At 43.9% G+C, this 72,089-nt stretch overlaps 1 protein-coding gene across 2 annotated transcripts; it reads right to left on the bottom strand.

Moving 5' to 3' along the window:
* Nucleotides 1-20,669: 20,669 nt before the first annotated feature.
* flrt2 (fibronectin leucine rich transmembrane protein 2) lies at nt 20,670-62,208 on the bottom strand. Of its 2 annotated transcripts, none has more exons than XM_084377996.1 (2): nt 62,132-62,208; nt 20,670-23,553 (listed from the first exon to the last, which is right to left on the bottom strand). In XM_084377996.1, exon 2 carries the CDS (start codon nt 23,115-23,117, stop codon nt 21,138-21,140), a length of 1,980 nt encoding a protein of 659 aa, XP_084234122.1. In that variant the 5' UTR covers nt 23,118-23,553; nt 62,132-62,208; the 3' UTR covers nt 20,670-21,137. The 2 variants fall into 2 exon arrangements, with proteins under 2 accessions (XP_084234122.1, XP_084234121.1); XM_084377995.1 differs by lacking the exon at nt 62,132-62,208 and adding an exon at nt 25,949-26,512.
* Nucleotides 62,209-72,089: the final 9,881 nt, after the last annotated feature.

Here is a 72,089-nt window from a genome sequence, read left to right as displayed (position 1 = left end):
ATATGAGGTCCTGGTCCTGTGCCTTGTACGACAAAGATCCCAGGCAGCCTGAGAGAAAGGGATCGCTGCCTGCTTGTCCCCCTCACTGAGATTCACTGTATTTTTCTCAGATGAGCAGGAAGTCTTTTGAATACAATCTCAGCCGTATGAGATGTACGTCACATCATTGACTATGTTTAATGAATGCAGATGCTTCCACACAGGGGCACGACGGGTCACTGAGTGGTTTAATGAGAATAAAATGATGAGAGTCACATGCTGTGGTCATTACAGTCGCCAGAGCTCGGCCCAATTAAACACCTTTGCGAGAGCGACGTGCCTGACAGCGCTCTCCGACACCGTCATCCGAAGACAGCAAATGAGGGAGTTCCCGAGTCATCTGGACGCACGTAGGAGTATTGTATTGTATTTATTTTAATGGCTGTTAAATGTCTTAGCAAAAACAAACCCTCAGATTGTTATAAATTAAAGTTTTTATTCGGGTTTAGAGAGGACTTGACTGAAACAAGTAAAAATAATACGATACGAGCATCATCTGAGTAAAATGTGAAGATATCTGTACGCATGATGAAGGAAAGTCCTCATTGAGTAGCTGACTGATGTTTATTCAGTCAAGTTTCTGAGAAAAACTTGATCAGAAGCTGTTAACGAATACATTTTAAATATAGTAACTTCTGATCAACCCACTTCCAGGTCAAGCCCAGCCCATTTGGAGTATGCATAATAATAATAGATAATGATTTTGTTGGAAGAACAGACAGATAATGTGTGCTCACTCACCCCTCAGTTTTAATCCTTACAATTTAAAAGTAAAATCAAACTGTGCTCTTGGGCACAGATTATCTGGTAATGTGAGGGGTTTACAGATCCAGCCTTAAGCCTCCTGGACTGCTCAGACTCGTCAGGGCCGCCCCGATAACATCAGACATGTTGAGAGAGAGGCAGCTGATGGTGCTGCCAAGCAACGGCAAACTATGATGTTAGCCAGCATACTACAGATAATTAACATGTCACCTCCAGGAGAAAAAATCTCATCCAGGCTCGTTAACTTTCGGCTTTTGTTTTATTTCCTCTCACTTCAATGCGTCGTTGTTGCACCACGCTAACCTCCATTTTGTTTACATCTGCTTCCCCATGACATCATGTGAGAGGAGTCACGTTTGAGCCCAGCTTCAGTCTGCAGAGCCGTGAAACCAGAGCGCTGGAGCCACTCCCCCTGCCGCTGGACAGAGCCGTGTCTGCTTTTTATTCAAACTGTAAAAATATTACGAAAATAAGACACTGCACTTCCTTTTGTCCACCGCAACAAGCCTGCCAAGTGTGAAGTAGATCGGATGAACTGTTTCAGGGATATGTGAATAACAGACAGACAGACACTCTTTTCTTCACAGTTAGATACATATTAAGTGGTTACTTCTCTTTATAGTAGTTTTCATTGTTTATGGCAGGTCGTTCCAACGCTGGATTCAAATTACCTACCTGCATGCATATACTCCATCTTCTGAGTGAAACTACTTGAGTCCTTCTTTTCTTTTCCTTTTCAGACTCTACAAAGCTCCTCCCAGAGCCACAGAGGACATTAACTGACCTGCATGTGTTAAATTGTTGGAGTGGCCCTTTAAGGATTATAACTTTTAAGTGCCAATATGAAATTCAAAGTAATGGGTTGCATAAGTATTTTGCAATATCATTTTTTATGGTTAAATACACAATACTATCTAGAAGGTCCAATAAGTGGACAGTGAGTTTTACTGGCAGAACTTTCTTCATTAAAAAAAACCACATCACAATGACGGGAAGTTTTCCAGATGAATCCACAACGAGGTTACCAAAAATGTGCAAGTTAAAAAATCCCGAGACAGTGATGAGGACAGAAAGGTCAGTCAGAAAAAGGATAATAATAGAGTACAGCTGTAAATCTACCTGGAGGTGGCAGTCCTCGCAAATGATGTGTCTGTTTGAGAAGGGCATCGGTGAGGGAGACCAGCAGAAGGTCTGCGGCGTCTTTAACAGAGCTTCATGGTGAAGTGGGAGAGCATGTGACAACAGTTGCAGGCAAAGAGACGAGACAAGCTGAATAAAACTTGCATGACTATTTTATGGACCGCAGAGACATCTGATATGAGCGTACTGGGGTCAGATTTATTGAAGCTTTCGAGCCTGTTTTTCAGACACACGATGCGTTCTGCCCCCAGAACACGTAAAGTATTTATCAAGCCGGCTGGAGTCGCACTCTGTGAGAGTGTCTGCAGGATGCACCTCTGCCCTTATTGCAGATATTCATTTAAGGGAGCAAAAATAATGAGAGGACAACGGAGGTTAATTATGCATGCTGCTGGATTTACTGAGGTCACGCCTCTGGCAGCGGTCAGTTTTGCGGCGAGAATACTCTGCCTTTTTAAAAGGAGGCGTGAACGCAGCACAGATGGGATTTACAGGAGCCACGAGGACGATTGTAGTGGCGGAAATGCTAAATGAACTGCATTTATACAGACTGCTCAAAGCACTTTACAACTCAAGTCACACATTCACACACACACACACACACTTATACACTGTTGGCATGCAGACTGCAGGGGCCGGAGATCGGATCACGACCTTCAGATTTCTAGTTGACCGCTTGACCGCCTGAGCCGCAGTCGCCCACATGCAACAAATAACAATCTCATAACCGAGTTAAACTGTTGATAACACACGGAAAACAGGCAATTATGTGTTTATTAATGAGTAGTATGTGATTGCTGTAACACAAATGAATCGTGGGCGGATGTTTTGGTTTGTTCATAAAACACTGATTTGAAGATGACCAGCTGTGAACTCTGAAATCAATACAGGCTGCAACTAAACATGTCTTTGTTTTGGGAAGATATTCAATAAATTATTTTGCTTAACATCCATATCAACACCACCTCCACCTTCATCTCCACCTCCACCTCCACGGGCTGCTCACGCTGCTGTGCTTTCTGTGTCCTGTGTTCTCTTATGCATCTTTTATTTGTCATATCACTTCCTCCATTGCACCTTTAATTTGATTAAAAAAAACAACAACATAATTTAAATTAACAGTTGCAGTTTATCTGAAGTTCGAGGCCAAAGACAATATTTTGGTACCAGGATAACTGCATTACAATCTATTTACTGAACTTACTGATCTCGTAGAAATCCGACCTCTGCACTGTGCCCGCGAGCTCTTCTTCACCATTATCTTCGGAAATCCGGCCAGCAAAAGCACCGTCTCCACCACAAAGTAAAAGTGGCAGCATCATGCTGTGGGGAAACATCTCAGCAGGAGGCTACAGACAACTTTTGTAAGAAAAGATCAGTTGACTGGAACGAAATTCAGAGAAATCATAGCTGCAAGTGTTCAAAAGAACTTCTGAGAAGAAGGAAAAACAAAAAAAAGCCAAATCCACACAGTAACAGTCTCAAAACAACTAAGTAATTGTCCTGAAGTAGCCAAAGTCAGACCTCAATCAGATCCAGAATCTGTGGCTGGATATCAGACACGCTGTTTCGTGCAAGATGACGCAGTTTGGCAGAAAGCGCTGCAGCGTCCAGACATGTAAACTGAGACGGACCCGTCCACACAGAACCAAGTCTGCAGCTGCTGCCAAAAGGTGCCTTGAATAAATATTGACCAGAAGTGGATGAATAATGCAATCAATCGTTTTGTGTTTTATCCTTGGTCTTAGATTTATTCTCACACTCAAAAAAAAGGTTATAACATTCACTGCCAGTCAAAACTGGATACAGAAGCAGGGCGAGAGGGGTCGGCCCGGGTGGCATCAGCCTCCCCCTGGAAGCTGATTTGGACCCCTGGAGCCGAGCTTGGTAGTTGTTAATTAGTACCGTGGATGGATTACTGAACAGACCAACCAGTTAAAAAGGCCAAGGGCCACTGGACCAGAGCTACTGTGTGAAGTGACTCTTAACATTTCTGCTTTGAAAGTCAAACAACCGCACAGAGACACACAACGACTCTTCACCCGCTCCGATGTAGGAGACGGGAGGCCTCATCAATCTGTGTCCAAGAGCCCGGACACGTCTCATCACCTGTCCAACACTGCACAAACTAAAACTGTTCACACGTTAGCAACAAGGCTATTGCTACGTAGCAGCCTGGCTACAGTCCAAAGCAGAATACAACTCCACAAATCCCAGTTTGACCTAAAATCCCTGAGTTCAGTGCTCCGAGTACACCAGACCTATTTTGCTTCCTCACATTTGCATGTATCATGTCAGAGGCTAGTTCGGTATGTAAGAATTATAAGTTGTTGTTTGCATAATGTGTCTTCTTTAATAAGTCGGCAGGTTTTGTTACTTACTGATCCAGTATAAAGAACGCTGGTTTTGAACTGTGTCAAGTCCAAGTAGTGAGGGGGAAACATATCAGCGGGGGAACAGACTTTGACACAACACCAAGCCCCCAGGAAGAGCGCCGGGCTTTGAAGCCTACTTTCATAGCCTACTTCCAAAAAAGACTTTTTCCCGTAAGCTTACATTGTGACAGACACGGCTGTAAAACGGTGGATACATTCATTTGAGCATCACAACCCTGCAAAATAACTTGTTTTCACTCCAATAAAATTAAGAAAGTCTAGAAAAGATGCATTCATGTTAGTCAGGCGCTAAAACACAAGTTAGCCTCCTCAGCTCTATGAGCCCACAACACGGAAGATCTGCGTTATTTTATAGTTTATAAGTTAAGCTCTTCTGGCTTCATGCACCACTGAGCAGCTTTCGCAGGAAGGAACGGGGCTCCGCCTCCGACGCTGTGTCCAGGCTGTAATGTAACGTCCTCGGACAACACTGCAGCGCTCTCCATTGAGTGAATGCCTGTCCTCCTCCTTCGCCTCCGCCATCAGCGGGTTTGTTTTCCCACAGTTATTCCAGTTGTTTCACCGTGATGCGCGCCCTTCGTTCCAGCCCAGTGGCAGACTGAACAGCACAGTGGAAGAAAGGCTTATAGAGAGCCAGTTTATATGTGAATCATTTTTTAAAAAGCCATCACGAGGTGCAATCAGTGTTTACTTAAGAACGATAAGTTAAAGCAGAAAGTTGTCTTTCGCCAGTTTACAAAGAGAAGCTATTTATTAGATTATTTAAAGTTGTTTTATTGACACTCATCTGTTACACTGGATAAACAGTGTAAATCTTAATGTACAGTTTATTATTGCCAAGAACCAGCCAACATTTCTACTCATTATACAAATGTGCCCCCCCCGCCCCCGCTGTAAAACAATAAAACATGAAAGACTCCGAGGCGCTGTATAAACATTACAGTAAAAAACTATGGCATTTCAATAACTATAGAATTCCTTCCACTTCAGTAATAACACTTTACCAACTAAATGTCACTTTAATAACAGGCCATTCCTCAGCCGCTCGGCACTTTAACAGAATGATTGAGGCGCTAAATCGCTGGAGTACACAGTCTGTTTACTTGTTTGCAGGCAAACATCATCACCGAGCGTCACACTGAACAGATGAGTGAGGGAGAGACAGTGGTGAGCCCCGGCACGAGAATAAAGCGTTGACCGAGGACGGAGCTGAATGAGTGATAACCAATCAGCAGCTGCTTATGTTCCTCTGTGGTTTTTCAGGGATGGCTGTGGCTAAATGAGTCACCATTGGAGAGCCTCCACGTCCCATGGAGAGATTCAGATCTGCAGGCCAAGCTTGAGCGCTATCAGATGGTTGTGTCTGAACACCAGTGGCGTCTGCAGCATATGCTTAATTGGCAGTTTGAGCCTCTGCTCTGCTGTCTGTGTTCCAAGTCATTAACATGTAATGTGCACTCCGGACCCGGGGCTCATAAGAACCATTCCTAGCCACCATAACATTTAAACAGCTCTGGGCCACACTTTCCCCAGCTGTGAGACAAAAAAGGGCTTCTGCTTTTTGTCTCGGGGCGGACTCCTCTCCGGTCCGGCTGTGTGAACTGTCACCACCTCTCCACGACGGCCCTTTTTTTTTTCCTCGCCGATGTTCTCGTGGGATCTCGCTCCCGTTCGGGCGGCGGCTGGTCTTCATCTCTTCTATTCACAGCAGAAAGGGATGGAAAAAACGAGAGCGAGCGGGACAGGGGGAGTTGTTAACAGCTTGTTAAACATGTCTGTTTAATTCAACACCACTCTTACCCCCTCTGCTGATTTTCAAATGCGACGTTCATCTTCTCTAATGCTAATGCACTCGGCTTTTATGGTCCAGATATGGAGAAATCAATTCATAATCTCTCACTTTTTCCATGCTCTCAGTGGATGTGTGAGACTCTAACGAGCTCCAAATTTAGACCGAATGTTTGTTTGGGACCGCAAGAATTTTCTGAAGAGGAAGTAGAGCAGGTTCAGCGGGGAAGACATGAAACTGGAAACGGGGAGTTCAAGAAAATGAGACAAGCACTTGAATTTTCAATGAGTCAAAAAATAGTGGGGAGTTTTATGTTGTTAATAGGCAGTTGGGGAGTACAGCAGCGCATTTCCTGCTCATGTCTCGCAGACACGGACAGAAAACTAAAGGAATCAAATCATCTGTGATAAAAAAAAAACACTTATTGCAGCTACCACACACACACACACACACACACACACACACACACACACACACACACACACACACTTATATGTCTGCTTGCACGGATTTCTATTAAAATCATGTACAGAGTTTGGGGCTCATTAGAAAACTAGTGCAAACTCCATGAGCAAGAAAACAAGTACATGACTGTGAATGAACAAAGCTAATTTTTAATTACCATACAGGAATTACACTCCTTCTGCAGCGCAATTAGTGAAGCCTATAGGAGAAAATAATGGGCCACATATAGCAGGATTTACCAACATGAGAGTAAATGAGGGAATTGGGCTTAAAACGAGGAAAATGCATCATCTCAGACAGTTTCCAACCTTTTTTTAAAAATATATTTAACATTTAAAGGTGCATCATTTTATTTTAAGCGACTACTAGAACAGGTTTACATGCTCTAATGCTCAAAAAACACATCAGTTTGTGGCTGGGGAGTTTTTAATTGGTCATGAAACATTTGAATTGAACTTTAAATTGTCTGTTTCTGTTTATTATTTTTAACACTGGGTCAAATTGTGAAATCATTACTCAGGATTGTTGAAAGCATTAGCTATCTCCATAAAATTACATTTCCCGAGCCATGTGAATCTGTTAGCTGTAGGCTACGTGCAGATCAGGTCCATGTAAACACTAAAACAAAGTTTGCTTTGTGTCGCCCTCGTCATATTACAGCCGTTACATTTACATAGCCATGAATAGATACATACCTTAGCAGTATACAGAGAAAGAGAGATAGAAAAATAGTATTAAAAATAGCCTACGTTGAAAACAAATGCACGCAGCGGCCAGATCAAGATGTTTATAACACGAGGTGGTTCTGGTCATGCAGCTTTTGTCCACAGGGGCCGCCAGAACCAAACACAAAAAATAAAAGTTCCTTGTAGCTGCTTTGAATTTAAGGCTTTTCTTCTGGTACAGTTGGGAACAAATAACAACCTAAGTCAAACCAGTCAAGAATGAACTGTATATTCTTATTTCTCTGCAAAAAAAAAAGAATTTTAATTGCAGTCTGACTTGAAATGAACGCACATCAAAAGACATTTCCAGAGTTACATCAGATGCAGATGTGTGCGAGGCAACAAACAGACACTTAGAAAAGTCTTTTCATCATAAATGAGAGAATATGTTTTGCTCATGAAAGCCTTGTTCTGAAGCCGGCAGTACCACAGACTTTACTTTCGCTAACGAGGGTCTTTTTATGACTTCGGTGCAAAGAATGCGGCTCATGACTCGAGGAGACTTTGTGACTCGGGACCGTCCACGCTCTGGTCTCATATTACAATTGCAGGATTTCCTATTCAACACAGGACAGAAGAGAAATGCCGAAACAATGGAAGAATGTTGAAACTTGAGCCAACAGCATACCTAAACTTTAACTTCCGACATCACCTGAATGTACTGGAAAAGCTGAGAAAACTCAACATTGTATCCTTGTATAGAGTCTGAGCGCTGCTTTACTGCGTTGCTATCAGACGCATTTAAATAAAAATCAAAGCGCATTGATGTGTCGGAGAAAAATGAGTTCCCGCCGAGGAAAATTTACGTTGTGGGTGGTACTGGCAGTAAAATGCTTACAGGCCAGCCCAACCTACATACAGATATACACAGAAAACATGTACATCTAGAGGGGATGCCCAAATGTGCTCCTACAAGCCCCAGTGAAGTAACATGTCAAACTGAAGGTGTATAGGGGCTTGGGGTTTCAAGAATAAACACAGTTTCCTCACTAGAATGACGTGGAGCAGCCGAGAAGACACAACAAGGCCTGAACAGACCAGAGTTTCTGGCTGACAATCTAATGGGACGAGGTTCAGAGTGAGGGTGAGATCCACCTGGGTGCCGTCCACACCTCTTTTAAGCCTTCACAAAGAGGGCAGCGTCACACCCTGATTGGCCGAGAGGGGAACGAGCTGCTTCCACTCCTCAGTCAGGAGTCAGTCTCCTCACCTGCACACAGGTGATCTGAATCTCCTGCGATTAGTCCAGAGGGATTCTGAAAATCAGCCCAAAACAAAAGGAAGCTAGCAAGTCTCAAACAACGTGACTGCTGCAACGTGAGGACTCTCTCAACATGAACAGCTCTGACAGACTGCGAAACTGACCTACATTAGACAGGAAAGTTATTTAACAGCATTAACAAGTGGTAACTAGTCAGGTAAAGCGCTATTATAGTGGCTTGAGGGAACGTACTGCTGCTGCAGCGAGTTTGGGACAAAATCCACATTATGTTTTTGTTTTGTTTCCACATGATGACTTAAAGCTCGTGAACACACGGATGTCGGAAAAAATGACTTTCCAACTCTGTGAACGGACCATCTGAGCTAACAGATACGACTCGTATGGCTTAAATGAATTACACAGAAGGAGAACGGGGGTTGATGTCATGACATCGGGTCGCAGCATTTGAACTGAGAACGGTAAATCGACACAGACGCACAATTACATGTACATTTTCCATCTAATTCTATTATAAGTTCAGTGGAAAGGGTCATATTTAATGCAACGTCTGTCAAGAGTCAGTTTGAATAAGTTCAATAACTTGGCTTAATGCAGACTTATATATAAACCTCAGGTATATTTATTCAGTCAGTACATATAACTCTTACATAAAGGGTTATGTAGGGTTATTGTGTGTATTCTGCTCATTTTCAGGTTCATAATTTTATTTTGTGGTGCTACTAGAATAGGTGTATTTGCTTTAGTGCTAGCACTGTGACCCTGTAACTGTTTGAGATGCTGTTTGAGCTCCTGTATCTTTAAAGCCCCTCCCCCCTCGACTCCCCAGTCTGCTCTGATTGGTCAACTCACTGCTGACCCAGCAAGGCTAACAACAGTAGAGCAGCTGTGCTAGATTAATTCTTACGAGCCAAAATAGCAGCTTGGCATAAATTATGCAAATGTGTGACAAGGTGACATAGAGTGATGTCACAAAGTCACGGAATTAAAGGCGGGACTACTGACGAGGCGTTTCAGGAGCAGTGTTTTCTGTGGGAGAGACGAGCTCCTGCTGGACTCGGACCTTTTTCTTACATGTGCAAGAACATTTATAAAACACTGAAGAGGAGGAAAGAAACGAAAAAGCATAATGGGTCTGCTTTAATTCGAATGACTGAAAAAAAAATGCATTAAATGTGAACTTACTTACCTCTTTACACTGAGTGAATGAAGGGCATAATTAACACAGTTTATAGGGTCGAGTCGTCTGATAGAAAGTAAAGATAACGTCAACACGAGCTGGTTTTTCCTGCACTCCACGGCGATAAAGCACCTGGTCCGTGGGTCGGTCCCACCTGTGGTACTTTATATATGCCAAAGAATTTAAGGTGGCGTTTTTACAGCGTGCAGACTTCATTGTCTATCATCAAGGTTCCTCATAACTCATGTTTGTAATACTTGACCCTCGATGAGGAAGTCATTGTCGGTGTCATAAATACATCCGCAGAGGCCTTGTCACGGGATGAATTCATTTCTAGTGACGTCCCAAATGGTTCATGTCTTCATCGTGACATGACGGGCCAGAGATTTGCTCTCAAATGCAGAATTATTCTCCTGTCTTTTTTTTTCTAAGTGAGTCGTTTGTTGCCATCTTGTATTCATCCTCTTATCTATCCAACATTTTAACATCCTCATTAGAAAACAAAAGCACTAAAACAAGCTCATTATTTAACTTTTAGCCTGGAAATGCTTCTTCTAAAAACAGGAGCATGAACATGATTAGCCTCTATAATCCACCTTTCTACATTTTAAATCTCAAAGCTTTAGCAATGTCAATAAATCGCCCCGGGCCAAGGCCTTTCACAGTCTGAGCTTGTATCTAACATGGAAATAAAAGAAAAAGGGCGACCGTTTTCTGAGTTTCCTCCTGGTCACCTCCAGAAAGCCTTGAGCCTTTTGCCTTCGCTATTCATCACCGTCTTCATTCATTACGGGCCTCACCAGACGGCGAGTCTCGCTCTAGGTCACAGCTGCTCTGCTCCACCTGGAATAGTGACTCCTCTGACCTACTGGCCCGACATATGGAGGCGCTGCCTTGCTCCATGTGGTCCAGGGGAGAAAGTTAAACTTTAATCTGGCCAGCTACTGGGGAATTTGCTCGAAGTTTCCCCGACAGGTGGTGTTTTTAATTATTGAAATTGCTCGGTTCATATGTAGTTTAGCCACGAATAACTTTCTCATCAAGAAGAACAACTTGCAGCCAGAAACACGTATTTAGTGTAAATGTAAAGCATTGGTAAGCGTTCTCCCCAGTGTGCTGCTATGTGCTGTGCATACATCAACATCTTTTCAATGAAAAATCTCATCCAGCTTTTTACAACATTAATATTGTATGTTTTTGAAAATGCAAGTAGCTACAAGTAGCAAGTGCTTTCAATCATGGAAACCAGACGGTGAGGAAGTGTTGTTTAGATCCGTACCAATTATTGCTAACGGTCTCTCTAAAGCAGCTAACACCGCAATATATGCTGCACGGAGAAATCACCAATTAGCATACAAATACGCACAAGTTTCGCTCTGTGGCTTCGTGCAGAAAGAACAAAAGATGGTTTTATAGCAGAGAAAAGATGTGTCATAGACAGTGAAGACAGGGTATACATTGTTAGCTTGAAAACAAATGAAAGTGCAACGACGACTTGATTTTCATGCGACTAATGAACTGAGTCTGCTCAGCCACAGTGCCACTCAGTCATGGACGCGGTAATTAAGACCTTTTTAGGCCACTTTTTAAAAAAGGATGAGGGAAATTGTGCGATATCATCTGGAAAATAAAAAATATTGCATTATATAACAGTTTTTTCTCACTACATATCTCTAACACAAAGCAGATCATGCAGCAGATTGGACAAAGGAATCCAAAAGTGCAGATTTAAAGCCAGACATGTGGAGACATTTGGAGAAGAAGCTGTAAGGAAACTGCTGTTTTTATTGTAGACCAGATTGTTTGTTTAGTATGTTTAAACTAACAATAATATATGACAAATAATTATTAAATTATACATACAGTAACAGATTTACCTAACCAGGTAGCTTTGGAGCCTAAACCTAACCAGGAAGCATTATATGTTATAATATTTGAAATATTTGTCAGTAAGCTTAACGTTGAAAGTCTAACTGGACGTTGCAAATAATTCCAAGCTGCTTTGTTTGACGTGTTGGCAGTGAGGACACGTTGGGATAAAACACAGGGGCCATTTTTCTGCACAACCAGTACTTTTACTTGATTTTTTGTGAAGACATTTAATTGACAACACTTGTGTCATTTTTTCTCAGGAAAATATTTTGAATGCTCAACTTGAGTGTTTTTATATTGTGCTATCGCTGCTTTTACTCGCTACTATCTCACCTCCTCACAGTCTGTTTCTCAGCCTGTCGTACGCTGCAGGGAGTGGAGTGTGATGGTAACACAAAGTCTGCAGCTTCGTTCACAAGTTCAGTTTCTTAAAAACACAAATACTGAGCATATGTTGGCAGAAAAAGCTTCACGTATGAAACTCCACAGCCTCCTTAAAACCCTCACACAATGTAGCCTGTAATTTAAGCTAAAGGATGAGAGGAAACGGAAATACAGGGAGTGGACAGGATAGAAAAAAGTACAATCCAAGATGAGCTATGTGAGGAATATTACCTTTGTGAAGCAAGCAGTGTTGATTCAATCGTACGGCCACGGCTGTTATTGACTTTTATTGTTATTAAAAGCTGCACACCCGCCTTAAATGTTCACTTAGGGATATAATGGAATTCACAAACTACAGCCTCTAAATGACCAAATAGTTGAATCAATGCCCTCAGGACACAGTGCCAACACAAAACTGACAACTGCAAGCTTCACAACGGCGGTATCTGTTGCAGGACTGTGTTAGTGGGTTGCATCATGCTGCATACAGCGGGGGCTGCTTTATTGTGTCGACACCTGTAAATGCCTCACAGGCCTGAGAGGATTCAGGCAGTCAGACGGCAGTTTTCAGTGTAAAAATCATTTTGTCACCAATTAGGCCTCCGTGCAGCTGGTGAGTCGCTTTTCATAAGTTTTAAAAGAGAAGAAAACTGTGTATATTGTGTAAATTTTTTGGGAGAAAGCGCTGTGGCTTATGGTTTTTGAAAGCACAGTCTCCTTGCAGACACTGAAGCCTTGTCAGGCAGAATTCACAGTATTCATTTCAGTGCAGAAAGCACATTTCTTATTTCAGTGGCACAAAGCACATTTTCTCCACTGCTGCGACAGAACAGAGTTGCGTGTGTTGCCCCTCAGACGGTAATCTTCAGCTCAGTAGTCTAAAATTGGGAGGACAAATTGAATTTGCATCTCACAAACGGTCCCCTGATTGATGATTGCTTAAAATACCCTGTGTGTTCGATGTTTAAATGCTGTCAGAGGAATTCTTAGAGAGCCTGTGCTGTTTTTTTGATCTCTCTCTGCTCACAACATCAAATTTTAATGACTGGCATCAAATAGAGTAAGCACCTTCAGGAAACAGCAGAGCTCAAAGAAAGAGAAAAAGGGAACGGGCAAGGCTATTTTCTTTTTTACCACGGGAATAAATTCAAACCTGTTCAAGCCTGTTTTGACCAATCTTCCATTAAAAAAAAAAAATAAAAAATGTCATGTCATTTCGAAGACCAGCAAAGGTGATCCTAAATTGATTCAGTGTGCTTTTTACTTAATGTTCGTGGCATTCACTGTTGGCAGCAAATGGGCAGAAATCCAGCGACCCATCCTGGCACACATTAACCTGAAGTACTGCGAAAGGCAAAGGCCTCACCTGCATTCAAGCTTTAATTAAAGGCCACCGAGGGCAGCTGGAAATAGGAATAACAACAGAGCGCAGCCTCAAATCACCCTCGTCAATGTTAAGTCTGCTCGACATCGATGTTTGTTATACCTGGAATTAGATTGCTTTAAATTGCATCCTTTTAATGACTTTTCCTGCATATCAAGGCTGATAAGAAAATGCTTAAATGAGGATCACAAAGTGAAGCTGTTAGAGAGTTTGTGCTGAGCAGAAAATTAAATGTTTTTTTAGGAAGGAAAGATTAAAAAAGCGGCTACTTAGAGCTAACACCTGTTCAGCGAACAACTCCCGCCAGATGGGAAACGACGAACACGACCACTTTATGTTTAAATGAATCACAACATTCACAAATGTTAGGATACGGATTGTGTTCGGAAAAACGCTCAATATGTTACGACAATTAATGCAGCCTCGCTATAACACAAGTGTTAATTTAGTGCAGATTAACAAATCACTAAATTAAAAACTTCCTTACGTAGAGATATGTTTTATATCCAAGTAACAGTCCTTAACTGGAGCTTAACTAGCTGTACTTAAAGAATCAGACATAAACGATCTCATACAGGCAGTAAAATGGCCCATGTGAGTGTTTTATATCATATTACTGAATTAATAATACAGCTGCATTAATCTGTAACAAGCATTTTACTGGAGTTGGTTGAGCTAAAGCTAGTTTGGGTATTTTAATCTATTCCGATGAATTATATTTTATTAATTCATCCTAAAATTTGTTTGTCGAAATTCATTTTGTGAAGTCCTCCAGTGGATTGTGTGGAGCAAAGTCGCATAAAAAGAAAATAATCAAGTTATGCAGCCTGTAAGCAGCTCAGATTTGTACTTGAGTATAATAAAATTTGTTGTTACAGAATAATTTCACCTCTGCAAGTGGAACTTCTCTTTACTTTAACTGAATTAACGGGCGAGAGTAATGTTAGCTTGGTAATATGACACGTTAAAAGAAAGTCACCACCTGGATTTCACTAAGCAAGAAGGTAAAAGCTTCCACTGGATGATTACTGCAGTGATTAATATGTTTCAGCTTGAAACTAGTTATTTAACTGATGCAGTGAGGAGCTTCTCATTTCTGTAACAACCATGTCTGAAGACATCCTGCGGTCGTGGAAAAGATGTTTCAGAAGGGTCAAATAGAGGAAATGTGGTCGGAAACATTTTTTGCATGATCGTGATCGTGATCACTGAAACGTCAAATCGTAAAACACCAACAGTAAATCTCACGGTTGTGTTTAATAGTGAAAGTAGGAGCATTTCCACAGGCACAATGTGAAGAGAACGCAAGGGATTGGGACTAAACAGCTGTGTAGCCTTAAGAAAACCACTTGTCAGTGAAGATAATCTGAAACAAAGGCTTCAATCTGCTCAGGAGCATAAAGATCGGACTCTGGAGCGATGGAAGAAGGTCATGTGGTCTGAAGAGTCCAGGTTTACCCTGCACCAGAGTGATGGGTGCATCAGGGTAAGAGGAGAGGTGGATGAAGTGATTTTTAAATAAAATGCAAGTCATACCTCCATTTTAAGGACCGGCAACACTGACAGACCATTTGCCATTTTTGGGTGATGCCACAGTCTGTTCCTGTTTACAAAGTTAGATTGCCTTTAATGGATAGTGTTGCAGATGTTTTCCAGCACCTGAATTTCACATTCATAAAGTCTGTAGTAGATAAGACATTTTTTAAAGGGTAAGTTCACCCGAAAAAAAAGAAAATTCAGTCATCATGCATTCACCCTCGTGTTGATGGGAAGTTGGGGGAGGTTTCTTAATCAACAAAAAAATCCAGGAGCCTCACAGCAAAACAGTGTCACAGCATCCTCCTGAACAGCTGAAGGAGATGGGGACTATGGAAAAAAGAATAAAACAAAATGGCTTCATTCAGCTCCTCCAGCATGATCCAAGCCTCAGGAAGCCCCGAGATCCAGTATTGATTTGAAAAGACAATATTTACCTCCTCAGCACCTGGCCGAGCTCGAGCACCCACTTCAGACCATGTGACTGCTAACGCTTTTAGCTTAGCGGCTAAAGTGAACACTTCAGCTGTAAATAACAGGTCACAGGGCGTTCGGAGACTTTGATTACACAGGACGAGCTGTCTGGAGAACATCTGATGTTTTCTGCAGATGTGTAGGAGAATGCAGCAGCGTTGTTTTGCTGTGAAGCTCCAGAAATGTTTTGCCGGCTGTGAAACTTCACCCGACTTTCCATCAACATGGGGGAGTGAGTCGATAATGACTGCGTTTTCATTTTTGGGTGCACTTATCCTTTAAGTTGTTTACTTGTGCAACCAGATTTGATTGATCCCTCGTTTGAAACTAGGTAGCAGTTACTAAAAACTCAGGAAGAACTTCCTGATGGGCTTCCAACTGAATCCTGATGAATGCAGAGGGGGCTCTGAATATTTTATGGCACTCATTATACAACACACAAGAAGAAGAAGAAGAAGAAGGGGGGAGAGAAAAAGCAAAGTAGATGATTTTAGTGCCAAAGCCTCAGTTCTCCTCATCCCCTAAAAAAGCCCATGATTCTACAATAACAAATCACATTTTGACATTTGGGGATTTTGAGAAAAATACCACTTTACCGCCTCAAAATACCAGAGTGGCACACCCTCTTGTGTTTCAGCTGAATTCATGTGGTTAATTGTCACAGTGAATTAAGATTGGGCTAATGTGGGTTTTCTGGAGGTTACAAAGGCGACACTGGGATGTGGTCATGGGGAGGGAAAAAAAAAAAGTTGGACTTTGGTGGAAGACAGGGATTTGGAAAAAAAAAAAGAGCCCATTCTGGGATTTAGTTGTGCCATACAAGTAGAATGAGAGAGTATCCTGGATTTTCCCCAGCTGAACGCTAAGCTGCGGTGGTTACGCTAAGATGTCTCAAGCTTCCCGTATAGAAATAAGAGGATAACTTGGCACGGTGTGTACGGCACAAATCTTTGACCCAGAATTACTAGTGTCTGACCCAAAATAGATTCAGCCAAGGCCCGTGTTTCTGTACAAACTCTCCCCACAGATCGCTTATGCCAGCACACAAAAACTAAAACGTGTAGGAGACAAAGAATGTAGCTTACTGAAGCACAGCAGAACATGAACTTTTCCATTTCTCTAAAATAAAAAAGGGAGTGATCGCTCAAATCCAATGGCTCTTTTATTTTCAAAAAGCTTCACTGAAGTATTTACAGTTTGTGCAAAAACATTTAAAGGTTTCAAGGACTTTACATTGTAAGTTCAACCTCAAGGCACATACATGGAACAACATCAATATTTCATCATGAGAACAGAAATTTTAACTTTGGTTCCTAAGAAAAAACTCGGTGTGGGTGGCTGACGGAGCACAGCAGTGTCTCGATGAGAAGCCAGGATGGCGAAGTATTCCAACATAGCCGTTTTACATGCACTGTGAATTTTCCAGCCTTCTCGCTCTCTTAACAACCGTGTGAGAACCTTTTCTGTGCGGTTGCTCAAGCTGTACCTCAACCACCGCTGGGTGATTGCTTGAAAAAATACTTGAAAACCCGGCATGACAAAAAAAAAAATGATGGGGCTATGAAGCTAAATACAGTTCATGCAAAAACCCTTGAATGAATGTTTACTGGCTAATAGATATTTGCAGTGAAGGTTTTGCCTACAGGAAGAAAAAGATGACTCCTAACATACCACTCCTGTTTAGTCTGAACTGACCTCTCAGTGATTCAATTAGATTTAAGGGGAAATTACTTCTCTGCACCCTGAAACAGTAATAATCCAACGCTCGGAGTCTGTCATACGTCTTTTTGTAACTCCGCTGGTCGCAGCCGCGGTCTTTTACCAAGCACATAGGAAATTAAGAGTAATGCACGCTGCAAAACAACCACTAAAGCACCTTCCTCGCCTGCTTGGATCATTAACCATGCACCTCTTTAGGTCTGGCACTACGGATGAACAGTCTCTCGTTAGCTACTGTGCGCCACGGCTAAGTGTTGTCCTTCCTGTTAATACTGTTATTGTTGCCGCCGCGGCTGCAATCCGTCTGGAGAAAAATGTGCTTTCTGTTCAGCTTTCTCGTCGCCGTCTTTTTTATATCTCTTCCTCTCCTTCCCTTCCTCCCACTTAACTCCCTCTCTCCAGCTAATCATTCAGTCCTGCATAAAAGGTAAGGCAAATATCTGTCTCCGTTACACATTCACAGACGGGAGATACTATATGTTGCAATAGTCTGACCTCCCCCCTTTTGTTTGATCAGCACATGACTTAAAATAGGGCTTTTCCTCTATAACAAACAATAGTCTAGACAATATCAGATGTAAATGTTCAAGTGTCTTATGGTCCGCTGTGGATATTAGTAGAAAAAGGTTAAAATAAAAAGTGGAGATGCTTTGATAACCACAGAAGATCTTTATATTCATCAGCCTCAACGTGAAAAAAATATCCATCTTGTCAAGTCATATATCAGAGTACTGAGTCCTAAAATCTTATTTTGCTTAGATAAATATATTTATCATTGATTCTGTTGCAACGTAAAACTTATTTTACATAATCTTCCACGTAAAAGGTGCAATATGTGAGAGTTTTGGTTTCAAGAAATTCAAAAATGAACTAAAACCATCAACAGAATGTGAAGTAACAGTTCTGACATTTAGCCAAAGACGTCTATGTGTGGTGAGCATGTATATGATAACAAACAACGCCAACACTCCTCCTTGTGCGGCTAACATGACTGCTAGCTACACAGTTAACTGAACCTACGAGCTAACGGCGGCTACAGTTAGCAGCAGTTAGCGATTACACTGGTGCTGTGTTGCCCTGTATTTGTTGGAGTATGAATTTGACAGGTGGCCAATTCCAAACATATTGCATCTTTAAAGGAATAGTCAAATACGCTTATTCACACTTTGCCAAGAGTTAGCTGAGAAGATTGAAGATTGATCCGCCTCTGAAATGTGTGTGTGGAAGATATTAAGCTACAGGCAGCGGCCACTTAGCTTTGCTTAGCATGAAGAAAAGGAAGCAGAATGAAAATAAATCGCCAGGCTCGCTCCAAAAGTAACGTCTACACCGTGTAAGTGACACGTTGTGGTTTAACAGTTTCTCATTTACCTTAAAGGGGCTCGTGATGTGAAAAATTAGACCTACCCGAGCCTGTGGACAATTTATTTAAGTTGTTTAATTTCTGCGTCAGTCCTAACGATGTGACTTTATGCAAGTGCCGTCTCAGCGCCTCTCTCCACACCGCTAACAGAGAGCAAGAGTAGCTAACGTGAGTTTAGAAATGGAGTCCGCTAGCATTAACTAACTTCCAAAGAGCCCCTTTTTAAAGACACAGCTGTGCAACCGAACTTCTCATCTATCCTCTCAGCAAGAAAGCAAATGAGCGTATCTCCCCAAAAAGTTCAAACATTTCTTTAAATGTTTTCTAGATAAGAGATGTTGTCTTTACTAAACTAATGTTCAATGAAACTCCAACAAAGAGGCCCATGTGATTGTGATCTGAGCTATTGCAGGAATTTCAGTTAAGTGCAGCTACTTGGAGGTGAATCCTAACAGAGATAATCTCGACCCTCTGGAACATCTCGAGTACAAGGCCTTAAAATCGTTTGACTTTAAACGTTCGGCCTGGATTGTGTCGATTCCTCTTTTTCCCGTGTGTGTTCGAGCAGCAGCGTCTGAGCGCCTCACAAAGAGTTAACACACTCTCTCTCCCTCCCAGCGTGAGCTCCATGCAGCCAAGTGAAAATAAAGTCTACATATTTTTCTCCCTTTTTTGGTCGAGGATTATGAGGAGAGGAGGGGGAGGGAGGTGAAGGGGGTGGCAGGGGTCGGCGGTGGGAATTCTCTAAGCTTGGCCCCTCCAAATAAAATCTTGTCAAATCAAATAAAGTCTTCTTAAGAAGTGCATAATGAAGACCTCTCACTGGCACCACACATGCAAAGAGCTGCCACCACAGCCCCGGAGCTGAAGGGCAGGAAAAACTGCTTTAATTGAGCCCATGCAGGGATCTGAGGTGCAGACGCACAGACGGGGGAGACGGTGAGACAGAAAATGGGCGAGCAGATAGGGCGACGACCGCCAATCGCAGGGGCCGATGTTATGAGGCGAGCAGGTGCATTGTCCAGGTGAATGGAGCCATAAATGAAGTAGACAGTCTCGTAAACGTACACAAAGGGATGAGTGATGAGACGTTAGACGAGCTGCTCGGTCACAACCGCGCATTGTGAGGACCGCGGGGCGACGAGTGCGATCTCATTGTCGTAATTTCCTAATTTATCAAAAAGCCTAATGAACGCTGGGACGAGGGTTGAAACAAGTGGGTGTATAATTAGCGTTATGTGTGTGTTGCTTTGTCAAAACTCATCACACACTCTAAACACACACACACACACACACACACACACACACACACAGGGCCGAAGAAGAGCCCCCACCCCAACCCCCATCATGATAGACCACAGTGGTGAAAATCCATATCATTTAACCGCCAAACACAGAAAACACTGTTAGTTTTAAATGATTCCACATCATTAAGTAGCTCGATGAGCAATAATACTCTAAACAACGCTGTTTGAGCATGAGTAATGTCGTCTGGGTAATGGACTCTAGGGGGAACGGTGAAGGTAAAGTGATCTTTGCAGCTTTTTTTCTCCTTTCTTTCTTTCTTTCTTTCACTCTGTCTGTCTCGCCCTCTGTTCCTCTGTCCCACACACGACGCTGAGGGAAACTGCCCCCTTGTGGCCTCACTTGCCAAAACAGGGGGGAAAAAAAGAAGCAGAACAAACGAAGGGGATTTTTTTTTTCCTTTTCCAAAAGGATCTGCAAGTCTCAGCACATCCACGCACCTCATTAGAGACAATAATCCTTTGTTGCTTTTTAAACTGTTAATAATTGAACGAAAAAATACAAATGTGCTGCAAATGCCACATCCTTTTCTTTCAGAGTTCCCCCAAAAAAGTGTCTCTCGACTAAAGCCCACCTTTGTTCCACCACCGATAGAACAAAGATGCTTTTAGCGTTAAAGCACTTTTGGGAAATCTCAGTCCGGGCTTCTTTACCCGCAGCATTGATGACATTCCCCTGCACGACCATTCGCAATCCCTTACATGTGATCACCACCTCCTGCTCATTTCCTGCCTCGTTTCCATTAACAAGAAAGTGCACTTCAATTCCTTTTTACAACATGCCACCGGTGAACCAGCGCTATATTTCCACAGCGATCTAATCAGCAGTGTTTGGATTTCCCCTGTGCTGTGTTGTCTTTACTACTGTTCTGTTGTACCGGGGAGGGTTTGCAGTGTATCAAAGCGCAAAAAAAAAGAAAAAAAAAAAAAGGCCATATTTTTTGCTTCTGTGGTTAGCAAAGGACCCCAGCCCTCTTAAGCGCCCTTACATTTCCAAGGCTGACAGCGTTCGTCAGAAGCTACACCCAGGGTGCCGTGATTGTACAAATCCATGTTCATGTACAGTACTGACCATTTAAAACAACTTTCAAAACCCTGCTGGTTATAAAAAAAGAAACACTTGTATCTCTTTTCTAAGAATAAAAAAGATAGCAGAGAATCCCACATTATTATCCACAGTATAAATTACATCGTAGACAGAACTTGGAAATATATATAGTACAGTTATATTTGACTAGAATTTTTATGTTTTTTGTCGTCTACACAAATGGTGTACATGTGTGTGTATTTACGCATGTATTGTTAAGTGTTTCTGGTGTGTGTGTGCGTGTGTGTGTGTGTGTGTATATGCGTGTGAATGCCTCTGTACTATTTGCCGCTGCATCACGTGTGGCAGAACTCTGTACTGGGCACGTTGCTGCTCTTGCAGTAGGCTATGCTGTTGTTACTGAGGTGACAGTCTCTAAATCCAATGCCCCCGTTGGGCGTGTAGATGGGCTGAATGCGGAAATCTCCCTTGAGCAGCTGCTCATTGTTCAGCGCCACTATCTGGAAACTGGTCTCAGTCATCTCCAGAATGGAGTTATCCTTCTTGGTTCCAGCCTCGCAGTAGTCGTCTTTTCTCCTGCCCCGGTTGTATTTCCACTTGGTCGAAGATGACCGGCTCTTCCTGTGCATGTGCCAGCAGAACAGGCTGAGCAGCAGTACCAGGATGATAAGCACCGCCCCGCCAATGATCCCAGCCATTAGCAGCGTGGAGTTCATGCTCTCCTGAGGAGCTTGCTCTCTACCAGGAGGCTTGGTAGACGCAGGCTTGGTCCTGGCCTCAGAGCATATAGTATCCTCTCCGGGCCTGTAGGAGTTAAGGGTGTCCAGCACATGCACGCAGATCCGATACACAGACCGGGGCTCCAGGTTGGTGAGGCTTATTTGCCGCCGGTCCCCGCTCACCGTCCTCTCCCGCATTCCTTCGTTTATTTGGCTTTGGCCCCTTTTGACCCAAGTGACCTTGTAGGCTGTGACGGTGAAATAGGAAGCCCAGCTCACCTCGATGTTCGTGGAGTTGACCACGTGGAAGGAGATCTGAAGGGGGTCCTCATAAGGAGGGAGAGGACCGGGAGGGTTGTTATGGATCGGAGGTAAGGGAGGGGAGGGTGAGTCAAAGTAGTACGGTATGGATGTGGTGATGAGGGTGGAGATCATGGTGGTGATAGGCATGGTTGTGGGAGGGGGAGGTGGTGTGGAGCGGAGAGTGGGCCAGGGCGGCAGGTCAGCATCAACCGGGCACTCTATAATATCCAGCGTGAGCTCTCTGATTGCCATGCCACGCACCTTGTCTGGACTCAGGCACACAAAGCCTCGGGCATTGATAGCGGAAGGCAAAGATTTGAGCCACACCACCACCCACTTCACAGCACAGTCACAACGCCAAGGGTTATTTCGCACCATGAGATGCCTTAGGCTTGACAGGCCATCGAACACACCCTGTGTGAGGCTCTGTAGCTGGTTGCTGGAGATATCCAGTTTTTCCAGCCTATTTAGTGCAGCGAAGGCTGCCACAGGGATGTTGTCGATCTGGTTCTCCTGCAGGCTGAGTTTGACCAGTGACTGGCTGGGCAGGAGGGGAGGGGGGAAGGTGAGTGAGTTGCGGGCCAGGGCCAGCTCACGGAGGGTACCCAGGTCCTGGAAGGTCCCTGGTGCAATGCCCTCATCTGTGAGCAGGTTCCCGTCCAACAAGAGGCGCTGCAGGCGTGTCACATTCTGGAAGGCCTCCTCTGCAATGATGGCAATGCGATTCTCATCCAACCGCAGCTCTTTTAAGTCCTCGGGAAGGCCAATGGGAACGCTGCTTAAGTGGTTCTTGGTAAGGAAGAGGAGTTTAAGGCTCACTGCCTCCCTAAAGGCCCCTTCCTCCACCCCCACTGTGGAGATGGAGTTATCATCAAGGTGCAGCTCCTCTAGCCGAGTCAGCTGGGCCAGAGCTGCCTTGGAGATCGTTTGGATATTGTTCTCCTGGAGATGCAGGACCCTGGTGTTTTTGGGCAGATTGATGGGGAACTCATCCAGCTGATTGCCGTAAAGATACACAGTCTCGACGGAAGCCAGATTGTGAAGTTCCAGCGGAAAGCCAGCATTATTTATCTGGTTGTTATGTAGGAAGAGGACCTTGAAGCCCTCCTGTATCCCCAGAGGCACTGATGTCAGGCTGCGTTCATTGCAGTACACAAACTGGATGTCACATCTACACTCCACCGGGCAAGAGGCACCCGGGCTGAATTGCATTTGGAGGCTTAGGATGACAGTCAACCAAAATTGCAAGAAAGAAGCCCAATCTTTATTCCAGGGTCCGGCAAGAAACTCCATAGTGGAAAAACAAAACAGGAAAACGGGAGCCAATAATAGAAAAAAAAAATAAAACAAATACGAAATTCAGAAAGGCAATGATGTATAAATCCACCAAAAAAACAGACCCACGAAAGGTCCACCTAGGAGAGTTTGGTAATGATGCAGTTAGCTGCAAACGAGCAGGAAACCGTGGGAGTAATCCTGTAAATGCTAGTCCTCAGCTGAAGAGCGATGGCCTCATTAGTGGTGGCCGGTCCTCTGACTGACTCCATCCATGCTGAGACATCAGACCATAGCAGGACTCTTCACTCGTTGCTCCATGCAGAGCTCAGCCAGGGCCAATTTGAAGACACGCAGTAGAGAGCCACCACAGGCTCCACTTGCCTGTCCGTCACACACTGCTGGTCCCCGGCTGGGGCAGAGTCCAAGGGGGGTGACATTTGGATCCAGAGACCTGTGGGAAAACAAAGAAATGCAGGATTAGTATATTTAGGGGTGGCCTGTTCTCGGGGAAAAAAAAGAGGCCTCTCTTTTCCCTCTCTTCCTCCGTCGCTTTATTTGACATACAAACACACACACACACACACACACACCAACTGTCGTTCCTTCTCTCGAACAGAGAGACATTGTCACAAAACATATCGCTCACTGCTCATGTCAAATTATACGCTGGCTTTTACAAAAAAAAGGGTCAAACCATCTGATAAATATTCAGAACAGCCCTGCACATCCGGTTTCACAGACATAAAGAAGGCTTTTATCCCTATCCGCTCTATCAAAGGAGGGAATGGAGCACTGCAAGGACACACACTCATGGATTCACAGAGGTTTCTGAGCAAAACATCAATTCTGCTTAATGGAAAACAGGCTGAAAAGAGATAAGGCTAATAAAGACATCACCTCTTTGGGCGGCTACACGAGAGCAGAAAATATTTCCTGGGGGGGAAAAAAAAAAGAAAAAAAAGAAAACGGCACAGAAAATAAGTTACAACCGTCTTTCTGTCTGCTCGAGCAGACGCTGTGGTCGGAGGTGCACGGGTAAACACACGAGTGCTTACTGTAAACAGAGGCAATTGTTTTGCCGGTGGCCTGAGGAGGTGCTCGTTATTAGGTGCAGGCCTGAGCACACCACCGCCACCATGCCGAGATTTAAGGGCCGTGAAGAGTGGAATTAGAAAACAAAAGGAGAGGCAGTCGAGGAATAAAAACCCTGCATATCAGCTCCTCCTCTCACCGGAGTGACATACACGAGCTGTCAAACGAAATGGGATTGGAAAATAATTTAGTCCCTCCACCTGCGATAAATGATCGATACAGGCTATTTTTCAACATGCAGAGCCTTGTAGTAAAGCACAAGGCCATTGGATTACAGTAGGACCCCCACATCCATTATTCTAAGTTTTATGAGCCATCAAACATCCCCCCCCTCCCTCACATGATTGAAAGATACGTGTTGTCATCGGTAGCTCTCATCTTAACTGAAGCTTCACACTGAGTCGGTGCTGGATGACACACAATACCGGGAATGACGGGTTGAATGTTAAACACAGGGAACGGCCATGAGCGTCGGATTAAAGGTGTCCTGCAGGGACGGGGAGCAGCCACGGAAAATAATCAGAATTCCTGCTGGATTTTCACTAAATTCCTGATTTTCTTTCATGTCTGGCAGCCGTGACATCAAATTAAACAGTAAAATAAAAAACACAGCAATCAAAATAATCCCTGTATTTGCCTTCCTGCCCCTGCTGCCTTCAACTCCCCCTGTGCTGTGCTGTGCTGTGCTGTTTGTTGACTCCATGGGGCTCTTTGTGGCTCCAGAGATGGAGACACAATCCTCTGACACACATCTGTGATCTACTTCTCTAAATTGAAAGAGCTAAATTTAATCAAATAAGCTTCAGGGGGGAGTATGAGCAACCACATGAGGCGATAAAATGTTGCTGCCACAGCAGCAGAGTCAACAGCAGAAGGCAGCAGCATCAAGATTATTATAGCTGCATAAATAAAATGTCACCAAGAAAAAGCCCCAAATGATAACCTTAGAATAAAAGAAGACGGATGACGTCAAGTTGACTTAACAACACGGAGCTGGTGATAAATGGTGTCCGTGGGCAGATGAAGGAGGCAAAGTGAGAGACAGACTTTTCTTTCCTCTCTTTTTTCTTTTTTCTCGCTCTTTTTTATTTAATTTCCAGTCGACGGAGCTCGAGATGAACGCTGCGTGATATGTGTCCAGGACCAAATCCGATTAGAAACTGGGATTTAGCGACAGACAAAAAAAAAAAAACGCAATTAAAAAGTTTAAAATGGATAGGGGGGTATTTAAGAGGCGATAAGAGGCGGATCAGGTAAGACTTCAAACACTGCTGCCCAGTGAGCGCTGTTCATCTGAATGGATTATATCAAAGGGGGGGGGGGGGGGGGGGGGTGAAGAGCGTGCAGTGCATCGAGAGTGAAGCAGCCCCCCCACCCCAAATAATAAGGAGGAGAAAAGTCTGGATCTCTCCGGGGTGAGGAATGTGGAGCTGTGCGCGCTGCGCTGCAGTGATCTCCAACATCTAATTAACCTACAGATAAATTGGACAACGTTTATTTTAATTAATCTTTAAAAAGTCACGAGGAATCTGCGAATTAACGCCAGTTTGTGACTACACGTCGGCTCGCAGGATGCTCGGGGCTGCGACTTAGAGGTGAACACGGTGTTTGTGGATCTGTTCGGAGGAGATCGCTTCATAAATAATTTGGAAAAGTAGCCGATTGATATTCAGCTCAGGCCTGTGATTTCCCCGCTTCTCTCTACATTTCTCTCCAACTCCGTCCTGCGTTATTGTAGAAACAAGCCACTGTACCTTCAGCGAGCCTTTCTCCATTACAAACCCGCGACCGCGTTCAACTTTTCCCCCTTTTTTTCTCCCAAGCCTCCGTCCTTCATGCGGTCCTGCTGTAAGCCCGTGCGTAAAGGTCCGTTCGGCAAAGGAGCTGGTGCGAGTCGGTTCCGAACAGCAGCGTGAACCCGGTGAGTCTACGGAACAGCATATTTCCCTGCATGGGTCCCCTTCCTCTGGTTGTGGCTGCGCGTCCGTCCGCACCGCTGTCCACCACTTTTCTTTTTTCCTTTTCTTTTTTTTTTTTTTTCTTGTTTCCAGCTCCCGGAGCTCCTCCGCTTTAACTCAACACCGTCTGCGGCGCATGAGGACCGAAGAAACCGGCGGCAGGGTGAGAGCAGAGCCCGCTTCCTCTTCCACACTCTGGCCGAACCGTGAGGACGCACTCGCCGAAGTGTCCGCCGCCTGATCCGCCACGGGCCATGACGGCCAGCTGCGTCCGTCCGGTGCGCTCTTTATTTTACTGTAGGAGCTCAAAACTTGCCTTCAGTGTGTGAACGCAGCTCGGAGCCGGACTCCCTGCGAGTTGTTTTCTTAGATGGATTCAGTTGATAGTGCGACGTGTGTGCTCTGCTCACCTCTCTCCCTCTCTCTCTCTCTCTCTCTCTCCCTCTCTCTCCCTCTCTCTCTCTCTCTCTCTCTCCCTCTCTCTCCCTCTGTCCCTCCTCCCCTCCTCAGAATAAAGAATGCATCTCCTCCAGCAGCTCCGTGATGGCTTTAAGCCACAGATCCTCCCCGCTGCCCGCACACTGCAGAAAATACTTTGTCTGTCTTGCACACTTCATTCCTACATGCTATGTGCGGCCCGGCCTGCCTGTGTGCCATGTCCGAGCTCTCATTTGCATTTTAATCACACAAAAAAAAAAAAAAATCCATGAATCGGCCGTGAAGTCACACAGTCACACACCTTTAATGCTCCTACTGTTCCTGCCTGTGTGACTGTGTCCCCGGGGCCACTCAGGGTCCCTGAAGGGCCTCATTAGCTCCCAGTTTTGTTGGAATATTTGCAGGCCCGTGTTGAGATTCTTTAAGGACCGCTCGCCCCACTTATTTTCGGAATGGTGTTTTTTTTTAATTACAGCTGGATAATTAGCCCCGAGTGGAAAAGCACAGTCTCGTCTTTGCTTCCCCTCGTCCACTTCTTCCAGTGATTTGAAGCATTTAGACGCAGCCAAAGTAATTTCATCCGACTACATTGCTCGGTTCGTGCTAATACTGATTCAGCAGCACTGCTCTGCCCACACTCCTCCTCAAGTAGACACATCTGACTGCAAGTTTCCCGGTCTGATCTCGGTTCACCGTGCTCCTTCTTTTTTTTACACAATACTCACATAATGCTAATAGAGGTTTTAGCCTTAACCTGGGGATGTTTAAACACAAGCACTCTCTAGATTAAAAAGGGGCGCGAGGTAACAAAAATGAGACCTTCTCGTCCCTCTCGGCTGTGGACGATTTGTTTAAGTTGTCTAAAGCTGCTGGACTGTGGATTTCTTTGTGAAGGACTCAGGTTCGGTATGAAGGACGCGGTCTCGAGTGCCTCGTCTCAGTGTCTCTAGCATATCTCCGCTAACAGATAGTTTATTACTTAGCTACTGTTGCTAACAACAGGCTTCCAACACAGAAGCTCCACTGTCCTTTAAGCTTTAAAGTTAAAGTGACATAAAAAAATAAGACTGTAAAGTTTGAAGGACACAACAACCATCTTCATGAAATGTGAACTAGTAGTTTTGCTGTTACAGAGTCAACTGGCCACTAGGACCACTAGCATAGGGTGGCTAATGTTAGCACATTTAAGACAGGCCTAGATATCGCTGTATTTATTGCTGACTTTATGACTCTTCTTTAATTTTTGCTGCAAGTTTTTGTATCTACGTTATCTTGTGGTTGTCATTTGTGGCCACAGTTGCTGTTCATTGAACGCCGGCCTGTCACTTTTTTCAATTATTAATTTTCTTATCTAGCAATTCCTTCTTTAGTCTTCTCCGAGGACGTACGTTTGCGGCACCATCTGCCGATGTCTTGTGGCTAACGTTAGCTCACAATACAGACTGACTAAGTCTGCTGGTTTCCACTTTCTGAGTGAAATAGATGCACCCAAAATGTTGGGTGCATGTTGAAAAAGTGGGACAAACCAACTTATTATATCAGCGTTCCAAGGTGCAAGTCAATAGTGCACCATGGGAGTTGACAGAGCGTGGAGATGATGGCCATCATGTGCTGGCTGTCATCCCTCCCGTGGGAAATCCCTTCCCAGAGGCTCCAAGCTGCAATATTCCTTCCACAAATATGTCCCAAACTTTTATCCTCTTATAATATTTACAATACCCACAGCATTATTTGACTATTTGCATGGCCTACTTTCCTGCACCGGAGAAGAAAATATGAATTACTGCCCAAAAAACGAGGAGGATTCAAATTTCAGTTTTGACTGAACGATGCTAAAACTGTCATGTTTCCTGCGTTTTCCACGTTGGTTTATAGCCACAGTCGAGGTCAGAGAGGCACACGGGAGGCACGAGATCCCTCACAGGTCAGCAGGTGCACGTTTGCCTTTCATCTCCGCCTTCGCTTGCCAAACACTATTAATGTTGGCCTTTCGTTGACCCACTTCTGCGCATAAGTCGTGAAAATTTCCCCCAAACAAATTATGCGACCGCCGCTCGAATCACCGGTCCGGTGCGTGCCGCCATTGAAGTCCTCTCGCACGTGGACTCTCCGCCGAGATGATTCGGTTGTTCTCACTGTTTGCCTTTCATGTTTAATTTGGGCTGCCACGTCGCCAAGATGGACGGCTGTTGCTAGGCCCAGTCCACAACATTTAATTCCTTCATAAATCAAGCTTCTGTGCGCGGCATGAATTATTGATTGAGTGAATTTAGAAGGGAAACAGCCTATTTTTATTTCCTCCTCCTTGATGGACATGTTTTTGCAGTAGCGCGCTCTGTTCCCGCTCGCTGCAGCATTATGGGAATGTCTCTTATTCAGGCAGGATAAAATGACAAGACACTTAAATGGGCGAGAGGACGGTTATGTAGCTGCTCGAGCCATTATTCAGTGTGTTAATTTGATATTGTTCAGTGTTGTCAAGCAAAATAACCGAGCGAGATGTAAAATTGCAGAATGACTTTAAAAAGGGGCGCTGTGTAGTTCTGGGGAAGACAAGAGAGAGATGTTCACTGACTGAAGCGGGAAAGGTGGCAGGGTCCGCCACATATAAACAAAGTAAAGCAGTATGAAACTGTGACTGAGAAATCAAACAGTGTTCACAGGACCTTATTTTCCTCTGAGAACAGCTTTTTTATTCAGTTATGGAATAAAATAATTAGTTTTCATTATGTAAAGTGGAACATCTATCCGTCTGTTGCTGAGGGTTACCTTTATTCATCATCCATATGGCACAAACGCAGCAAAATATTTCAGTCCACGCCCGCTCTTGAATCTCGGAGAGGAAATTCCCCTTCCCTCGCCTTACCCAGAGACCTTCCCAGAGGTTTTGGGCGTGGCGTATTTACTCTGCACGATTGTGTACCTTGATAAAAACTGCAGATACGCTCGACCCCAGAGCACATCAAAGGCCCCCGCTCGGGCCCCCGAACGACGTTAACGGCGGTGGCAGCGGGGAGGGAAAACAGTCCACTCAGATATGTAGATATGTTTATCCCTTGGTTGTATTCACTCTAGTCCTCGGAGACATCATTAGCTGATCACATTTCTCCCTCTGCACAAATTTACATCTGGACACTGAAAGGCACTTCAAAAGGTGCCAACAACATCAGTGTTTAAAAATCCTCCCCACAAGTATTGGCAGGATCTTTGAGCGAACCGAACTGCGGGAAGCCACAGTAATACTGCAAAAAAAAAAAAAATGGCTGATATAATCAGGCCCTTCCCTCGTGATTTCAGTGGCTTAAAGAGAAATATGCTGATAATGTTTAGAGTGGGCGATCAATGCGTTCATTAATTTCTGAGGCGATGTAATTATGTTTACCCCCGTCGATTATCAATCTACATGCGTCTAATGTCGCAGCGGGGATCTCAGAAGAGAGCGGAGCGTTTTCACAGCTCAGCCAACAACAAACTGTATATTTTACTCATGGAGCTGAGAGGAGACGAGGGAGGCAGAGGATTGCAGCAACTCCGGGGGCCCCCGCAGACCAAAAAATTCATTTCTTCTTTCCTCTTTTAGATTTTTTTTTTTTTTTATTGCTTTGTCTCTATGTAAACATATCATGATTGACAGACGCAGCACATACAGCTGAGACACAACAAAAATGAAATAAAACACTCGTGAGAGTTATAGAGTTAGATTAAACATTTTTCCTGCCCATCTTCCCTCCTTGTTAAAGTCGAACAAATCGAGCCCACACTGTCGTATAAGAAAACTCAACACGGCCCTGCAGCGTCTCAGGGTTCCTAACGTCACATAGGGGTGTTATACGTGGCATTTAAAATGTATAAAAGATTTATTTGTAGGCTCCGAGTTGCTTTTATAAGAAGATTAAAATGGTCCGCCGGGCTGTCAGAAGGCCGGCGATGCTCAATCAGGGTCATTTCACGAGTCGTAGCTGTGGCAGCGCGTTCTCACGTGAGCATGTGAATTATAGGGGAGGCAAAGTGAATGCAGTGTCCTGCCTGAATGCTGCCCTGTGCTAATGCCAGGCTGTAAAAACACTGACTTGACAACAAGCAAGCCCCTGTAGTTCTGCTGAGGGAGGGATGGGGGAGAGCGAGGCAGAGTGAGAGGGGGGAGAGGGGAACGTAGAGGGGAGGAAAGAGGAGAAGAAGAGGTTTAATATCACTCAGAAGAGGACAGGACGAGGGGATTGTGGATTACTGTTGTGTCTGACATGTGTCGGCCGTGTCATCCTCGTCCTCTTAAGATTTAATGCCTCAGACAACTGCTTAGCGATGTATAATTGTTTAGATAAGTGGAGGCCATTTTGTGCTGACGTGCCGCCCTCTGCTACGAAACATAAAGTAGCTCCAAGGAGAGATCCTCCCTCTGAAGGTCTTACTTTAATATAAACATCTCCGGGGCGTCGATATACATGTTCTAGTCTCACAGCTGAGGATCTGATGCTAAAATATCTCTGATGAGGAAATATTCTCTGTTCTCTAAAATATTCATCGGCATGAGATACTGGACTCGACCACCAGCATCTCAGGCTAAAACAATGCCACACCGTTCACCCGGTAAAGGTGGAAAATAAAAATGGAGACAGCGTCTTTGTTTTTCCACGAGGGTCCAAGGACGGAGGGTGTCGTTCACTGTACAGAGTGTAAAGTCCAACGAGCGATGTGATTGTGATTTTGGGCTGTATAAATAAAATCAATTTGATTTGAAGTATGAAGCAAGATTCTGGTACTTTAAAGCCTATTTCTTGTTAAAAATGCATTAAGAAACCTTTAAGAAACAATCCCTGTCCTCCACAATGTCCCTAAAACACTGACTGTATGTATTTCAGTAACATAAATTATATATTCAATTAGTTAAGTGGTACGTAAAGAATCATTTAATGCACGTTGAGTTGATGTAAATAATTGATTTAATGATATTTTTCAAGCGCTTTACATAAAAGTAATCCATATGTAATCCATTACTTTTCAGTATAATGCTTACATGGAAATCCTAAATGTAATTGAGATACATGAAGTCAATGTTTGAGTTAATTTTGTATATAGCAAAGTAGCTAGCTGCTGTATTAATGTTTAAAATCTCATATTAACCCTTTAAGTTGTGCCTCTTTAGCTGCAGCTAAACTGAGATGAAACTTTGTACATTCGTCGTCCCCAGAGGATCGACCCGACTGACTCTGGCAACCATTTGACTCTTCCAGGAGCGCCACAATGAGGCTGATGTTAAAGTGAACATGTCCTGATACCTGTTGGATGGATTAGTGTTACATTTGGTTCAGATTCATGGTGTCCAGAGGATGAACCCTTGCAACATGTTAGGTGATTTCCTGACTTTTAGAGTTTAAGTTTGCACATTCAGTGAAATATCTCAGGATCTTTACCTGATGGACGACCATTAACTTTAACACAGACGTCCATCTTTCCCCTTTTTGATTTGCGATGACCTGACTTTGCCTCGAGCAACACGATCGGGTAAAAAAACCAAACTTTTTTACTAAATACCTGCAATACTGAACCGGGGCTTTGTTCATTGCTCATTCAAAAGTGAAACAATGACTATGATCAACATTAAAGCACTGCTATGCGACACTTACAAATAATGGTGAGTCATGAGAGGCACAAACTGGGGCGAGGGCAACGCCTGTACAGTCATATCCTGTTTTCCGGGGTGTCCTTAGTCAGTTTCTTGGGAATAGATCTTTGTGCTGTTTATGAGGAAATGAAGTCGAAAAAAATAAAAAAAGCACGAGTGGCGTAAGAACAATCCCCAGGCGTTATCTGTTGTAACCTGTTGTTTTAATTAGCGCTGATGTTTTACAGCTAAGCATTTTTCTGCCTAATCCTCACTGAAGCTTTTCCTCGAAAAAGTGCCGTGTCATCGTGTTGTCTTCATTTGGTTAATGTATTTATCAGAGAAAGATACGACACGGCGCTGAGAGATGTGAAGCACCTCACGGTTGTTTTTACTATTCAAAGGCTTTAGTGTGTTTCGTCCTGAGAGCTTTATAAATCCCACAATTTCACCTTATTTGGTGAAACGCAGGATTTCCTTATCGTTTTATACGTCGGGTAACTACACGGCTGAAGTACCAACGACAGAGCGCCGACTTTGCTGAAAGCAGCTGTGCCGTTAAAGAGTAAAAAAGTGAAAAGGACCCGTGAGACGGCAACTTACAAGAGATCATCAGAGAGAAGAAGAGAAGAGAAAAAATAGACAGATGCCAGGAAGGAGCAGGTCTCGGGGTCACGCGAAAGATGGGCCTGATCCCACCTCCAATCCCTGCAGCTTTTCTCCTGTTTGAAGTCACATCTGGGCTAAATTTCCCCTTCTGAGTTGAGCAAAAAGGAAGTCTTCTGGGTGGGTGGACGGGGGCTCTGGGCCGCTCCTGCCTCGCAGGCTAAACAGTACAAATACTGTAGATCCGTGAGTCAGTAAACCCAAGGAGTGAACAAACATATAGCCGGGCCCTGAGTCACTGCTCATCACGGGGGATCTGTGCTGACTGCTGCAGTGACACCGTTGTCTTATCACCATCAGTCAGTCAGACACAACATGTGAACAAGCAGATAAGTTTCATCCTGTCCGACCAGCTGCAAACGCAGGTGGCGTGACGGGTCGGCCACGAAAACACAAAACGCGTCCAAATAAACCCGTTCTCACCTCAGCTCAGACGCGCCGCTCATCATCCTGCTGACCGGGAAACAATGTTTACATTTACTGCTGAATTAGCTCCAGTCAGCCGGCCGACAGCTGATTAAAGGAAATAAGAAAGAAAATCTCATTTTGCCGCGAAAAAATTACGTTTATTTTTCATTTAGGGTTTTGCTCTAATCTCTAATCTTTTTTTGAGTTAATTATTAAGTAGTTGCACCGACTCAGGCCTGAAAATTGTTCCAATGAAACATCGCGTTTCATTAAAAAAAAAAAATAAAATAAAGGTGCAGACCCACTGCTCTGGGGTATTTTGTTAAAACCCATAAATTCTCATTAGCATTGCCAAAACACAGTCATAAACATGTTTTACAACAAAGATACAACATATTTAAAGTATTTTATATAATGTTAGACTGCATATCCTGTAAAATGGTTGTTTTTGCCGATTGACAACACGTTACGAAACATCCTGTTCAGCTTATGGAAACAGGACAACAGGACAAAGTCCTCCAGCTCTTCAGTGTTGTAGAAAACGACCCTGATGATGTCATCAGTCATTGACCCGAGCTGGAGACTAAAAGTCAGGACACCTCGGCCTCTGCTGCTTCGATCTCGAGTGTTACTTTCTGTTCCCTTTCGAAGTGAAGTACTAGAAAATTGAGCTTTAATCATCAAATGACAGGTTCAGAGCAGGTTTTGAGTCGTTCGTTCAGCTGTTGCAGAATCACAGACAGAAGATAACCCTGATGATATCATCGGTTGTCTCTGTACGAGTAGGATCCATTGACCCACCCTCAGGACTGAAAGTCAGGATATCTCTGCCTCCGCTGCCTCCAGTTTGACCTTTAGTTCCTCTCAGGAGTCCCTAAACTTCATGGAAGAGCACAACTAGTTCAACCAAAACACGTCAGTGCTGCTGCTGCTGAAGGCTGTTCTGCTAAAACTATCATTACAACTGCCAGAACACAGTTCATGTTTCACAAGTCAAGAATAACTGTTTTTAATACGAAATGTTTATTAAGATAATGAGTGTTGTGGTAATTTGTGCTCCATTTAATGTGTAAAATGTTTAAACTGCCACATGCTGCAGGATTTAGAGAATAACCAGCTTTCCTTATTTCTTTAATTTGTCTGTTTGCGTTGGAAGAATATTCAACATGAATTAAAGTTTCAGACGTGGCTCTGAGGCATTCATTCATTTGTTATAGAGTCGTTCATACGAGTCAGCGCTTCACTGCTTTATTGTTTATAAAAAGAAGCAGGTGGAAGCAAAATCTGAGAGAAAACGATGACTCATCATCACCCTGATGATGTCATCAGAGTGGATCCATTGACCCACGACCCTCAGATTTTTGTCCATTATTCTCCCCCCAACTTTGTGGAAATGGAAACACCACCTCCGTCCTCTGCATGTGCACGGAGCAGGTGGTCGCTGAGGAGCTTTAGCACCGTGGTGGGCCAGAGTTTGGACCCGGTACAGTTCATCTACAAGGCGAAATGGGAAGCTGAGGACGCCGGCCTAACCCACCAGACTCATATCAACCACCGCCTGTCCTTCACACGACATGCAGACGGCAGACAGGACATTTTAACAACAGCATACTGGTCACTCACTGAACCGGTCCTCGTATTTAACATTGCATCCTGGTGCAACTGTCTCACTGGAGAAACTCACCAGAATCATCAAACACGCAGCTAAGATCACCGGCACCGCTCAGATCCAAACTTTCAGAACCTTTACAGCGGTGCAGTTTGCATCACATCCCCTTCAGCACCGACTTCAGCTGCTCCCTTCAGGCAGACGCTTCAGAGTAACGATCCAAAAGCAGAACTCACAAGAACTCTTTCGTTCCTCTGTTAACGCAGCTTTGCACGCGTGCTTTTAACCGTCGTGTGATTTTTTATGAGAGTCTCATGGGTGTGAATGTTTTATCTCGTGTTGTTCGAGCACTAACCAAAGGTAGTTACTGTCACTGTGTGATAGACAATAAAGTTTCTTGGATCTTGAATCCAGCCCAACCAAAAAAAAACTTTGGAAACCAGTGCTCCAGGCTGTTTTGTTCAAACTATCATAAAAAAACCCCAACAAAGCTCGATTCATGTTTTAGAGGAAAGACAGAAATAGTTCTCATACGTTCACGTGTTTAACATGAAATGTTTATTCAGCAGCACGATGGGTATTGTGATCATGTTGGCTAAAAAGCGATGACGCTGTGAAATGTCGCCACATGCGATCATTTCCCTCTGTGTTTGTTTGCTTTTTGAAGAATATTTCTACTTTCATTAAATTAAAGTTTCAGAGTAGGTTTGGAGCCGTTCATTCATCTGCTGCAGTCCTTTCATACAAGTCAGTGCTTTATAGTTGAAAAAGAAACAGATGAAGACCAGAAACAGATGTCTTGAAATGCAGATAAAAGACATTCAGAGAGTAATTAGATGGTAAACAGAAGTAGAAAAAAAAAAAATCTATTATTTCATTTTGAAAGAAATAAAGAAAACACAGTTATTAAACACATACACGCTGCAGTGAGTGTCCCGACCAGCGCCGCCTTGATGTGATCAGGGCCGGACAGCTGTTGAAAGCCTCGGCCTCGGCGCCTGAACGACAATCTGTGTTTATCTTCCCCCCCCCACCTCCGACTAATTAACTAAGCCCTGAAACACCAGAACACCACGGTCCCCTGAACCTTTTCTCTCTGACAGCTTCTCCCTGCAGCTGATTTATTATTGCATGATTTCAAATTAGGGCTGAGTGGAGAACGTCTCACAACAATTTACACTCACATGACCTGAGACACTTATTAATTATTAGATTTTAATTAGAGACCATTACATTGTGGTGCATTTTAATAAACCATCATATAGAGGGATATAATTTGAAACCCCTGCTTGTTTATTTAACCCTGAATCGAAGTAAAGAGGAGATCATTATTGTTATCTTTATTAACGCTTTTTCTTTTTTAATTTAAGGAGTTGCTCAAAACAGACAGACACACTCTGGGGAGGAAGATGGAGGCTGTTCATTTTCGCTTTTACTTCTATACTCCCGTGTCTTCCGCTTTCAGATTAAACGCCGTGCCAATCTTTATTCCTCGCGGAAAGTTTTAATTGCCTGGGAAGCAAAGAGACATTTTTTGGTTTTGCAGCGTGGCAGACAGCAGACAGCAGACAGCGTAATGGATGTTTGAAAGGCGTGCATTATCTACCTTAGCCCTCCCCCCTCTTGTCTTTTTCAGTGTGCAAAAACCCCCCCTCCGGTGCATGAGGCAGGAATTTTGGATAAATCCAGATTACATCAGAAGCCAGGTGAAACAGCTCACAAAACAGACAAGCTAAAAATATAATTATAGCGTCAGACGCCGCTAAGCTAGTGTTTGATCCTGTGCCATACCGATGCCATTCCTTGTCTCTTTCCTATCAAGTGTCGTTATTTAATATTCTTATCCGGCGCCTTCATATACGTTTCTTTCCTCTGGTTAATTCATCATCATCAGCTTTTTTTTTCCAGGTGATTCCTTCTAGTAACAATCACAGTATTAGCCTTGGCGAGCTCTGCTGTAACTTAATGCCTGACGGTATTCAAGCCTGGCAAGTGTTCATCTGCTCTTATTTTGGAATATTGCTCACGAGTCGAAATAAAACTCCTCGCCGCCACATGCCCCGCGGACACACAGATGCAGAAGAAGCTGCTGGATTTTTATTATTGTTATTATTTTTATTATTATTATTATTTCCATCAGGTGTCCACAGCGGTGGCACTTTATCTTTTGTTTACAGGATCCTCCAGAGCTGCTCACCATGTCGTGAAAAACAGAAATTAGATTTTTGCTAAATAGCATTTTTGCCCCATATGGTTCTGCTGAGGCAGTAGCCCCTTTAAACAATCTGCGGCTCCATCTGGTCACTGTGGTTTTTGCCCCTTGCCAGTTTGTCCCCCCCCCCCCCCATTTGCTTTCACTTACTGCCGCAGCTTGCCGCCCCAGTTACAGAGGGTAGTCTAACAATACATCCTGAGGGCGTCTCTAGGTGGGACGCCTACACGAGAATCGCTGCTCCTCTCTCCTTGTTCAGCATTTAAGTCCCACGAAGGAAAAAGAGGCCTCGTAGGAAGGAGAGTCAGCGAGAGGGGAGGGAAAGTGGCGGGGATGAGTTTGGTGTGAGCAATAATGTAAGGGCGTATCGATTCGGAGGGATCTGCTTTCATTGCTCATCCCTCACCGAGCAGCAGATCACTCTTCCTCTCTCTCGCTCAGGTGGCGAGGGCCCAACCCTGGCGCCTGCCACCCTGCCCAGATTAATTGAAGCATGCTGTTGTAAATGAATCACATATGGCTAATATCTCCCCCGACTTCCCCCCTCTCTCTCCGGCGCACGCGAGCATCACCTATCCTCGCTCGAGCTCTATTTTCAGGACCAGACCACCTCGCTCACGTCTCTTTCCCCCCCCTGATTTTTAAAGGAAGTACAGCTCAACACAAAAGAGAGAGAAGAAAGTGTGAACGTAGCCAAGGTCAGGTGCTCATCGGTTTGAGTTCACTGTAAAATTCATGACTTTCCCCTTTTGGTTTTTTCATTTGTCTCCTTCCACAGTCCACCCCTTCTGCTCTTAACTTGGCACAAAGCAGATTAATTGCGGTGTCGTACAAAAGGTAAGGGGAAAAAAAGCCGGCGCACCTGTCCCCGATGCCACCGAGCATTAAGATGAATGCGTCATAGCTTTGGTCTTTATTAGTTATTTATAAGACCCACTGCCCAGAATAACAGCACTAAAACAAAGGGGACAGAGTGGAACAGTCACCGCTGGTGTTTTTTTGGCAGGGAAGTAAAATGAAAGAGTGATAAATGTTGAGCGAAGTGACATCGACAACAATGTCCTGCTCTCCCCGGCAGCTCGGTGTCAACACAGCGTGGTTGCCATGTAAACAACATGCACAGCCGAGGCAGCGCGAGCGACGCTCAGGAGGAAGGCGTGTTCGTCTTCATACATCTTGGCATATGTTGTTGTAACCCCGTAACGGTTTAATGGTTTTTGCATGTAGTTCCCCTTGTTCTTTTTATGGACAAGATATATGTGTAAAGCAATAAAACCTTTTACATAAAACATAAGATTTTTTATATTGAATTAATAAATACAAAAACAAAGAGTCATAAAATGTTTGTAGACCGTCCCTCGTTATGAGAACGAGGCGGTCGGTGTCCACAACTGTTCTTATTTTGCTTTGTTGAATCAGTTTTTGGTAACAACATGCAGATTATTCTCCATATTTTTATTGAAAACATCTGAAAATCATGCCGATACAATAATTGGATTCATGACAATATTCAGTTTCAAAGAATTAGCCCGCAATTTTAATCATTATGTAAGATCTTGGAAATGGAAATAAGTCAAACAAGACTAAGAGGCTGCAGTCACGCTCGCAGCTCCGTGAGGCTGTGCTCACACATGCTAAATGCTAACAACTGACAATACCAATGTACTAATATCATGTTTAACCATGTTCAGTTTAGTGTGTCAGCATGCTGATATCTGCTACAGTCACCAGTGTTCATTCATCCTGAGGGAAACATGAATGTGTGCAACTCATCCAACAGTTGTTCAGATATTTTGGTCCGGACCAGAGCGGTGGACCAAAAACAACAGGCCGACACTGCCACCAATGTTTGTATGAGCAGTAAAAATAGGATTATCTATAAAAAACTCCCCCATAAATTGGTACGAGCTAACTTCCTGGATCTAACCCACCTGACAAGTTAAAGTTATCAGAATTCAAAGAGCGTCTTAAGCTGTCGGAGCAGCTCGGAGAGCAAAACCAGACTCTAAATTCCACTACTAGTTCAACTAGATGACTCATATCATATCGACTGATGTCATAAATGTGCGTTTGGGCGTTGTTGACCTTCCAGCGGAAAGTAGTCAGCCGGACATCTTGTAGACACATCATGGCTGTCCAAGAGTAAAGAGAGCTCACCTCAACAGTTGAGAAGACCATTAAAGTAAGAGCTGAGCTGACTTTGTAGCACTCGAGGAATTATTTTCTTATTTTTTTTGGCTGTACAACACAGGAGGCTCACTGTACATCTGAAGCGACTCAGGATGTCTGATAGCTAACAAAGCCACGGTGCCCCGTTGGTCCCGTCTTATCATCGCATTGATCGGGGGTGTATTCACTCACTTGGCAGAGCCCCTGATTGCATGGTTAGAAAATCCAAGTGGTTGATGTATCGGGTTTGATATGAATATAATGCGGTTTGCCCATGGGGACAATTCCATTTGTAAGACCGACCCCCTTTTTCTTGTCCGAACCCCTTTGGATTGTCACTTTGCATTTACTTTACGAGGTAAAGCTTTTAAACAATCGTCATAATGGAAAGCATGCTCTGGTGGTGACACCGCAATGATCTATATCAAAGCCATCTGGAGTATAAAAGGTCCCCCGCTCGTCTTTAAACAGCGTGTTCGGGCTCTTTAAAACCCGTTTCTTGAATTTCCACATTACATCCTGTGTTGAGGGGGCAAGTCAGTGAATCAGCTCATGCAAATGTTCTATGCGATTGCACTTCAAACGGCTTCGGGGATGATGACTTTAAATTTAGATGCAGTAAACTAAACCCTTGTCTATCATTGTGGTTGTGTTCATCCCCAAACGCCCTCACATTTCCTGATCTATCTACAAAAACAGATGTTAACAACACCGCGGCGTGCGCGTGCCTTACTTTCGAATGCAGCGACCTGTTTTTTATTAAATGCAATCTTGATGTATGTAATTCTCACGCTAAATGCAGTGTTTTCGAGGCTCCCAGCGTGCACTGCCCACACGCATTTGTCACGCCGAGCCACTCGCTCGATCCGCTGTTGTGATTAATTGTGCGGTTCTGCACAGATTTACTACGATAGGCCCCGCTGTCAAAGAAGGAGTGTGCGGCCTGGCTCCACAACATCCACCGTGCTGTGTGCAGCGCTTAAACAAACAGACGGGAGGCAGGAGCGTGCACGCGCTGGAAACGGTGAGGGTTTTTGTAGGTGTTCATTCCACACACACACTGAACCTCTTTGTTCTCCCACCGACCTTCATCCAGACACTTTTATTTGACAACGAGGTGTGCCCCGCAACAGCCGATTGGAGCTGATGTCCCTATGCAGCAGCCAGGGGTGGTGATTATGACTGTCATAAAACAGCCTTGGCTCCATCTCCTTGGTGTATAAGAGGGGGAAAACAATAGCTGGCACATGTGCTGAAAAAAAAAAAAAAAAGAAGACCATGGGGATGGCAGAAATTCCCCCTCCTGTTATTTAAAACTGCTAAGAGCTAGCAGGTATTTCTCATGACTATCTGCTTTCCCCTGGGTGTCGGGTATCTTCGGGGAGAGTCTCGAAATGCCTCAGAAAGGTAGTCGGAATGCAGAGACTGCACATGGAAGCATTTTAGACGACTGCAGAGCAGGCGGCCGCGGGAGAGATGTAAGACGAAACATTGCTCAACGTCCTCTTCAATGTATCTCTTGGAAAAGAGAGTGTTAACACATGTTCAGTTCCCTGGCTATCTAACCCGGTGTGTGTGTGTGTGTGTGTGTGTGTGTGTGTGTGTGTGTGTGTGAATGTGTGTGTGTGTGTGTGTGTGTGTGTGTGTGTGGGGTTGCAGAATAGTAACTGCCATGTCATAGCGGGGGTTGTGTAGGAATACGCCCCTGGGACTTCAGCGCTGGCTTCGGTCCAGCTCGACTGATACGTTAACAAGAAGAACTTGTTCTTATCAATGGGGCGCTTTATTCCTGCTGTACACACACACACACACACACACACACACACACACGCACACACACACACCGAAACATCAACAGACACACAGACGACAGACAGACACAGGAATGAAAACATCAAATATCCCAATAAACTCACACACACACACACACACACACACACACACACACAATTGACTTGCAGGCAAACACACACACACAAATGCAAATACGAACACACACGGCGACCAATAAGCCCACAGTCAAACAGACAAACACATGAGCCAGAGAGCAACAAACACACACGCACGCACACACACACGCACGCACACACACACACACACACACACACACACACACACAGATGGACAGAGGACACACAAACACACACAGCCCACGAGGTACAAAAGCAGTGCTGACATCAGGAATGCTCCTTCCAGATTCTCATCGCAGCACCTCACACACTCCCACACAGACACACACACACACACACACACACACACACACACAGCCCGCTTGTTATTATTTCTAGTAAGAGGAAACTGACTCTTTCAACCAGGAGGAAATTATGCACAGAAATACAGGACAGCAGAGAGAGAGAGAGAGAGAGATGTGGGGGAGATTTGTGTGTGTTTGTTTAAGTATAGGAGCGTCCCCGGTGGGTGGGCACACGGACCCCCGCCACCCAAAACCTCCAGGACTTACAGGATGACTTGTCAAACATCGGGCAGTTCTGTTATTTCACTGTGTTTTATGCCTCCACTTCCTCACGTACAGACGGTTCTGACGGGAAAAGACAAATGTGATATTTTCTGTGACGTAACGAGGCGATGGCTGCCGACGTGCACACGGCGCAGAAGAATCTGTTTTCTTTTTTCTTCTTGCCGCTGATCCCAGAGCTCTTATTGATACTAAAGCAAGACTATCGATCCGTCCGCCCCCCTAGATTTCACACACTAAATCACAGAGAATGGGCCGTCTTGCTTGTTAGCGCAGCTCTAATCCCAGCACCTGTTGAGATGACAGCAGCTTGAGTGGCATTGATCGACAACACTTGTGAACCCCCGTCCACCATCAGGACCACTAATGGTCTCCCCCTGGAGATCCTTGTGTCATAAAGTGCTTTGGTTTGTGTGTGTGCACTGTTAGCTCGCTACTGTTTTAGCTATAGCCAGTCATTTAGCCTTAAAGGTGCAATATGGAAGAAACAGCCACCTGTTGAATTCATAGTCCGAACAAATATGGGGCAGCATATCACCGGAAGAAGGAAAAGAAGAAGGAGGAAAAGAAGAAGAAGAAAAAGAAGAAGAAGAAAAAGAAGAAGAAGAAGAAGAATTCCTGCATTCCCAGTTTCATTCCCACGATGGCCAAGGCAAGGTTTCTTCTTTCTTCTGTTTTATTGGTGTTTGGCAAACAAGTGGTTTTGTGTTTCGGTTCATGACCTCTGTTTCTTCTGCTCTGTTTATTAAAGTCCTGCGTAACGTTGCCTCTTCTATGATCTTCTATCAGAACTATGCTTTGTGTCGACTAGTTTATTTACTTCACTATGGAAATGCATCTCGTTTCGATTTTTCTTCTTTTTTTGCAACATTTCAAAAGTCTGTTTGAAATTTGCTCGACTATCAGATGGAGTCACAAGCTCAGACGCACATATCTGAGTATTCGTAGGTCGTCATGAGGTGGATGAGGGGAGCAGGTGAAAGGAAAAGAGGACGGAGTCTGAGATCACGGATCCTGATTGTTGATGGGAGTAATAGCGGTAAAAGCAGGAGGAGATGAGAGCGCTGTCACCTCCTTGGCTGCTGCTCTTTGCTGACTCTGTGGTGAAGCCGAGTGAACAAAGTGCAGCGCCCGGCCCTTCCCCTGCTAATCTCTCAACATGGCCTACATAAATGAAAAGGCTTTTTGACAGAATTTAATTACAAACAGCATTAGGTACTTGTCTCTCCCTCTTCTATGTCTTGTCTTTCTCCACTGCAGACCTCTCACACTTCATCCTGCAGGGCAATGAACAGCCTTCCACTCGTGCAAACAAAGAGCTGTCTTTTTCTTTTTTTTCTTCTTTCTATCTTGGACTGCTGCGCACATATTATACATCAACACATATCCAGTATGTGTAAAAAATACAGCTCCCAAGGACAAGTGGTGCGTTACTCACACTCTGCACATGGCTAAACAAAAGAGTACAGGTCTGTGTGGAGGCACAGTGTTAAACCAGCCCTCCCCCCACACCACCAACAACAACATGACATTATTGCCGGAGAGATCTAAAAAAGCTCAGCGGTGTGTTTGTTTGCCGCCGTCAGAAGCTTTAGCTGCTCATGAAGTCACAAGATGCTGTTGTCTTCAGGAGTCTATTAAAAGCAGCACGCAGGACATTAAAACATAACTGCTCCTACTGACACACTCCATCATGTTCAAACAACACATGTACTGTATCTTTCCCCCTCGTGTGATCACGCTATCGTGTTCAACGAGGACCACTTTCACTTCTGCCGGTGCTGAGCACTTTTTACGATGCACAGTTTCAGTAACGCTGGCGATCACACGCCGTTTCTGCATATTCCACTTCCAGTTCTATTGTTGCAACATGGATGTGGGTTTTGATATTATTGTAAGTGCAGTTATTGTGGTCACGTGTGGACGTGTTACTGTAAATGATGTATGAAAGCAGACATTCCTCGCTGCAATAACAGCTTCGGAGAGCGAGCCGTGTTTCTGGGATTTAAGAACCGACTTCAGAGTTTTTCTTACTGTAGGAAATACAGCGGTGTGCTCGTCTGCTCCACACTGCCGACAAAAGATTGTGTCAACGTCTGGCCCTCGGAGGCAGCGAAGCAGAGAAACTAAAAGAGGACTGATCACAGAAGTGAACTCTCTCTCTCCTGTCAAGGCTGCTGTTTTCCATTCACGTTAGAGCTACAATAAGTAGAAGTGTTTGGTTCTGTGTCCGTGAGGAAACATCATTCAGGTGACGATGACACCTTCTTCACCAGCTCTGTTGAAGTTCACTGGTGATATTGTCATGGCGACAAACTATTGACATATTAATAACTCACATTATTATGTGTTCAAATGTCCCACGTAACACATTTATATGTCACACTCAGTGTATAGCATAACTCAGATTAAGGTACAGATCTAAGACCATAGTTGGTATTATTACACACCTGGGTATTGTTAATTATTAGCATTATCAGTTCCAGTAATCTCATTACTTTTCAGAGTAATGGTTTTTGTGTATGAACCATTCAGGGTTCAGCTTCTCGTCCAGCTCACAGGGAGTAAGCAGGGACTGAAGCTGGGGAAGTCAGCTAGCATCAGCCAGCAAACAAAGAAAAAAGGAGTAACTCTTGATATGAGAGAAGAGTTTCCAAAGATTTTATTTTTTTGTTGTTGCATAATTTGAGGAATAAGCTGGGTTTGTTTTGAGTCGGCTGGTGTGTGAGGTAATGACTCCTGGCTATGCTAACGTTAGCTGCCTACAGTCACCAGACTTCTTGTTAAAATGTCATATTACATTAATGTCAACTAATCTGCTGATTAATTAGTAAAGTAATGTAGTTCGGCTGCTTTTTTAAATAAATAATGTGTAATTGCGGTGAAAGAAATGATTTTCAGGTATCTTCCCTCAGATCTGTCAAACCTGTAATTCATTTCAGACAACTGTAAATACTTCTTTTGCAGAGGTACAGGACATTATCAGTCCTCACAAACATATTAGATGTAATTTATTAGGTTTTGTGTATTGTAATGAGGGGTTTCCTGTTTCAGTCAGCTTCCTCTCGGGTAATGCAGAATCGTCTTGAGGAATATAAATTATATAGAAGAAATGCTTAAAGACTGAAGAGACTTATTCAAGGAAGCAAAGCGGTGCACGTCGATCGTGGTTTAATATCTGTGAGAACATCTGCAGATGTTGCCGATGGTTATTATTCTGGGTCATGTTTCTTTTTAAAAATAAGCTTAAGACATTATTCCAACAGCATGAATAGTTTGCAATTACAGTTGTGTTCAGGGACCTGTAGTCCTGGGACTGACTGAGGCTGCGTGAGGCAAAAAAAAAAAACACAAAAAAAAACAAACAAGAAAAATCTAATTTGTTGACCTGATGTGGGTTTAATCACGCTTTCAATCCAACTTCTCCGCTCCGTCGTTATTTAAGGCTCCTCTGAAGGCGACTTGTCTCTCCCCCCTAATGTCTGCAGCGCTTATGGGAAAAACTCCCCAAACTTTATTCTCCCTTGAAACAGTTTAGTGATCTCTGCGGCAGAGTCAATAAATAGGACCACATAACATTTTTTTCCCCGGCGCTCCCTCGCTCGCTCGCTCGCTTCGGCTCCCCTCTTCCGTGCACGATCCAATTTCAGCCAGACGGAGGTGATCCTTCCTCGGGGCTCGTTTCAGCTGGAGGCCGCCGGGCCGTTTTAACACGGCGGAGTGAGAGTGAGGGATTTCTAATGACTCTGCACTCTGATAGTCTTCCAGTGGTGCCCAAGGCCTCTCGCCAAGGACCTTCCAACTCGACACAACTACTCATCAAGCAGTCACATAATTCTGGGAGTTTAGGCAGAGAGGGTTGGAGGGCGGGGGGGCCTCTGAGTCCAGGAAGCCCGGCCGTGACGAGTGTTAGCAGATGCTGATTTGTTGCTTCTTTTCACGGAGACAATTTGAGTGAAAAAGGAGAAAAGTCTCACTCGACTTCCGCCGAAAACTGCGACGTTAAGACGAGTATATATTTATCTTTACAGGAACATATTTAACAAAACCTCCGGACGTCCTGAGGGAGAGATTTGAAGGAAAAATACCTCTAAGAAGTTTTACCTTGTTAATGCAAATGTATCCCATGTATAATGAGCGCCTTGTCAGAAATATTAATGGTCCCCTATAGGTGAGTAATTAGTGGCGGAGCTGTCCTCAGGTATTCAGTAACCTGAAAGCTTTTCTGATTCAGTGGAATAAAGCGAGGCGGATGTGTTGAGTCAGGAACCGTCTCACACTTTTTTATGAATCATCAGCATTTATAATAATCCTGTAACAGAACAGAGACATTTACTGCGATTTAAAACCTTTTTCTGTGTATAAATCCAATAATCTTCCTCGTTACAGAAAGTTTTTCTGTTCATCTTTTTCTTCATTGTCTTCAGTTTTCTTCTAGTCTTCATTTTGCCAGCGAGGTTAACACAGCAGAAGTTTTCACCGATCAATATTATTTCCTTCTGCTTTGGTTTCAGTCTGGTCCGGTCTCAGCTGTCACATTCATGTTGGACTGCGGTTTGGCAGCGACGACGCCGCCTGTCAGGACATCGACTGTCTGAAGGGTTTGATTGAATTTTAAAAATAATAATCCTTATTTTTGTTGTTGTAGTTTTATTTTAGTAATGTCTTTGAAGACACGCCGCCTGTTTTCCCTCCAATACCTCAGAGATCACCTGTCAATCAATCAGATATGTTGGGTCTTTGTTCCTGTTTCTGGCTTCACAAGGTTTTTTTCTACCAGTTTCTTCTGATCGTGACAAACGCGCTGCTGCAAACTTAGTTACTGTATTTACTACATCTGGTTTAACTTGAATTTCTTACGTTTATCTTTCCCTTCACATTGTGTAACTGAACACTACAGTACTTTGTGGTAAAGTGTTATTTTGGAGCAGAACTGCTTCAAGAAATTCTCCGTTCAGTGTCAATAACCTTCACCAGTCGAAAGACAATTATTAAGAGCAGTTGAAGCTGTGATAATCTTTATTAGTGAAACTGCAGGTGTTATTTTTTCATTATCTTTACATGGCATCTGCTCGTATCGCTCACGTTTTAAACTCTTCAAACTCTTTCAGGCTCAGGAGAGTCTTCCTCAGCCTTTCCCCGACTCGCACGACCTTCACTGTTTATACACAACACAGTCGCTTCAGCTTCTCTTTCTTTTACATTTCACCTGACACCGTTCAGTTTATATACACTTGAACTGACGTGAATTTCTTCCAGGCCTCTCACTTCAACCGCTGCCTCCAGCCCGATCTATCACTTACCCCTGTTTTAAACCCTTTCCAGTGCTTGAATGTTTAAATCCTTTCAGCTCTTTTACCTGATCTGACTTCAGCTTTACTCACGGCTCATCATTTAAAATCACTTCAGCCTTATTCAGTGCTACACTTCAGCTGCAGCTTCAGCCTCTCTCGTCCATTTACATTTCTACAGCTGTGAGTAAAAGCATTGCAACTTTTTTAGTTTTTTAGTGATTTAAAACATTTTAACTGCAGAGAGACACACGTACATTTTTTCTATTTTTTTACTTCAGCAGTTACATACTTCACAGATTATTTTCTTGATTAATCAATTTGTCTTTTTGTCAATAAAACATCAGCAAAAAAGCAACAAAATGCCCGTCGCAGTTCTCCGAGCCAAATGTGTATCGACCAAAAAAATCAACTTCACCAAAAAAAAAATCTACTTTATATATAACTATTATTACTGTTTGTTTGACCGCGCAGCTTTAATTTCTACTAGCACTGAGCAACGGTCCTCAAATAACACACGATTATATCTCGATATTTTAAAATGTCCTCAAAATCTCTTCATCAACACGAGGACTGGGCGACAAAAAAAAAATATAAAAAAACATATTTCCCAGCCAATTACATCTGTGAATGCTGCAAAATTAACAGCAAATGTCACAGATTCTTACTTTAACATTAATGAAACACTGCGAGCCTCAGAGGTCACGGCGATGCCACTTCGGGCCACATGTCTGAGGGCGACTGCCGACCTGAAGCAGCAGAACAATGAGAGAGATTAACACAAAGGTCAGTCGCACCATCTCTCCTTTAACCTGCATCAATTCTGAAACTGGTTACACTTGCAGGACTATTACTGTCGCCGCAGGAGAATTGGGTTGCAAAGTGGCGATGCAAGGCCACGAACCTCATCCACGTGTCCCTGAGTGAGCCTCAGGTATTAGGATGCAGCGGGTGGAGGGGGGGAAGGAGAGCACTTAACCTCTATTGTCTCTGCGTTTGGTCATATTTCCCTGTCGCGGTCATGTGCCCGGGCTGATCTCCACTTCCTTCAGCAAATCAGTGTGTGTCAAAGACAAAACATAACACCGCGGGCACGCAGACACACACACACACACACACACACACACACTCAGACATGTCATTGCAGCGTGGGTTCATCACCTCCATCAAGAATGCTGCAGCTCATCCCTCCAGGAAGGGGAGTGAAGACACACACTCCCACACAGCTACAGTTTCTTACTTCTCAACATGTGCATGTCTTAGCAGCGCTCTTCCCTCGACAGTCGCCTCCTTTGACATTTAACCAAAGCAAAACAAATTCCACTCATGAGTGCATTACAATAGACAAGAATAAATGTGTAAGACTACACCCGGAGTAATCAGAGTGTAAAAAGCCCCCCTGGTAATAAGAAAAGGAGGACGGGAGGCAGCAGAACGACGCTCGCTCGCTGACTGACTGACTGGTGATATTTGTGCCTGTAAATGAGGCCGTTTTGTTTCGAATAATGATGCGGCTTCACCCAGTTTACTGGCTAATTTAAAAAAAAGGGGGGACCATTCCCAAGTATGACCCAGTGCAAATTGAGTGGTTTTATTCCTCGTCTGAGCTTTTGGTTTTTAAAGAAACGGCCTCGCTAAACCGCTGTTGCTTTTACACGTCTGGGTCCATTTATGTGAGCGGTCCCTGTTGTATCATTTCTCCCCTGTGTTAGCCGACAGTGCAGCTCCCTGTTCACCCTCCTCCTCCTCCTCCTCTTTGTCCCTCTTCTCCCTCTTTCCCCCCAGACACCATATGGGAGACAGAGACGCAGCATGTTTCCGAATGGAAAATTGATTATAAATAGACGATGTGAGGGATGCACGGTAATGATGGCGGAGAGTGCTCCGTCCCTGCAGCACAATGTCACCACAAGCTATCATCTGCCCCGACGCTGCGCTTTGATGCAGCCTGCTGCATACTCTTACGCTTTGACACCGGTAAGTCTATATGCCTCCAGAGAGCTCGCCTAGGGGGTCAACTAATGGGACCACTGCCATCCCTGCTTTTTGCTTTGGAAAAAAAAAAAAAGCAGCAATTTCTTTTTTTTTTTTCTCCTTCCTGAAGACTTGGTTACAATAACTACAGCTCTCACAAACCCAGATGGGGGACGAGCCGGAGCTCCGGCCACGTAAAGAGACGGAGAGAAGGAGTGTAAGTAAGTAAGTACCGGGCCTGAGCATTCACGGCCAACACAAACTGACTCACACCTTGGAATCTCTCAATTCGCCTGTAATAAATTGCAGTAGGAAGCAATTGCGTCGCTGATGTGCTGAGGGTGTTGAAATTGAAAACCCATGCGGGGACGGTGGCATGCTCTCAAACAGAACAGCGCCACATAGTTTACCATATTAGTAGCTGGAGGATGGAAAACAACATATGAAGCCTCCCAGTGAGCACAAACTGGGAGTTCAACGTTGACACCCGGCTGATTCCCGTCTGAACGTCTCAGGCCTGTTTTTTTTGTTTTCCTCCGTCTAAAAAGCAGCGACATCAACGCGACGTGATTAATGTGAAGGTATTTCTCAAAAGTCATTCTGCACCTGCAACGCTTCCAGGAGGTAATGGGAGCAATTTTGTACATTAATGTAAAATAAGACGATGTGCTTACTTGCCATGAATGCAAAAGTTCTCAGAGCGTTACAGCTTCGACTTCTCCAGACCGCAACTTGTGGGGCAGACAAAATAAATCCAAGGTTTTAACCAGAACAATCGCAGCGTTTGCGGTGGCTTGATAGGATAAGTGGTTGTCTGTTGTGCTCCACACATGCCAGGATTTTTTATTTTATGCTTTAGAAACAACTTTTATCTTCTATAATGTGCAGATAAGAGCATATCGGCATCTTAGAGGCCGACTAAAAGAAACCACATTCAGATTTCTCAGTTCAAAGGCAGGACAGCGAATCCCAGTGAAATACCAGTCGAATGTCTTTTCAAGGTAAAAATGCTCACTGGGCTGAATCTCTCTCTCTCACAGAAAATGTTTGTCAAACCTTCTTGTTAAGTTGTCACCACCTCAGCTCGCATATTTCCTCACAATAAAACACAGAAATACAATTGACAGCAGCAGCAGCCGCAATTATGAAGGCAACAAAAGAGCTTTCACAGAGAGATATGGAGCTGCAGCACAAAGCACCCGCAGGAAGTCCTTAGAGTGGTTTGAAACACAGAGGTGTCTCCTTCAGCCGTGCGCCCTGGCTGGTTAGTCGGCGTGGTAACACAGCCCTAATGCTCTGGCCTCCGATCTTCTCCTGCTGCATTAGTGCCCAGCTGAGTGGCGGTCAGCTCTGTTTGCTCAAACTGCAGGTGGCGTCGGTGACATGCATTAGTCCCCCTCCCGCCCCCGTGACGCAGGGAGCAAATGGCGAGCTCCCCCGGACCGCCGGAAGGGCCAGACGTAACTGGATAAAGGCGGTCGGAGGGCCTCGTCTGAGCCGCAAGTGGAAAACGCAGGCTGGATCTAATAGGAGTCCGACCCGCAGCCTGTAGACTGTATCAACACACTCCTCTTTGCAGGTAATTTGGCCTCAGCTGGGCCCGGACCCGTGTTATTCTGTTACATTCCCTCACGCTGCCTGTTCTGCGCTCTGTTCTTGCTCTCTGGTTCGCCGCTTTTTACAAGAGAGAAAACAGACATTCACTGACCTTAGAAACCACATTCTCTCACAGTGATGTACAGTCTGCACACACAGCTGATTTGAAATTAAAAAATATAGCCGGTTACGTCTTGTTTTTCCCTCTCGCATGATAAAAAACATCTTGTGTGTAGAGCCCACGATAAGCGCGGCAGGGGGATGAGATTGGACGAACCTTGTTTGCTCGGGCGAGCGTGAGGGTATCAGATAACGCCGTGCGTGTTTTATTGGGTGACGGACAAATAAAGAATAGCAGAACAACGTGTGGGAAGACAGACACCAGTCTAAAAGCCTCCATTCATCCCTGAGTCATGTTTCACGGGGCTGCAGTGTCAGGTTGGACCCTAATCTCCTCCAGATGCCCTCGCGGGAAAACAACATCCCCGCCTGCAATCGCCCCGGAACCAGAACACAGCGGCAAAACCTTGATAACGTAATTGATTTGCGAGTTTTCCGCCGTAGATGTTTTGACTCCGTATCTTTTCTGTTTACTCGTGTATCCTGTCTGTTCGGTTTCCTCTCCCCTTACTTTCTAGTCTTGATCAAAAGTGCATCTCCTTCCACTCATCAAGCTCGCTCCCCTCTGTACGCCTGCCTGTTCCCGTTGGATGGGAAGAGCGAGGGGAAATATATGCATAACCCTCCGCTGACATGACGTCTCGTTTGATGTGGGATTTCTCAGATGCCCCGTCTCTCCACTGTTATTGGAGATATTAAAGTGCTGCGTGGCTCTGTCTCTCCGACTCCTTAATACAAACACACACAGCATCATTTGCAGAAGCCAATTCCATTTCCTGCTTTGGAAGCTCGCCTCGCCGCCCTCCTCTGTTGTTCGGAAAGTAAATATAATCTCGGTCCAGGAACTTTAGAGGCAGGAGAGAGTTGCTGGCGTAGTCGAGATTGACTGTGAGGTTATTAATAATAATAATCGTATTCATTACCTGCTAATCTATTGATAATGTCAGGGTTTCAAGTCAGTTAATCTAAGAAGCCTGTGATAACATTTAATTTACAACGTCACAGAAACATACACACATTAAAACTCAACACAGTTGTACTTATATGTAACTGGGACTGTTTTTAACTGGGTTCTGATGTTGTTGTTGTTGTTTTGCATTTAAGATACACTTCTACATTTTGGGGTCGGCACACATGAGGGTCACTCCCACCCTTGTATGTGTAGAATGAAAATAAAGGTCCAGTATGTAGGATTTATTGGCAGTGAGGTTGCAGATTGCAACCAACTGAACACCCCTCACGTCACCCTCTCCAACAGTGGCCGTTATATACACGAAAAAAACTCAAAAAAAGACTTCAGTGTTTGGTTTGTCCTCTCTGGGCTGCTATAGCAAGATGGCGTCGGACTCCATGGAGGAGTTCAGGAGCCTGCGGGAGCAGCGCCGGTTTTAAAACCAATTTGACATCGCAAAGTGTGTAATTACATCACGCTGGCTCAAAAAGACTTTTTCCCGTAAGATTACACTGAAAGGGTTTCTGTAAAATGGTGGACCTAGTCTACCAGAGCCCCACCATTAAATCATTTTATCCCTGTTCAAGTTAGCCGGGTGCTTTGCTGGAAGTTATTGCTGGCCGCCTCACAATGCAGAAGTATCGGGGTAATGTTACACCCATGAAGTCAAAACGTGTTTGGCTTTATGTGCTTAATCAAAACACAACTCTTAGTTTCAGGTGATTATACACTAATGAAAACATAATCATGACTATGATATTTCATTTCTGCCCTAATCCTCTTAAATCTTTCACAGTGGACCATTAAAACTACAGCCAGGAGCTGATTAGCTTAGCTTAGCTTAGCACACTGGAAACAAGGAAAGACACTAATTGTTTACACCTCAGTTTCTGTTCAGTGTGTTCATCAGCAGGTTTTAAACCGGCTGGTAGGCAGATTTTCTCACCTGTGAGAGCCAGGCTAGCTGTTTCCCACCGGCTAAGCTAACCAGCTACATATTTAACAAACAGACAAACATGAGAGACGCATCAATCTTCTCATTTAACTCTCAGCTACAGTAGAAAGCAAACGAGTGTGTTTCCTTAAATGTCAAGGTAATCCTTTAAGCAGCAGAGCTAATTAAAAAGCATCCATTAGTTGTTTCAGCATTATGTGTGATTGATTCCCGACATTAAAACTGTCCGTCTGTGTTCAGACCTGCCACAGACGGACTGAAAATACCTCCACACCACGATCCATTTCAAAGGCTTGCAGTGTCTGAGCGGGGGATGTATCTGCCCTTGTAAAACAAACCCGTAAATACACATAAATGAAATTTACAAGCCAATTACATATCTGGAGTTGATTCAAACTTGTAAACACTGGAGGAGGCGGCGGCAGAGGGAGAAGGAGACGAAGAAGAAGCAAAGATAAGCAGGTCTTAAAATAACTAGGCCAGTCAAACAGAGGTGTGGTCGGGGACGGACGGTGCGGCTCCCGCTCCGGGCCGGGTCTGCGAGAAGGTCATGTGAAAGTGGAATGTGGCTGAGCTGGATGCTCGCCAGAGGCTGTTCGAGTCAAGAAAGATTATTTTTCTAAAAAACAAAGTGAAAACTGTACGTCACCTGGGAGGGATTATTCCTGCCGCTCTCAATACACTCCAGGTTATTTGAATAATTGGGTTTGGAAAACATGTGACATGTATCTCGCCACGAGGCAGAGAATGTTGGACCGTGTGTTGAATCAACAAAAAAAAAAATCAAGCGACGTAATGAACGGGCCGGGCTTTTTGCACGCTGCACTACTGGACAAACAATTACCCGGCAATTACTGCGAAGCTTTTTGAGATAGAGAGGGAATGCATCACTCAGCAGGGCAGCTGACAGCGTGAGCTAACTCAGCAAGCGACATGCAAAATAGGAAAATAACGGTGTTGAGTGCCAGAAGAGAAGATCGTCCGTGCAAAGAAACGCAGAATAAACAAGGAGGAGAAGGCAACACGAGGAAAGGGGGGAAAACAAATTCGTGTAGACAGGTGAAAGGAGCATACACAAACAAAAAGAGATATATCCAAAGAGAAGTGAACACATATTCAGCCTCTCCAGCGAGCGCTGTCAAAGCCTGGACGTCAGCCGAGCCTGCATGACTGAAAACAGGACCGGCAGGGAAGCTTCAGACATGTTCTGAACCGTTTCACTGAGAATGAATCATGTATCAGGAGGTATTAAAGCAGTACATATAAACAAAATGATTAAATTTGTTCCCATGTGAAAGGATGAATTTGTTTCCTGATATTATGCGGTGGATTTTATTTGGTTGAGAGGGTTTTAATAAAAGGAAAAGTTTAAGGTGAGCAATAACAGGAAGTCCAGGGAGTTGCATAACGTCTATACGGTGGATGGTTTGGATTTGTGTTGTTTGGACTAGACTTGTGATCCAAACCCACGTCAGTGAGTCATAAGTTCGGGTAACGCAACAGCGAAACTGACAGCGTCTGGTGAGACAAAGCGTGAGAGGATGGTTGAAGATGGATACTCAGGGGAGAGAAGATGCAGAAAACAGAGGATATGGGTGAAGACAGGCGCTGGCAGCTTAAACCTTAGTCCTCGCCGTATCCAGATTGGAATCAGATTGACTTTTTATCAAGTGTGGACGGCGAGGAACACGTAGAAGTCGAACTGTAGGTGGTACGAAATCTGACTCGAATCATCGTAAGTGATTGAGCCGAGCCACGCAAATCAAATTTTAAACTGTCCTTTACGTCACTCGCGAGGCAATAACACAGAACACATGACGGTGACATAACATCTGGCTGACAGGGGAACGAGTACCTACAGTTACCACTTAGGTTGAGCACCAGTTATACAAAGTGAAAATGCATCGAACAATCCTATTTATAGTGAGTACAGAGAAATGTATTTAAATCCCCTGTGACGGATAAACTGTTATAGATGACTATTGGAGACGGGGTCTTTTAAATTAAAAAACAACAACACAAAGATTAAAACAAGAACATGCAGTTTCATACAGTTCAGCCAGCGTGATTCAAGTCTTGTGAAGCCTCAAGATCCAAAACTAATTTGGGAAAAAATGATATTTAAGGCCGTGATGTGCGGTCAGACTCGTGCAGCCACACAAAAACAGTGTGAATATCAAAATCAACGTAGGAATCTGGGGGTTTCACCAGATTTGGATCCTTTAATACGGATGCATCCATGTGTAAGCAGCACGTTATTGTCGTAGCTGACAAAGTTAATGAGCGGTCATGACGTCATTAATGTGTGTCGTTGTGTTTAGAGTCAAGTTGTACATGACGGGCGGATCATGATCACAGGATCAGAATTTGGAAAATGTATTTTTCGTGTCAACCCGTCTTTAAATCGGTCGTATGGCCGCTGCACAAAGTGATGATGATGAAGACGATGTGCATGTGAAATTCAAAACGGCGAAGGATACACTGCATCAACGGTCTGAAACAAATAATGTTTATAAAGTGTACGTGTTGATTGTAATTGTTTGCAGCTGTATTTTAGTTTGTGTAAATAACCTAAACGTAGCCGTGTTCATTTATCATTTCATTTCTCTGATTGAAGACTTCATTTATGCCGCGCTTAAAATAAATAATCCGACAGGAGTTTGAGTGATATTCCTTTAAGTGCTCAATAAAACAGAATGATTACATTTAAATAAAGATATGTTAGCAAAACAGCCCAGTGCCACTTTGATTGATATTCCCTGGATCGCAACAATAAAAAGATGATTGGAGAAAAATGGAGATCATATTTTTGTTGCAAATGAACCTTTTATTTTAAACCGAACCATCTGAAGCTGCAGGAGAAGTCGGAGAATCACTCCGCTAACAAGTCATGGATGCATGAAACATGATCAGGAGGCCCATCCAGAGCTTCTTGGAAAGGGGTCATAAGCCCTAAAAGGTTTTGATTGTAATCTGAAAAAAGCAGCGAACCCTCTGAAATGTAGTGGAAATGCAGGAAATGGAAATGCACATCTGAAGTACAAGTACCAGTACAATACTCGAGTAAATGTAGTTTGCTCTCCACATGAAAGATGGCTGCACGTATTAACTCCACGTCTCTGATACAGACGTTTCCATTCCTCGTCTAATCTGCCATTTGGTTTCATTCTGAAAAACGTTCCTTATGTGCAGCAGTGTCGTTACCACAAGAACTGATCCTGATAGGTTTACAATGCCCGAACACAAAATGCACCATCGCTCGTAAATGACAAAAAGGTTTTCGGTCCGAAAGATCAGACTTACGAGACAAATTGAGTTTTTATGAGGTGTGAACATTAAATTTAAGATAAGGTGGGGAGAGATGAGGGGTCGAGGTGAGCTTGGCCGGGTTGGTTGGCTCCAAAATGCGTCGGCAGCATGAAGCCTCCTAAAAAGTTCAGTGTGGTTGGAGCAGAAAATCAAGGAGGCAGGGTTGTGTGTTGTGTGCTCGTACGCCTGCTGGCAGCTGCTGCGGCTGGCATTCGCCGTTTGCTTTTTTGGCTGCTTTCAGAGGGCTCCAAAGCAAACAAGAATTGCCCTGCTTATGGGCCGTAAAACTTGTGCGTCAGCTCACTCGATCACACACAGCACTGTACTTCTCAAAATGGCATGAAGTGTTTACATTTTCCTTTGAAACTGATACAAAATGTTCGAGTTATGATGAGAAATTTGAGGGAAACAACAGGAACGTACAGGAGGCTGTCCTCAAGCTTTGTGTAAGGACGTTTAGACGATGATACTGTGGCTGTAGTGCAAAACTTTTAGTTTTTCAGATAAAATAAATATAGAACAATATTTTCACCTCAGGTTCAGAGCTCTGTGTAGACACGGCAGCTGTTAACTGATATTTGAGAGCTAGTGCTGCTACGAGAGACGCCGTCAGGCCTGATATACGACTGACTGAAGCACGTTCCAGCCATGCGCAGCCTGCGAGCGTCCCTCCTTTGTCTAAAAGTCGTAAATTAAAAGTTTATAAGGACACTTGGAACGTGGAAGCTAGCCAGCCAGGCTAACTAACTTCCACTCAGGATCGGTCGGCTCGTTAGCCAAGCTCGCTAACATTAGCGTCGATCCCAACTGAATGCTACTTTTTCAAAATGTCATCAACTGAACACACACTTACTGCTGTGTTCAACTGAAAGGAGCGGCTCTGGTTAGCTTTAGCGGTCTTTCTTTAAGGGGAGCGGATATTTTGACGGTAAATGACCAGCGTCAAACTCACAGCAACAGGCAGCAGCACAAGGGAAGCAGAAGTGCAAAGATGCTGCTTACTACTACTATAAAACTGTGAATCGATCACTCTACAAGGTGGAAAGTTAGAGTCAGCGCACTAAATTCAGCCTGTAAAGACGGACTAGTCTCATTTAGCCGCTGTAGCCACACAAGCTTATTTCAAGCATCCAACCAAAGCCCAACTCAAAAACATGGTTTTAGGACTCAATCCGTACTTTGCATATTAAACATTTAGAATAAATAAGTATGAAAGATTTCCTTTGACCAGACGATGGTTCACTCATCACGTTTCTGTCTGGGGTCTGATTGCTGTCCTCCGCTCTCTGAACACGGTCGGTCCGGAGAGACGGCCACATGAGAGCACATGCGATGAAAATTATTACTGACTCTCTACAAGAGAGAGGAGTCGGTGTCTGCTCAAAACAGACTGGATTTGTTTCTAAGCATGAATGTCACTGAATCAACAGCTGCCCCCCAGCGGGTTAACTACCTGTGTCCTCCCACCAACAGAGATACTGAAAGGTGCTGAATAACAAGACAAGTCCAAACTGAAATCAGGGAAATGTAGTTATTAGCAAAAATTAGTTTTCAGTTTGACATGTTCATTCTTGTTACAGTCATGTCTTTTACACAATTGCTATCATAAAAACACATTTCAGAACCGGCCCAATTACACACCTGTCAGTTAATGTCATTTGTTATTTACAGTGTGGCGGTCCCTGGTTCTGCTCCATACAGACGGGCAACACGGGCCGGGTTTAAGTGGCTGTTTTGTGTGTTTATGGGCTTTCTTCGTCTCTAAGTGGCTTGAATTGCAGAGCGTCTTCAGAACATTGTTACCGCAGCAATCAAAGCTGTGATTTTCCTCTTTATGCTGCCGTGTAAAGAACAATCAGGAGGTGTGGGGAAATGTTCAGAGACTCATTGGAAGAAAAAAAATCATCTGTCAGCTCTCGTGTTGAGAGGCGTTTACCATGAAACTGAATGTTAACGTAGCTGCTATAAAACAACACTCTGGGAGCTGAAGGACGGCAGAAAGAAGGCACTTATTTCCTCCTGTGTTCTGCTCAGAGGTCAAGGTTGTGTTCTGGTGAAGTGTCTCTGTGAACGTCAGGTCCGACACAAACGGAGCCTGAGTGGTCACGAGTGGGAGATTATGAGGGTTTGATGAAAACAGCTACTGCTGGGATTAATCATGTGTGGTGTTGGATCGCTCCAGTCGGGCCTCCGGACACGTGTGAGATACCTGAAGCTTCGTGTTTTTCCAATCACGTGTCTGAGCCGCTGACTATAATCTAATGATTGGACTCTGAACGTCCAGGTATTATCTTCAGGAAATATACATTGTGACATTCTTTAGTTACGTGTTTATTTTAAAAGGAGGCACGAGGAACTCAAGCCTCGTAGGCAGAATGTGGGTTAACTTGCAGATGTATATATAGGCTCGTTTTTTATAGACACTTAACTCCAATTAACCTCCATTCTCCTCTTTGCCTGTAATCACATTATCCTCTGGTATTTGAGTCTATTTTTCTTTCATCCGAGGGAGGCCGTGTCCTCCCGCTACATGCCCAGAGAACGGCGAGGCAGCGCAAGAACAAGCTTCTCCTTGTGCTGGATCTCCCAGTTGGCCAGAGAAACCAGTCTATGGTCTACTCTCTCTCTCTCTGTCTGTCTGTCTGTCTCCCCCCTTCCTCACCCTCGGATCCTTCTCAATGCTCTCCTCACGGTCCCTTTTTAGCCCCTTTTCCTTCTGCTCCGTCGCTGCATATCTGAGCTCTGCCCTCGGGCCGTGTCCAGCAGCCAGACAACGTCTGATTCATGCCTTCAGTCAGCTGACTGTACTATAGGATTGTTGTGGGGGGGATTGACGCCTAATTGATTCCAGTGTAGTGTGAGTGTGCCTGAACAAGAAGGTAATGTGAAAGAACAGTTGGATATTTAAAAGCCAAGAATTCCCACAAAAATATTCTTGTTTTATTCTTATCACATCTGTCTTTATAATTTAAATCTGATACATTCAGACAAAGTGAGTTATGATTGCTGTCAAAATAATGATGTCAATTCTGGCGACTGGACGTCTTAAAATGGACAGTTGGAAACAGAGGCTCGAGTCTGTGGCTCTTTTCTTCCCCTGCGCCTCACAAAAACACATTCCAGCTGTCAAATACGCTCATTCATGTACCTCCATATAAAACCGTTTCTGACTACCTGCCTGTCCCCTAAAGCAATTATAGGTGAAGCAGCTCCTTTTCAACACTTGAACCCGTACGCGCCAAAAAAAGGTGCATGTTGAGCCGTCACCCACTCCGACACTTCAGTGACATATTTTCAGAACTGATTCATGAATGATGAAGCGTGAAAATTGCAGTGATTTTGAAGGATTGGAGAATGTCAGCTCAGTTCGGCTCACACAAGTCGACTACACTGCATTAAACAAAAAAAAAAAAAGAGATATTGTACTCTGCTACATTTATTATACAGCTGCGGCTGCTGGTTACTTTACAGATCGGGATTTTATACCCAGAATATGAGACGTTATAAATTAAAGTGCAACTACAAAATACTTCCTCATTGATTTATCTGAGAATTATGTGTTTTATTAATAAATGTATCTTTTTATCGGTTTATTTAACGTCTTTAAAAAGCCAAAAATGAGGAGCGTCTGTTTCTGACCAACAGTCATTTTTACTTCTTTAAAGACTTGTGGTGGTCGAGTCTATTGAATGTAACTAAGTCCAACTCGTCCGGCAGCATTTTAAAATGCTTCTCACATATTAATCCATCAATGAAAGTCCAATAATTTTATATTTAAACATTTAAACAGGAGCTTTTCTACCTTCATGACAAATACTTTTACTTAGATACTAACAGAGCGCTCTCTTCAATAACAATTCAATAGATACATTTTACTCTACATCGTCATGTTCCTTCTTTTAAGTACCATCACACGGAAAGAAGTTTCAAAAGTAACTTCTAAAAGTAATGGACGAATGGTTGATACTGTTAGCTAAGAGAAAATTATTTTAATTAAGACATAAGATGTTAAATAAGTAGCAGCACAAGAGTAAGTCTCAAAAAATAGAGCCAATAATAAAGAGCTACTGGAAGAAAAAAATAACAATTTGAATAAAAAATATAATAAAAAAACTATTAGAATAAAAGATAAACATATATACAGTAACTGTCCTCGTATAAATGTGCCTGTGCAAAAAGTGCAATGTGCATAAATGGTTGAAACTAAACTAGTTTTATCTACACACAGTTGTCTGTAGCGTTACTTAACATCCACTTTAAAACCATCTGCAGTGAGCTTGTGCAGAACGTGATGGTCGAACTGACGACGAGGTGCCTGAGTTCATCCGACAGTAACGACAGGCACATCAAACACAGCAGGCTGGGAACCACTAATGTACACTGACAACGCACAACAAGGGTGACCTTTAACTTCCTGTCCGTTGGACGTCCGTACCGACCGTGTGGGAACAAACTTTATCATAAAAGGCTCCAAATCAAACACTTCAGTAATGTTTAACTAATGCTCAACTCACGAGACTCGAATTCATGCGGGATTCAGTTGTGAATTCCTGTTGCTCACCGTTAACAAGTGATGAAGTTAAATGACTTTATGTGATTAGTTCACACTTAATCAGCTCAGGAATGTTAATTCACAGTTACTTCAAACGATAATTGATATGTGACCAAATTAGCTGGATTCCAGTATTTTCCCAGCCTCAGTGTCTGTTCTCATAGAAACATGAAGCTTTTTAATCCAACTGGCCGTCGGATGCAAACATTTAGATATTAAAACACATAAATCTGTGACATAAGTGAACTGAAATAGCTAACTCGATGCGTATAAATGAATTTATGAAGCATCTCTGAATTAACATTCTTTCACCGCATGATTTAAGCGTGAACTCGTCACATAAAGTCACAGTAACTCGATCATTTGTTCACGCTGAGCAACAGGAAGTCATGACACATCCTGCAAAAATGTGTGCATTGAATCATCATAAGTTCAGCATCACTTCAGTGTATGATACGTAAAGTGTTACCCAGAAATCATCTCAGCAAATGTGCTCATTGCAAGCCATGTTGAAAAAAGCCCTGTACATCTCCTGGAAATAAAGGTATTTATTACGCTAATGAAATGTTAGCGGCTGTGTCAGTGCTGGCAGGATATTTGCGATTGTTCTATAGGTTGTAATGTTTACTCATTAGTCACCATCCATTGGCAGTCATGGTCTGGGATTTGGCATGGCTGGCTGTTTGTTAAGTAAAAAAGCTGTGAATAAAACAGCTTTGTAAATTAAGTGCATGCAGGGCAGCGTTCCCTGGCTGAGAGGAAAAAAGAAAAAGGAGCTTTTGATCATAGAGATGTCATTATTTCCCAAGATGCGTGGTGTGTTTACCTGTGAGGAGCAATGGAGCACTTCACACCCATTTAAATAATGAGACCATTGCAAAAAAAGATGTTGGAGATAATTGTAACTGTTTCACCTTAGACATTTTTAAAGTTATTGCTGGAAACGCTCACAATTATTTTAAATTGCTTTTCTGCTCTGAAAGAAGGAGCAGGTGGCAGAATGTAAACTGGCCCTTACATTGTTCTGATTTTTTAAAAACAACCCCTGAGGACTGTTTTTTTTTTTATTATTATTATTATTATTTTTCTTTTAAATACAGTGTACTCAACCTTTTATTTGGCGTCTCCTGTAGGCCACCCATTAAAATCATTACCGCGCTTCAAACTTTGTTTTAAAGGGATTTGTCACCCGGAGGTTGACGAGACGAGTGCACAAGGTCAGAGAGAGGCGCGCTGAACAACAGGCAGTGAACTAGAAAGAAACATGGCAGCCATGAATAATGCATGGATGAAAGGTTTATCTAATGGCACTCTTAAAACTTTTTAAAGTTGATCTTTGCTTTCAGCTGGGAGACGCTAAAAAAAAAAAAAGCCCCTTTCGCTTACTCGCTGTAGTCATCCTCAGAACTCAGCTTGAGAGAAACTCTGATTGGTTTAATTATGTTTGCTGTGATTAAGCATCTTAATGGCACTCATCACAATACGAGACATGAATCACAATGATTCTGAGATGTGACATTTAGAGAGAGAAGCAGAATTTCTTCTCTTTTTCACTCACAGATTAAAAAAAACAACCAGTCCCTGAACTCTCCACACAAACACACACACACACACACTTCTGGCCCGACAATTTAAAAGAGGGACACTTACCGTCTTTGGACACTTAGTGGTCATGGCGGGGTCAGAGACGAACAGAGACGCAGACAGAGGCGAGAGCGCGACCTCACGGCATTACACTCACATCCCGGGCTCCCAGACACGAGGACGAGACCGACGGGGCTCGTTAACTTGAAAGCGCGGATGGAGGGCGGCAGGCTCGCTGGAGTGTGTCAAGAGGGGAGAGACTGCAGGCACCAGTCAGTCAGCCAGTCAGCCAGTCAGTCAGGCCGCTGTGAGAGCAGCGAGAGGGCGAAAATGAGACAGACAAAAGCAGGAGAGGATTCAAAGATGCCAGCAGTTTCTTCTTCCTCTTCCTCCTCCGTTTTCCTCTGGTGTAACTTAACCCCTCGAAGAGCCCCGGCGAGCAGACGCACAGAACCAGTTCCAGACCTGTCCTGCACCAGCGGCTGCCTCTCCCCCTTCTCTCTCGGTTTTCTCTCCTCTCTCTGTTTTTTGGTATCACTTAACTCTTGATTCCAGGGCCCGGCGATGAGCTCACCGCTGGCTCAGGTTTCAGCGCCTTTACTGGAATGCAAGGGCAGTCTCACGGAGAGGCAGAGGTGCCGGGGAGGTCAAAGGCTACTGGGGTAGTGTTGTAGGAACAGAAGAGGAGAGGAGGTGTCCGTCGTCTGGGGGAGTTCCAGTGGAGGGATATCTGAAGGGGCCTGGAGAGCCCAGAACAAAACAGGAGTCGCAGGGGTCACGGGTTACGGAAGTTGCAGGGGCCCGGGCAACATTTGACAGCTCTGGAGGCTATGGACTCGAGGACACCGAGTACATTTACACGCTCAAATACACACTCACACACACACGGACAACCTCTCCTAAGTGCGAGATTTATTGCTCACTTAGAGAGAGGGGTGTTGTCCTCAGGGGGAAAAGCTTGCTGTTTCAACATTTCAGCAGTCTTGGGTCAGAGATATGAATTATACAAATCAAAACACATACATAACTAATGAGGGCGACCACAATCACAGGAATGATAATGCTTTTATTTGCATAACACGTAGACAGATTGTGACACGGTGCTTCAGGCCTGAAATCAGGAGGAAATTCGGGAAAATGCAAATTAAAAAAACTGAAACAAATAGTCTCACTAACGGCACGGATGTGTCGGTGATATCAACAACAGTAAAAGCACCTACAGTGAGCACAGAAGAGGAAAAGATTTCCAAGGTGGTTCTGACCCAGCAGATCTAATGCAGGAAAGCAGCTCCGCCGTTTTGCAGGAAACAGCTAGCTAACAATGTTCAATCAGGAGCCCCTTTATAGAGCTTCAGACTTTTATGGGGCTTCATTTATATTTCATTTCCTTTTTCAAAAGTCTGTTTTTCTTTCATAATGTTATTTTTTTTCACGGCGCTGCAGCTGTCAGCCTGCACCCTCAACCTTTCAGTGCACAACTGGCCCGCTAGCTGTCGTTAGCTAGATCCTGTTGGCAACAGCGACCAGACAGTGTGACACTGTTATGGCTCCTCACAATGTGTGTGTGTGTGTGTGTGTGTGTGTGTGTGTGAGAGAGTATGAATGCATTTGTGTTACCTATTGGGGCATAAACTCTGTCAGGACCTGTAGTCCTCATGGGGACCAAAGTGATGTCCTGATGCGCCAAAAACTGAGCAATTGATTTAAAGATGTTAAATCAACCAATAAATCAACAAGGAAATATTTTGTAGTTGCAACCTATGTTATCTCATATTTTGGGTATAAAATCCTGATCTGTAAAGTAACTAGCAGCCACAGCTGTATAATAAATGTAGCCGAGTACAATATTACTTTTTTTTATGTAGTGCAGCCTGATCTGGCAACACTGGCCTTGTTAAATGAGCTAAGAAGGAAAGGCTGGTCTCTGTAGTTTGTTTAAAGTACATTAGACTTATATTGGAAATCCATTATGAAATATATGCAAAAGAACAAAATGCCCTGTTAATAAATATGCTTGCACTCACTGGTGTATATGGCGAAAAAGATGGCGAAAAAATGCCCCTCTGTCCCTGATAAAGGTCCCTCACTTCACTTTAAATATGTCATGACTTTCTGCACACTGCAGCCCCCCCCCCCACATACAGCTGGTGCCCTTTATATTTTCTCCGCCCTGGCAGTGTGTCCTGTATTGCTTCATATTCTCTGCCATCCTCAGTGTTGTTTTATTCCATCTGTATGTAAATACTATAGAAAAAAACACTTTTAAGCACAAAGTTTCTTTTTGTGAACTTTTGACCTTTAAGTTAATTTACAGCTGTGATATGTAAATGCATAACTGTTCCCGTCACTGACACCTGTTTTTTTGTGCATTTGCATGCGCTCCCATAACGCAATGCAAAAATATTGCAGGTACACTCTATACTAATTATATGGTGTTCGCACCACCTGTGGCGATGCAGCGGAGGTGTGTGGAGGAGGGGGGGGCTGCTCATCCCAATGGATAGCACTAGAAAACACAAGCCAATTACAAAATGAGCAGAGAACACAGTCGTGCCTCTAACGATACCGTCGTCAAACCGACTTTCCCCTTCGTCTGCGTCACAAGAATAACTGTGGTTAACTGAAGCTTCTTGGCATGTGTTTGTTTATTGTGACGCCAGCCGTCGCTCTGCTGTTTACTCTCCTCCTGTCGTCTGCAGCTCCGGCTGGCTTTGAACTGCAGCCCTGCCGGCCCGGCGCTGCTGCAGCCGCTGGGAATGTGTGGTCTTTATTAAGGAGAGGAAGTGTGCGAATGAGCTCTGCAGGCCCAACATCTCAGGAATCTTGATCCCTTTTCCCCCCTTGTGGCACTTTTCACAAGCGGGGCCCTGCTAATCGCTTACACTGATACCAGGGTTCTGTAGGAGGGCCCCGGCTCTCGGAGTAAAGAGGCTGGGGGGCGGCGGAGGCTGAGCAGCGCTCTCCTCATCTCTCTCGCCCCCCTCTCCTGGTTTGCGTGGCATGCTGGGGAGTCGGCTTGCGTACTGTTTGTGCAGATGAGTGTCGTAGCGGGCACACCCTCTGTGGGCCTGTTCCCATGGGAACCGGAGTGATAGCGAACAGCTTGTTTTTGTGTTTTTTGGCAATGTTGCCGCTGCTGGAATACTGACAGGCACTGGGGAGGTCTGATATGCAAAACCGTTGCCAGGTAGACCTTCTGCGAGAAGAATGTTTTCCCTTTGACTTTCTCCTGTGTGTTGTTACATCCACGCTGAGTTATGTGGGCACACAGCTTCAGTGGACTTCACTGTGCTTCACCTATCGCGGGGCGATGTTGATCAAATGGAGTTTATGTTTCAGAGCTCGCTCCATGCCACAAGCTGACAGGCTGAACTTGTTCTTCAGGGTTCACAATCCTCAGGTGGACCCAGAGATCCGTTTTAGTCAAATGACTTCAGGTTAGTGTTACAGTCTCTGCACGCTTGGCCGGCTGGTTCTGACCTCTCCTGGTCTCAGGGGGAATTCCACGCTACATAAACAGGAAAATAAGTTCCTTAAAAATCTCCCCTTCCCATAAAAATTCAAACGATAACATCACTCCGTGGGTTAGCTGACTTCATTAGCATAATTGTAATCGTAAACCCCTTGTCTGCAAGGGTGAAGAGCAGGGAAGTTTTCAAAACTTATTTGCATTGGCACTGGATCAGCCGGTGAAGTTGTGAACATGAATTGTGTCGCTGCAAGAAAAAAAAAAAAAGCAAAGCAGAAACGTGTTTAAGCATTGAAATATTCTTTTAAAAAAGGAGCCAAGCTCAAACTGTGATGAAAACAAAAATATGCTCCTGCAGCTTTATGAAAACCAGCGAAAGATTAATGTTGGACAAACAAAATCAATGACCATCTGTTTCCAGGAACAAAGAACATCTCCTGCCGCCCTTCACACATCAGACAACCAACCTACATTTTTTTTTTATTATTATTGTTTTAATAAATATTAGACACACACAGAGCAGGGGGACCGGGAATGAAATTAAAGTGTACATTTATGGTGCAAACCACTACCTCACTTTATGGTGTTTGGGTTCCTAAACGAAAGCATACTCCAGGAAACCCTTCGCCAGGCTTCTTGCTGAGAGAGAGCGAGTCGCACGGAGAGCGAACGCCTCTCCTCTCCTCTCCGGCGCCCTCTCGCCAGGGACGGCGGGGTAATTACATCATTTGGAGATGGAATGAAAGCACTTTACAAGCGAAAGTAAGTGAAATGCTTTATTGCTCGCGGAATTGCCAATTAAAAAGCAACACCTGGAACACAGAGGCTCGGCTAAAAACAGCCTTCCCCCCCTCCAGCGCCCCGTGACGGGCCTGAAACCAGTCGGTCCTCTGCTCCACAGAGGCCCCGAGAGAATGTTTTTCTTTCCATCTTTTTTTTTCCCCCTTAACCCCGTCTTTATTTGTGAAAAGTTGCCGACAATGCACCTTCACATTGGCTTACACAGCCCATAAGTCACCAAAGCCTGACGTGCTCTTAAACGTATTAATAAAGCCCATTTCCTTGGTCGAGCATGTGGCACGGCTGCAGTGTAAACCTGCTCAGGGCACGCTTGTGAAAAAGAAAACAATAATGAGTCTCTCCAGCACCCAGTCCACACTGCAGTGGGTTCCCCCCCCCATCCAACACACACATGTTCAGACCCGTCCAGTCCCAGATGTGTCCCATGCTCAGGTCTGTCGCCCCCCAAGAGAGAGAAACAGACCAAACTCAACAAATAGAAAGAAATATGTCTTTCATATTCCTCGCTGGCTCCTCCAGAACACCAATCGCTGAACACGGTTTACAAGGGACTCTTGTGTTATAACACCGAGCTCTGAATGAATCAATTCAGTCCAAGGCTGCTCCAGGACTCCAGGATCCTTGCAGCTCTGTGAAGCTGTACTGTACTGAGCTGAATGCCGAGGCCATGCCGACAAGCCGATTTTATGGTGGGATAATAATTACCATCTTCACCATCTTAGTTTAGCGTGGTGGCATTCTGACATCTGCTAGTGCTAACTGTAAGCACAGCTCATCCAACTCGTCCATTACAGCAGCTTGGTCGGTGTCCTGAGGCTTCAGACTACGACGCTCTACCTCCCCTGCTTTCAAAATAAAGCTGCGGTTACAGTCAGGTTAGGGTTAGGCTCCAAAACTACTTGATACGCTTTAGAAAAATATCATACTTTGGGTTAAATTCACTAACAGTAACAAGTGACGTAAAGTTAGTTAACTTATTATGTAACATAACTTAAAAACAAATCACTCCCGACACACCACAGTCTCCTGTGGAGTCCAGTGTGCGATCCATTCAAACACCCCAGCCACCACCTGATTAGGACTTTTCTCACTTTTTATACTACTGCACTAGATGACCAATGTCTTTAGTTTTGCAGTTTTGACAAATACAAATGTTGCCACAATGATGGTGCTAGATAGATGCAAATTCATCCTCAGCGGGACCTCTGTACCAAATTTTATGGAAATCCGTCCAATAACTGTTGAGATATTTAACCCAACAAAACTGTACGTCAAAAAGGAAAAGGAAATCGTCTGAGAACTGTAAACATCTGCACAAACCGATTGGATAACTAAAGATGTTGATCTTCTTATTGTGCTAAAACAAAAGTAAAAGGTCACCAAAGTCATTGAGGATCATCCTCTGGGGACCTGGATCGTCTGCAGAGAGATTTCAGTCCAGAACTGATAGAACCGACCAGCCGACCTACATCGCCATCAGTAGAGCATCGCTAAATGAAAAAGTAAAAGCAGGAAAAAGGAAAATAAATAGCTGAGCTATATGTTTGTGAATCAAAGAGGATTCTGTGTTCACATATCGGTCCTCGGCCCTCGGACTCGGTCCTGGTCCTTTGCCTCAACAGTAGCCGACTGACACATTGACCACACTCCTGCTTCTGGAGTTCCCGCTCTGCCCGACCAGAAAAACTGTCACACCCGCAGAAAAGATTAACATCAGCCCACACTGCCATGACGAGACTAGTGACAACGATGCTGACAGGCGGTACCATGGCGACAGCAGTCATAGACACACATTTGTGGTGTCAGGAAGGCGGCTTTATTTACTTTGCAGATGTCTTTAGCGGCAGCAGCGTTGGCTTATTACTTTTGAGCCTGACTGACACAGTCTTATGGAAAATAAATGGGCAGAACCACATTTGATGCATTACTTATGATACTGGGTTGGTCCCTGAGGAGAGACATGAAAGGAGATGGATACGCAACAATATGAAGTATTGTCGTGAATGAGAGGGGAAAGGGATGAGAGAAACACTGAATGGGGCTTGTAGCTCCTTTGTAGCGACAGCGTCTCTTGCACATTCAGACCCAGAAGCCAAGAATAATGTGCATCTAGTGTCAAAAGATACTGGCTGCTGTGTTTTTCTGCACGTCCTTATAAGATCGCGGCTGCACAGTTTACCCAGTCCAGTGTTATCACTGGTTAAGCCTGCATTGATTTTAGGGGTTTATATAGAAAAGCACAGTGTCACATTTGCTACGTGCATTCTTGTTCATGAAATACTGCTGGGGGAAGAAGTAAGCTCCTTCATGCGTGGTTGAAGTCAGAGTATTTATACAGTGACTGGTTAAAGGCAATTCCTGCGCTCGGCTTTATACTTGTGGGAAGAGAGGTCTCGGCTATAATACGAGAATTGTAAGAGGAGCTTATCTTTTGATGAGCCATGTGAGGAATCTGTTGCCTCGAGCCTTTTTGGAAGACACATAAACATCTGGAGCTGGAGTCTGAGTGACCTGCAGGCTAGCTTGAAGTGAGTGTCAGCATGCTCATAATACCGCGTTTTAAAATCATACGCAGGTGGATGAATGGATGTGATTTTTAAGTGCTCAGTGAAATGAGGACATTTAACATTTATATCAACATAAAAGGAATTGATCTCTGCACAATCCAGACAGTTCACCCCAAAATTTAAAATTGGCTGCATATTTTTTTCCCTTACAAAACAAAGAAGTATACCTCATGTTCATTTTGTCAAGTAAACATAAATGCAGTGCAATACTTTTTTTAAAGTATATATTTGTATAGTATAGTAAGTATAAGTACAATAGAATATAGTATAAGCCAAGTACTGTACACCTAATATTTTTTTAGTATAACTGTCAGCATAACCCAAATATAATTAAACATGATTTAACATTAGTATGTCTCTGATAAGTACATGAAGTATACTTATAGCACACTTAAATGAACTCTTTGTTCAGGGTTTCCTCTTACATGTAGTGCTGTTTTTCCATCTAGGAGGAGTAAGCATGCATTGACGTCAGGCTCGTGCATGTGGAGGTGCAAACATTAATGGCTTCCTTCTCAGCTGTAATGTTTGCTAGCTTAGTAAGGTAACTTAACTAGCCTCTTCTCTATGAGTCGCTGCACGCCTCCTCTGCTGGTGAAACACTTGGCGGTTGTAGTTCGGCAGAAACAAAATAGTTTTCTACGAAAAATGTTCACAACTATGTCGTTGGATCATCTTGAGTAAGCGGGTCGTGATTTCTGGAAAGAGACGTTTGTGCTGAATGTTTCAAATGTATTCATCAGTTGCCTTGAGCTTCAAATGATGACGCTACACCGACACCTCCAGCGTACCTTACCTTAAAAACAAAACGGCCTTAACTCATGGTCACACTCACTACAACACCCTGACTCAGACTGTTCTCACTCTTAATGTTAAGCTAAGGTTAGCGGTGTTCAGATCTAAAGTCCAGTGACGGAGCTCCAGACTGATGGTGTTGAACCTTGAGCTGCTTGTGGGTGCTGAGCAAAAAGCTGCCGTAACTTTTTAGAAGTCTGCAGCTGAACTATCCACATGCAACCTTCTCTTATCAGAACAGGAGGAGAAAAAACTGGAGTGACCCGAGCCCGTAATGTCTCGATACATTACCCTGTGCTCTGAGCGTGCCTGGCACTAATGCCCCACCTGTAGCGCTGCAGCCTGTGCCAGCATGTCTGACTCAGGAGTAATATCCATTTAGATTTACTGAAATATTCATTGGCACACCTTGGGTGCACCAGAGGAGGTGTATAGTGTGTCAAATAAGGATATGGCAGCATTGTTCAGTCTAACCTGACTGAAACGCAGGTTAATCAGTGAATCATCGAAACCCAGACATGACTGTTATCGGTCCGAATGGAGAAAACAGAGAGGACTGTGTCGAGGAGTTTTTTTTTACATTTATGATTCAGTAATTGCTTTGAGGGGTGATGCAACAGTTCATACAAACGCACATTATTATGATATAAAATAGGTACTGTATTTGCTAAGATCACCGCTGAGAGCTCCAGCTGACCTCTACTGCACTCATTATTTTTCCTTTATGTACCCGATACCTGTGTTTCATTCCAGCTGCGTTTAAAAAAAGGGAGCTATACTGAAACCTACTCAAACAGTCATGTATGAGAGAGTATTAGTCATTGTGCAGGGAATTAAATTATTGTGTAATACATGTCGACCGTGACACACATTTTGCCTCTCATCTCATACGAGTTCAGGGAGGTTTAATATCTGTATATTGGGTGCATTGCTCATCTGAAAAGATATTGAACCTACTGGAATCATCACTTTATTTTCCTTTTAGAAGAACAGTTTGCTGGCAGCGCAGGTCTATGGATGGCAACGTCAGTCTGTTGGTATCTTCACATCAAAAGTTCGACCTCTGGAAGACACCGTCCGTCAAACAGCTTGATCCAGGATGTTGTGATGGAGACAGGTCTCAGTAAAGGTTCGGGCACGACGGTCTCTGATGTCGTGATGTTTTGCCTGCCTGAGTCCAGGTTGGTCCATTTCCTGCGATTAGCCAGCAGCAGCCTTAAACCAGGCTGGATAAGAATGGCTCTTATCCCGACTCTCTTCCTCCCCGGGGCGGTCCAGCTGGTCGGGATGGATGTACCAAAAAGTCCACTGCTCTTGATCCGAAACACTCGCTTTTCCTCTCCAATGCTGATGACGGTTTTTCGGCCATATGCAGTAAGTGTTTCAGCATGAAGCCAAAAAAAGGCATCTTCATGCGCCGACATTTCCATCAGGTATGATTAGTACTCCAGTAAAAATCTTCAAGTATCTGATATTAAAATGTACTTAATGTAAAAGTAAGTCATACATTCATATACTGTATACCAGGGTCCGATAGTGTGCTTTTTTTTTTTTCAATTGTCAATAAAATAAATCAATTCAATGATGGTGCAGCATGTAGTCTGCAAAATACCTGCTAACTAAAGTAATCAAATACATGTTGTGAAGTAACAGTACAATATTTGCCTCCAGATTAAAGTGGAGTGGAAGAATGAACACTCAGAAAAATGAAAATACTCCAGTAAAACTGTACAATACATGGTGATGGAATTAACTGTGTATGCATGTGCGTGTGACGTGATGTCTTATATTTACCACAGGGCCACTTGTGCATCGTTATCTGTGAGGTCTGTTTGTGGAGTGAAATTATGGGCTTTGTTTTTGATGCAGGAGATAAAATCGTGACATGCTATACATCTGATGCTAATATACGTCGTCTTATAAAATGTCCTAATTAAGAATTTTCCTCTAAATTGTGAATTGCAGAGACCCAAACTCAGAGAGGGAGATGGTGAGAAATGACACACAGGGTGATTCGTCACAGAGCCATCTGGATACTACTTCCATCCACCTGGTGTGTCCTGTCCAAATGTTTATCTCTTCCTTCATTTGTTCAGCTGTCTTGTCATCTCTGTAGTTTCTCCAGAAAACACACAGACACACACACACAGACATCACAAAGGATGCATATAATTAGTGAGGAGAAACACTAACACACACACACACACGAGCGAAACACAAAGCCAGAGTTGGATTCGTCCCTGAGTGTCAGCTGAGAGATGCAGGATGATTTACGTGTGAGAACAACTTTACAGGAAACTCCACCTTCATGTGGCGCACTCTGTACTTTATCTTAACCAAACCTTTCCTCTGTGCACCGCAACGCTCCAAACAGCAACACAGAAAAAGGGGA

The sequence above is a fragment of the Pagrus pagrus genome (assembly GCF_965226575.1).
Source record: "Pagrus pagrus genome assembly, chromosome: 16".
Classification (NCBI taxonomy): Eukaryota; Metazoa; Chordata; class Actinopteri; order Spariformes; family Sparidae; genus Pagrus; species Pagrus pagrus.
This window is presented reverse-complemented; position numbering and strand designations above follow the sequence as displayed.

Coding starts and splice junctions, on each gene's coding strand:
- flrt2 (XM_084377996.1), bottom strand. CDS start 23,117: ATGGAGTTTCTTGCCGGACCCTGGAATAAAGATTGGGCTTCTTTCTTG.